This window comes from Rhamphochromis longiceps, linkage group LG19 (assembly GCF_057381845.1).
Source record: "Rhamphochromis longiceps isolate RC_006_pf linkage group LG19, R_longiceps_female_GT1.1, whole genome shotgun sequence".
NCBI lineage: Eukaryota > Metazoa > Chordata > Actinopteri > Cichliformes > Cichlidae > Rhamphochromis > Rhamphochromis longiceps.
The window spans coordinates 11721856-11782960 of NC_140575.1; the positions used below are offsets into that span (position 1 = coordinate 11721856).

Sequence of the window (61105 nt, forward strand, 5' to 3'; positions counted from 1 at the left end):
CAAAGATGCAGCTCTAAGCTAAGCTGTGACAACACAACACTGGAATGATTCATAGCGCAAAAACACTCCTCTGAAAACGTTCAGATACAAGTGAACAACATCTGGAAATGAGTGAAAAACAGCCAATGTCCAAAAACACCATTGAAAGACTTCAAAAATTGCATTTTTGTTTACAGCACAGTCGCCCCCTGCTGGACATGAGAGAAAAATACAGGTTTAAGGTACTATGGCACTGGCTTCACTTTTGTAATCCGTGTAAGAAATGTTGCACGTCTCCAAATTTAACTTCTAATCAACCAGCAAAGGAACTCAAAGTGTTATTAGCTGTGATTTGTCTCATTTAACCAGGTGTAGATTTGCTAACTAGGACCAGTGCAGCCAGGGCCGGCCCGTGGCATAGGCCGTATAGGCAAATGCTAAGGGCGCCGTCCATCAGGGGGCGCCACGCCAGTGCCACAAATGTTGAAAAAAAAAAAAAAAAGTTGGTACTATTATTTCTAAATACAAAAAATAATCCCACGTTAATTAAAATGCAAAGTAAAGCTTATTTAATAGAAATATTATTTGTTACAACATTACACTACACTGCTGATGTAGGGGGGCGCCACCTAAAATCTTGCCTAGGGCGCCAGATTGGTTAGGGCCGTTTCTGAGTGCAGCTCCAGTTAAAGCTCACAGATAACCAAATGAGCCCCCACGATGCGTCAGTGACGACTCCTGAGAGAATCACTCAGCTGTAAGAGAGAAACCAGTGCTTTCGTTATCAGGTACCAGATGTTTTGACGTTCCTCATGAAAAGGCCGCACAGGAGAGACCTCTCTGAGGCCCTGAGGTATCTATCTATCTCAGCTCATCCATAATAACTGAAAAACATAAAACGAGTCATCTGGAATGAGCCCGGGGCTGATGGGCTCTCTCAGTCAACACGCTAACGTTTTACAAGCTGCCATTTCTGTGACGAGAGGTGGATGCTCATAAATCAGCTGATGCTGTGAGTCCTGACCGCAGAGACCGCTGCCGTTCCCTGCGTAGACGCTCCTCACATCCATGAAACTACCAACAAAGCTAGGCATGCAGTAATGATCCTATCCTGCCCCCTGGTGGTCGTATGTATGTATGCATGTAAGCGGACAGCCCGCAGTGGCTGCAGCTGCGTTTTTCTACAGTGCATGTGTCTGCTTGTTAGAAGCAAAGCAGTGGAAAAAGAAAAAGGAGCCGTCAATTCTACATGTGCTCCAGTCATGTATTTCTCTGCAATTACAGACTCTGTGTAAACATCTTGGTATCAAAGTAAAGCGAACGCTTGTGAGATTTCTTTAGAGGTGTAAATATTACAGCAGAAGTTACTGTGTCAAAGTTACCGAGGCTGGAGCAAAAAGAAGTAAGAATATTTTTTATCACCTAATTTGTTTGTATTATATTGGTTATAAACTCTTTGAAAATATGCACAGTGGACAATAAACTCCAGGAAACCACATATGAGCATCATCTGTGCAAACACAGAAATTACACAGTGGGTTTAATGAGGACACAGGCCGGCGTTTGGCACATTGTGACACATCTGTGAGTAGAAATTTCTGTTGAACAGCAGAAATGATTGAACTTTATTTACAGGCCTAAAAAATGTTTGTTGTTTGAATATTTTTTGAAGAATTACCAACACTCTTAGTATGATGGGATGGTTGACGTTGTGCCCCAGAGTTGATTAAATAGGCTGAACTTCGGCTTCTATTGGCTGATTTGCATGGCTGACAGTAGAATCACAGTAACGTCACTACATTTACATCAGTCCCACAAGTCAAAAGTTGCAAGGTGAGAAAAACGTGCTGTAAAATTTACAACAATTTACGACTCTCTAACTGGGCTGGAAATGGCGATTTGATGTGAACGGCTCTGTGTTGGTGTCCAAGGTGGAGGCCTCACAGAAGGGTCGTAGCAGTTTTGTGGAATCGCTTCATGTTGTAGTTTATCGAACGTGAAACGTCTGCGGTTCGGAGCGTAATGAAAGCGTCGTCTGATTTGTGACGTTCGCTCCAGTAAATCTGAGCTTCGGTTGTTTTTTGTTTCCATACAGTTGGTGAAATGATGCTCTTTTAATTGTTTGTTATTTTACCTGTTTGATGGTCGTAGAAATATTTTTATGAGCTTTTATTTGAGATTCAGGGTTTTTGTGGCTCCCACACGACTGTATTTACATAACAGGTCACACAGACGCAGTCACCTTTGTCTGGATCGAACAAACAAAGCCTGGATGTAGTTATGTGACCGTGTAAGGATTGAGAAGCTATGGGTAAAACTTTAACAGTAATAATTCAACAATGTTACTAGTGCACATTTGCCTGTACTGTAGTAATGTGTTCACAGTTCATGCTGATGCAGCAGCTTCCAGCAGAGCGCTGCCATTGTTCAAGCGTGGACTGATCTTGTTGTTATAGAGGTTTCTGGAGCAGTGACTGACACAGTTTGGAGTTTCAGTTTTAGGTCAGCCAGCGTTTGATAAAGTGCTTTATGTCTGAGGTACAGCTGTTCAAACACACAGTCTAACACTTTGTGATACTTTTTAAAGGTTTTACACATTTTTCTGGTCAGTACGGCAGCTTTGTCCTCAGTGTTTTTTATCTCTATGGAAACTTTGCAGAGGAACTACAAACGCCAGCACAGATTTTGACTGAAACTAATTTAGTGTATTAGAGACACAGTTTCCTGCTCCAGTGATCATAATTTCTCCATTAATGACAGTTTCATGTGTCATTTCCTGTCCTGAGGCCTTTACGTGGCACAAACAATGACATGTGAGGTACAACATGAACTCACACATCAGTGCTCAATAAAATGTTTTATGTGTGCTTCCAAAAGTCTGACCTGCGCAGAGGTCCCTGTCCTCCACAGCAGGCTGCAGGAGCATGAAACAGCTGGATTATTGAGCACACTATCTGTGCTCGTGTCTGTAGCCTGTGAAACCTCTGCTTATCAGCACATCTGAGAAAGTCATTGTTGGAAACCGCACACGGTGTCACAATCTGCTACTACACTTCTCCTTTCACTGTTAATCTGATCTACATCTAGTTTTCCCATCTTCCTGTTTCTCCAAAGCCCAGTTTAGCTGTGGTGTTCCCCAGAGCCCCGTGCTCGGCCCACTGCTCTGCTCGGGTTACCCACTTCCTCTCAGACATGATACTCAGAACTGTACGATGATATCTATCCACAGAGAAACCACGCACACAATATCTTAAAAATACATTTTAGTCTGCAAACTTTTGGCACATCCAGTTAAATTAATAATTAATATTGATTAAAACCCTGATATTTTCATACAGTTTTATTCAGATAATGCAAAAACAAAACAAAACACAGGTCTACAAAATGCCAAATATTAAAAACAGCAGGGCAGGTGTACAGCATGCTTCAAGAAAAGAAGATGAGGTTCAAGTGACAGTTATGGGAAGATCCAGAAAATGAAGAAGTTTAGCTTCTTATCTTTAAAAACAGCAGATTTAATCATCATACACAAAAAAGAAGCTCCTGCTGGTGACACCAGAACAGGAATAAACGCCTCGACTGTAATACCAAATTATTCCAACAGGGCGCTTCATTCTCAGATTGCAGGATTATGTGTTTACATGTTCATGTCACAGAAAACCGACCTCGATGTCCCAAACATCCAAACCTGCCCGTTAAAAAAAGTACATTATGTTTAGTTCAGTTAGAGATGCGGTTTATAGCATCAAACTTCATTAGCAAAGAGTACAGTTGCAACCTGCACGACACAGTTACTTCTAAATCACAAGAACAATACGTGAAGTCAAAGCGTGAGATTCTGCTGCTGTGTTTTTAGTTTGATGGATAATAAGCTGCTGTGGTCACCTGTGTTTCTGAGGACAGCTGTTGGACTTGATGTCCAGTTTTGTGTCATATAAACTGGATGCAGTAGATGAGAACATCTCACAGTCTCTATGATTAAAGCACAGTTTCACAGCAAAGCTTGAGAGCGATGAGCGCCGGACTGATTTCCCTTTATAGCTGAAGTGTTAAGCGCTGAATGACGACATGTTGTTGGAGCCTTCCGACAACTTCAGCCCTGACACGCAGATCTCGGACGTGCCACGTGACGAGCGAGCGGTGTAGATGTACCTTTTGCTGAAGCACCAGAGGTCCAGCATGATCTGGCGGAAGTGGTTCCTGAACTTGACCCCGACGAAGGCGTAGAGGAAGGGATTGAGACAGCAGTGCAGGTAAGCGACGGTCCTGCAGATGTTGAGAAATTTGAGTTTAAGGTTCTCGGCGTCGCAGCTCCTCTGCTTGAACAGAGACAGCATGTGGATCAGCAGGGTCACGTTGTACGGAAGATGGCAGACGATGAAGACAGCAACGACCGCCAACACCACCCGGACGGCCTTGTGCCGCTGGTTGCTCTGCGCCCTCAGCAGCGTGTAGATGATGCAGGAGTAGCAGAACGCCATCATGCACAGTGGCAGCAGGAAGCCAACAGCCATCTGGAGGCTGGGTACCAGCAGCTTCACGAGCGCCGCAGTTTCAGTCTGGTTGAAAGACATCTGACACATCACGGTGACGCGGTCAGACCCCGGGGAGTTATCTTCAGAGGGTTCAGTGTAGATGAGCGTGGGGAGAGTTAACGCCACTGCAAACACCCAAACCGCCAAGCAGATCAGGCGGCTGTAGACGAGGGCACGGGAGCGCGTCCCAAAGGAGCGCGTCGCCCGAACAATCGCGATGTACCGATCGCAGCTGATACAGGCGAGCAGCAGCATGCCGCTGTAGAGGTTAATGCTGTAGGACGACCGGAGCACCTTACAGGCCACCCTGCCCATCGACCAATCGTGCTGCTCGTTGTATATGACGAACGGAAGTGTAGCCACGAAGATCAGGTCGGCCACGGCCATGTTGAAGAGGTAGACGTCCGTCATGGTCTTGGTTCTCTTGTAGAAGCTGTAAGTCACCATCACCAGGACGTTGCCAATCAGGCCGAATCCGCAGATGATGGAGTGGATCAAAGTCTGGGTGATGACCTCACTGGCGTCAGGATCCATGATGCAGAAGCCGTCGTCATCGATATATGTCTCAGTACCGTTGTCATAGTCACCGAATGTCGCGTTTGCAGGACTCTCCGTCATGTTTGCGACCTGGAGAAGAAAAGAAACATGATGAGTGAAGCACTGACTGGAGACATTTGCAGAAGGACCTGAAACACACTGTCAGTGAAGCTTTGATCATGTGATGTTGTTCAGGTTGAGCAATGAGAAAAGAGACTTCAGAGAGGATCTCCGGCCTCCATTGTTCCCAGTAGATCTGACGTGTTATTTAATGCTCCACCGCTCACAGAAACCAGACGTTGTACATTGTAAAAAACGCTTGTTTATAAAGAATTAAAACACATAAATTGTGAATGTTTCCTGAAAGCTGTCCAGCTGCTGCGCTGCCTGGGTTCGCCGTCCTGGAGCCGACCTTTCTCGTGTCTTTGGGTCAGTCATGTTGACATCAAGGATCCCTCCAGCGTGAAGTGTCTGACGTGCTACATGAGCTGAAGCCGCGGCGTCTGCTTCCACCAGTCAGTGAAGGTCTCGCAGTCACATGTGGGTGTTTTGGTCTGTGCCTCTAATAGCTTCCTGTTTCTGCCACGTATCCACGTAAAGCCGCCACAGCAGCTCCGACCTTAAACTTCAGCACAGTGTCTTTGGTGGTTTTTGTGTTCCTGTCTGCTCTGTGCCACATAACGATCTCTTCTCCAGATGAGTCTGTCTCATCCATTTAACAGCAAACTCAGCAGAACGAGTCTGAGACGCAGATGCAAAAGTTTCAGGACACTGAAGTTGTAAAAGTTTACACACCGCCTGATTTCTAAATGTATGATCGTGTGACGAATAATATTGTAATAATAATTTTTAACATTGAACCAATTTTAATTTGAATCAGATCCTTTGATTTGAAGGAAAACTTTGTAACATCAGTTGTGTTGGGTAGTTTGTGATGTGATTCTCACAAACAGCTGAATTACTGTGATTTCTGTCCTGATCTAAAGCTGCAGTTTTACTTCCAGATGTAGAAATCTGTGGTGCTAAATCTGTGGTGCCAAAAAAAAAGCCAAAATTAATCATCTGTGTGATGACACCAAAGGAAAGCCCTGTGCCATCATTAGAAAGCAGGTTTGACCTCTGACAGACCACTGCGCTGTCTGATGAAAGAAGATATGAAGAGTTCAGCACCAACAATACAAATCAATCCAGCACAGCGTGCACCCTGCACACACCGGGGGTTGAGACTCCTCACACCTTTTCTGGTGGTTTCAGAAAATAAACCATCGTTCTGTGTCAGCTATTCCTCTGGTTATGAATGACCCACTTTCAGCCCGAGGCGACGCCTGCACAGGTACGCCGTGCTTTGTGCTTCGCTTAGAAAATGATCCGATTGTTATCAGAGGGCATCTCAGATGTAATGAGGTCAAAAAACAAACACTAAGAGCCAAACTGAAGTGAGAAAATCACAAAAAAGGGAGTGCAGAGGCTTTGTGTCTGCAGAACTGCACTTTTTTGCATTGTTCAAACACAAACGAAGATTCTCTGAATCAGATTCTGATTTCTGAAGAAGCCGGCGAGCTCTAACCTCCAGTCCGGATAACATTTCATTCACTCGTTAATTTATTTATTTGTCAATAAAACTATGCTGTCGGATGAGAAGTTAAAATCGGTCTAGATGCAGACAAACCAAATATAATGATGTCAAATCCAAACAGTCAGAATCTTCACAGACTGGCTTTTACTGCTGAGTTTAACTGTTTAGTATTTAGTATTTATTTATTTATTGTCATTGTCAGAGAACAATGAAATTGTTGGGTCAATTTTAGAGTTTTTATGCTTCATTTCAGTTTGTGGCTGTGAGGTCGTCACATCTGTGGCTGTAAAACTGTTTCAGAGCTCGTTTGAATCATTACTAACATAAAAAACAAGATCAGATTTATTATTGTTATTGTTGAGAATCAGAGGAACTAACGTGATGAACTAAACGTGTGGATAAAATGTAACAGTTTCAGATTCACTGAATCTAGATTTTATCACCTCGCTGTTAAATTTTGTGCTTTTTCCAGGAGAAATCTTTAAACTATTTTTAGTAAAAAAAATAAATTTTGAAGTTTTTTTTTTTAATAAAGCATTTTTACTTGAGATCAAACCAGGCCACACGTGGGCCGTGACCTACAGACAGTGTGTCACCTTGATGAGATTAAAGTACCTCATTTGACCTTCTTTGAAATCCTTTCGCAGAATTAAATCATCTAAGACTTCAAACGTCACTTCTTAAACACGACGACTCAGAACTGTTCACAGTTTTTCTGATCTGAGCTGATATAAAGCAGCGAGGGTGGGAGAGTGTGAGAGGCAGAGGAGGATGAAGGGAGGAAGATGGAGGGCAGCGCGTACAGACAGTCCTAACCCATATAAAAAGCAGAGGACATGCAAAGTGTGAGATTTAAATGTCTCACTTTTGATGCATTCATGAACGTGGGTCTGTGCAAGGATCCGTCTGCAGGCTTTGAAGCTGTTTCCCACATGAGCTCGTTCATTGTGTCTTTGAACAACGTGTGATTACAAAGCTGCTAAAATACAGATAATTAAGCAGGAAAAGTTTCATTTTTAGTTCCTCTCCACCAACAGTAGTGTTTGAGTTAAACATGCCTGTAACAAAAATAAGCCCACATAACAACAACAACAACAACAACAACAATAATAATAATAATAATAATAATAATAATAATAATAATAATTATTATTATTATTATTATTATTATTATTATTAATCCCAGAAATTACATGAAATGAAAACTAAAACTTATAAAGCAACTAAATCAAAAAAATCTGTTTAAATTTAACTAAAAAAATCCAACATGATAATAATTCTGCTTGTTCAGCTGTTTATAATGAAAACAGCAGGAAACAGAGAGAGCTGACCTTCAAAGTAAAAACCTTTAAGCAGCATTAATAATTAATATTATGTGTTGTTTCTTTGTTAAATTTTAATTCATTGATCTGAGGAGACTCCTGTGGGTCCTGAGGTCAGGGCCCAGCAGTCACTGGGACGCCGGCTCACATATTTCACACCTTTTCACACTTCCCACCAAATTAAAATGCTATGTTTAACACATGAAGCTTTACATGGACATGATAATAATAATATTTAAGTGTGGGCTGAGTGTGCCGGTGCTCTGGTTTCCTCCTGCAGGCCACAGACTTGCATGTAGGGTTAATTAGTGGCTGTAAATTAGCTGCAGGTGTGACTCGTCTGTAATCTGAGGTCCAGCTCTGCTTTTACTTCACGTGTTTGTAGAATTGCTGTAACACGTTTCTGTAGCTGCGTTAACAATGAAGCCTCTGCAGCGCCGTCATTAGTCTGACTGACTGTGTCTGTCTCCTAATGTGTGGTTTGCCAATAAGACAGTTTTGGTGCATTGGTGAGGTTTGAAAGTTTAGTTTCGGGTTTAGAGATTTGAGTCACAGCAGTTGTGGAAAAACCATCAAAGCAGATAGAAACGAGGGATGGAAAGAGTTTGGGCGAGCGAGAAGGCGTCAGTTATTTCACATGAAATCAGAGCGCGATGGATCCGTACGAGAGGAGGAAGCATCAGGACAACTTAATGTTCCAGTCACTTGTCCTCGTTTGCTTTTTCCTCACACAGCATTCGTGCTTCTTATAATTATGATAGATGACACAAAAAAACAAGGTCATTGCTCCTCCCACCCGAACGCCTCAGAATCTTTTTTTTTAGGTACATTAACTCGTTTTTTTAATGAAGCATTATTATTATTGTTTTAATGAAACATTGCTACACTTTACTTTCATACTGTGGATGTTTTCTGAGTTCCAGGCCCTGAAATCCACAGCCAGTGGGTTCAGATTTAAGCATTGAAAAAAAATTCCAGCATTTTTTAACAATGTCACAAATCCATCAGATGTTCACATGAAATGTTCAAAGCTGAGAAACACATTGAAGCTCTGTTTAAAAACCAAAGTGTTGGAGCCACAAGAGTCCAGAGCTACAGACGGTTTTCGCTGACAGGCCGTGAGCATCGGTATAAATAAACTGCAGCGGTTTGATATCTGTGACACAGAGGAGCAGAAACCAACCTCAGTGTCCTGATGTTTGATCTGTTTCTGATAAATCACAGTGCATTCTGGGTAAACCTTCGAGGCTCGTATTAGCATGTGGAGCAGGTAGCAGTCAGATTAATCTGTATTTGACCCCACGATCGTCTTAATTACGTGATTACCTGATATGTATCGTTCTGTTTCTGGAATGAGGAGGCAGCACATGGATGCTGTTTTCACAGCTTTGAGGAAACACATTTAAGTTCTGAGTAAATGGACCCTGCAGCGCCGCGATAAAGACACAAACAAGAACTTGAACTTCTTTAAAAACCTGCCGTGAGGAACAAATGTGACAGGCTGATATTGCTCTCACTTTACCTCTTTCAGTTCTCACTAACCTCAGTGAGGCTGTTATTAATGAGAAAGGCAGTAAAGAAAAGACAACACCTTTCTAAAAATGCAAACTGGGAACAAACAGGGTTTCATGTTTTTGCAGAACTGGCAGTTCTCCAAATATGAAATAATACCTGTGAAAGGCATTTTATCCTTTAAAGTCTGATCATTTCTTTAAAACTTTAAAATTAATTCTGTGTTGCATCTAAACAAACGTTTCTTTAGATGCAGCACAGTGAAAACAGACACACTAAAATCACAATGCAGTGAGACAGTAAAGTGTAGAGCATGCATACCTTGCAGAGCGTTCTCCCTGAGCCGATATTTTTCTGACTCCTGACAGAGCGGCGGCTCTTTAACAGCTCCTCGCTCTGTGTGGGTAAGAAGACGGTGATGGCACCACAAAGAACAAAACCTCAAAGCAGGCGCAGTCAAAGCCACGTTCTCTCGGGCTCGATGACTGTGAAAAGCTCCTCTGATCTTCGCACTCACACGGAGCTTCCTTATCTGATGGTTTGATCAGCAAAGCCGTCACCAGCCGCGTGGGGACGTTCTCCCTACGCGATTTACCCGCCCCCACAAAGGTCACGTCTGACACGAAGGATTTCTCTTTTTTGTGGGAAACTGTAACATTTGATTTGCTGGCTTTATTTAAAAATGCTAATCTGTTGCCTTAAAACAAACAAACAACAACTTTAGAGTTATGAGATACATTAGTTAAATAAACCCGGCCTAGATTTGGAAGGAGAACCCACAATATTTGCATTGTGTGTCATCCGTGTGCTCCATACACCGCACTGTTACAGTAACACCAGTGACAGTGGTTTGTTACAGTAATAGTAAAAATAAAGTACACCTTTCCTCTATTCTGAGGTCTTTACATATCAGGGAATCATGAAATTCATCCTTTATCAAACACAGCAAGAACGATCTTCTTTGGACAGACGAGACCAGCGTGCAGATGTTTGCAGCACCAGGCCTGATGTGAGTCATAAATCCTGTGTACATCAAAGTAGTATTTACTCATCTGTGAGGTCGTCTGTTCCACAGCTACAACTGGGACCAAACTGGGACCAAACAATCAACAGAACAATGATCCCACACAGAGGAAATCTAAAAAGCATTTCTGGGATTTTTATTAGTTATTTATTAACAGCATTATCAGTGGAAAACAGGTAAATGTACAAATAAATACTGGATACCAAATCAAACATCCAGAAGAATCCAAGTTTCTTTCTTTCTGTATTTTTAATACAGTTTTACATAATATAACATGTTATACTTTATTTAATAAAATAAATTCCATTCAAAATAACAGTTAATAAGTAAATAAACTTCAAAACATTTGAGGTTTTTGCAGGAAGTTTGCCTCCATCTCTGTTGTTTTCTAACTTTGAACAGAAACTGATGATGTCAGACGTCAGCTGCAGGTTTTCTGGGAGTTTGAGAGCAAAGCTGAACTTTATTTCTCTGTATTTACGGGATAATATCTGAGACAACAATCAGAGATTGCTCCACAAAGCACCAAGTTCACCAAACTCTAACTTTTAACTCAGAGTTTCCAGTTTCACAGAAACGCATGTAGGTGACAGGACAGATTCACTGTGGCAACGGGTAAACAACGAGCAGAGCTTCAGGGAACTGAGGAAGATGAAGACGATCAATGTGGGGCATCATCATCACTCAGTCACCATCTGGCCAACTTGTAGATTATAGATAAAACTGCAGTTCTGCCAAATTTCACATCTGAGTTTTAAATCCAAAGATTCAGCTTCACAGGGATGAAGAGCAGGTGGAAAAAACTGGAGATAATAATACGAATCAAACAGATGAGGCCGAGTTTACTGACAGACCTGTGGTATTAATGTCAGTCAGATATTCACAACATCACCTGTGATTATTTTCCATCCCTGTAACTGATCACAACCCAGTAAACGATTGATCACTGATCAGCGTGTGCTCCGTGTTTAGATTTAGATTTCTCTGTGTGAATGTTCACTGCAGTGCGTCTCCTGTTTCCTCTCCTGCTGCTGTTTGTGGCTCCAAAACAAACTGACAGTATTTGGTAGTGAAATGGCGCCACCTCGTGTCTATGCGATGCATTTCACTGACGTCACAGCCAGTTCAAGTTCATCCTTCCTGTCTTTGTTACAGGTGATGAGGCTGTCATCGAAGGACTCAGGATACATCTGATGGCTGCAGTCTGTTCTGTTATTTCCTAGATGCGTTAGTATTCTCCACCATTAATCCTCATTCTGTTTTGTGCATAACGTAAATCTACACCACAGAGTCAAGGTATCTAATATTGCGTCCACCCTGCACCCTGTACATGCACACAGGTGGACGACGTCTTATGCAGAAGGTGCACTCTGAAACAGACAGGAGACTGTAAGGTGGAGTCAGGTGGAAGCTGAAGAAGGAGGAGACAGCCTCTGGGTGGTGTAGAAGAGTATCAGATGACTGAAGTGCTGAGGTAAGTTATAAATGATATAGTGGCTGACCTACACACTAACGCTGATGTTTATTTATCAATAACATTTTATTAATAATAAACAGGTGTGATGGTGATAAGTAATATAATTCATATCGTTATTATTTGTGTTGTAGTTTCTCACTTTGGCCACCAGAGGGCAGTGAACACTCATCACAATCCACAGTCAACAGCAAGTAAAAACATCAAAACAACCCCTGATTCTCACATTACATCAAACAGTCTGTTTAACTCTGGAAGCTATGATGTGAAAATATAATACAGCAAAATAACCAGTTTCATCACAATTTATTCAAACAACAAGACATGTTTGAGTAAAGGTAGAAACAGCTCAGATAAATTAAGTTCAGTGAAGTCCCTACAAATCAGAGAAAACCCCAACAATCAGACATCACTCTATGACGAAAGACCTGGTGACAGAGGGAAGGAAAAACTGCCTTTAACAGGAAGGAGACCCAGGAAGTTCAGCCATCTGCCGCAACTAGTTGAAGCTGGGTCATCGTATCTCCTGATGTCCTGAGGAAGCACTTACACAAAGGAAAAAACATGACAATGACTCAGACTTCTACACTTTACACAGTTCATATCTGAATAATATGATGATGTTTGTTTCTGTATGTATGTGATGATGAGAAAAGTTTGAGTGTGTGAAGCTGACCAGCTGTGCAAGGAGACTGGTTTACTGAGTTTCATGTGTAAATCCCAGTTTCACTGAGTTTCATTGCCTTTTCCTTTCACGCTCAGACCAGAGCCTTATTTAACACCTTCTGAGCGTCTTCAGCGAGCTGGTTGAGGATAAAGTTCAGAACTCTGTAGGTTGTGACGAAGGAGAGGCTCATGGCTACCGGGATTCCCACTATCGGAATGAATCTGGATACTTCCTCTGCTCCAATTAATCCAGCTGCTCCTCCAAGTTGGGCGAACACCTTCAGGAAGAGCTCTTTAGTAATTTCCTTCGCAGCCACTGGTGAAATGATGACATCACGCAGCTCAGTGTATGACACAGCTGTTCTGATAGCGAGTCTCTTCAGAGATTGGACATCGAGACCAAACGCATGTACAAAATGTGTGACAGCACCAATGAGCACAGCAACATCAACAGCAACAGAAAGCCCAGGAACGGGAACAGCTGCAGCAGCTGCAGACAGAGTGGCCAAGAGGTATAAGTGTACCTTTAAAGCCTTTTTCTTCTTGCTGATGACGTCGGGGTTGACGTTGGGCATGACATACAGCAGAGTGTCTCTCTTATCTTTGGGAAGCTCTGTCTCTAAGGTCTCTTGTAAGAGAGAGAAGTCGTACTTGTGGAGCTGAAAACTCGACATTAGGAAGACTCGTGGAGACTCGATGCCCAAGTCTTTGAGTCCTGCGTCACAGAGGAAACATGTCAACACCATCAGATTCATACAAATAAAAAACGATTAAAAACGAGATTTAAATGATTTTAAAAACTCGACCTCACTCACGTTGAACGCAGTCGTCTCTGATTTTTGTGAGAGTTTTCTCTTTGCTGGAGTCGGAAACACTTTCCTCGGCTCGGATATCGTTGTCAATCTTTGAGCGAACAAAGTAGAAATTTTTCTTCATCTTCTGAATCTTCTGAGCGAGTTTCACGTCATTTTCTCTGAAGCGAGTGTCTGAGATGATGAGGAAGAAGTCATACTTGTCAAACCCAACAAGCTTCAGGTATTTCCTTGCTGGGAAGTCTTTGGTTCCGATTCCAGGAAGATCCCATAAAGTGACGTTGGGATTATCTGGATGGGGGTACGGTGTGACCTCCGACGTCGTTTCTGTGACACCAGTAGGAGCAGCTCCCTCGTCTCTGTTCTTTATCCCCCTGAAGGCATTAATAAAGGTAGATTTACCTGCACCACTTTCTCCTGTGATGGCGATATTTAACGAGACATTGGTTTGCTTTTCTAAATATTCTTTAATCCTTTTTGCTGCTCCGGCCGTGTCGTTGTTCTTCAGGGCTTCTTTAACTCCAGGAATTTGTTCTGGGCACGAATCATCTGGATCCTCCATGCTCATCCTGACAGAAAGAAAAACATAAAGACTTTTATTTTGGAATGCAGACATATACTATTGATAATCAGTAATGTTACTGACGGCACACGGACACAGCACATGTGGGCAGTAAGTGATTAAAGGTAAAACGTTAAATGTCGGTAAAAGACGTGTTTATATGAGAAAACACTGAGGCCACCAAAGTCTCTTCCTGGGGTTTGTTGAGTATTTTTACATCCAACATTAACATTAATTTACAAATAATATCTTTCTATAAACCTGAAACTTTTCCTTTTCCTTGACTTGAAAAAATAATTTGTGCTTATTCTCATTCTTGTTCTGATAGGACAGCAAACCTGTCACTTAACTAAGTTTAAGGTAACAGCAGGTACTCACTGGATTCTTCGTACTGTTGACACACACACAGCTGGATCAGCAACAACAGCGATCGGTGCTTCAGTTTGTTCTCACCTGGTTGTTATAGAGGTGCAGAACAGGTGAGGGCAGATCCACAGAGAGCGACCAATGAAAATGCTGCAAACTGAACCAACCAGTTTGTTTTTACTCTTTTTTTAACTGCAGGGCGCTATTTCAGGAAGCCGGTTTAGTGCAAACTCTGAGTAAGTATACCCTGAGTTAACGAAAACTCTGGGTTTTCGGTTTCACAAAGCGAGTTTAGATTAATTCTGAGTGAGTTACTATGACGACACACTCCGTGAAGCTAACCTGCCCCCTAGCAGGTTAGCTTCAACTAACCCTAACTTTCTCCGCCTCTTTGTCAGAAACCTGACTGTAGGAAGTGTCAGACATGGCGTGCCCCTTCCTTGAATAGCCAGTAGATGTTGAAGCCCAAATTCTCCGCAGAGCTCTCCGCCGGGAGAGAGTGATTAGAGCGCGTTTGGACATTTTATCATTTCCTGATGATTTTCTGTGTGAACGTTACCGTTTTTCAGCACAATCTATAATTTCTTTGAATAACATCCTCAGGCCTAATATTGCTCATGTGACACATCGCGGACATTCTCTCAGTTCTGTACATATTATTTGTATTGCACTTCGGTTTTTTGCAAACGGGAGCTTTCTGTATAATATTGGTGACGCTGAGCACGTTTCCAAGGCTACCGTCTGTCGGGCAGTCAGGAATGTTACAGTTGCACTGAAACGTCTCCTGCACTCGTTTGTGGTGTTCCCCGGTCATAGACCCACAAGATTTATCAAAGAGGGATGCCACAAAATTGCAGGTATCAGGATGAACAAAACTTAATTCATGATGTGGTGATACTTGAACTACTACTTAAATTTTACATTTATGTTCACGGTTCTCAGGCGTGATTGGCTGTATAGATGGCACTCACATTCCAATCATTGCTCCTTCAGTAAATGAAGGAGACTATGTGAACAGGAAGTCTTTCCACAGCATTAATGTACAGGTACATAGTTCCCTGTAGCATTTCAAACTAACAAATTATTTCATTATAGTAATGGATGCTAATTTGTGTTCTCTGCACTGTGAAGATCATATGTGATGCTGCCAACATTATCACAAATGTGGAAGCTAACTGCTCAGCCTCTGTGAGTGGTGGTGGTGGAGGACCCCCACCTGTTTTTCGGGCCTCCGCCTTTTTTCTGTTGGCTATAACGGGTCACATTTGAGCATACAGAGTAAGCAAATATGTACTTGTAATGTGCTCAGATAATTTCAATAAGTGCTTACAGAGGGGAAATTAATGTAGCCTCTAACTGCAATTGATTTACATCGGACAAACAGACCAAGCACTATGGCCCATGATACAATTACACCTTACCTGTTTGGACTATATTTTTATATTTCATTTTTACTTGCTGCCAGGAATGTTTGGGGCCTGTTGGGTTGCACCTGCGCTCACATCACATCACAAAATAAAATGTATAACATAAAAAATAAAATAAAATAAAATAAAATAACGTGTTAAATGGGTGGAAATCCCTAGATCAATGTTTAAATTAACACTCACGCATTGACTCTGTCGGCTATGTTTTGCCATGCATGCTCCCTTTCTTTTGCAGCTGAGGCTGTGTTACTTTTTTTCTGCAAAATTTGCATGTTATCGGCATATGCTGCCATCAGAATTTCGGCCTCAAGCGATGTAAAATACATTGACCGCGCCTTCTTTCCCTCCGTCTCCATGGTGACTCGCTTAATCTGTGCTCCACTAATCAGGGCTTTATGTATCCTCGTGCGCGTGCTTAACTTGGGGTTAAAGCAACTCCGCGTTGATTGAACTAATTGTTATCAGCCTTTCTGAAACCGAATATTCCGAGTTGGACAGTTCGGGGTTACTCAACCCCGAGTATCGTTTTTCACTCTGAGTTTTCCAAACCGGCTTCCTGAAATAGGGCCCAGGTGTTGTTGGAAACAGAGAGGAAGGCTGTGTGTTGATAACAGAGCTGCACCTGCAAGAGCAGCAAACATCATGGTTAATGAAGTGAACCACAGACACTGTTTGGACAATTAGAGTCTAATACTTAAAATCCACGAGCACCGCCTACAGCAGAGCTCAGCCAATAAGATCACTGTGTTTGCTGCTGTGATGGGCGATGAGTCAAAACCAAAGAATGTTCGTTTTGTTGTGTTTTAAGTTCGACTGGTTGTACCTGAGTTTGGGCGGAAGTTACACACACATACACGAAGCACAGGCTGAGGAGTGGCAGCATTCTTACTCATCAATCACCCAAAAATGTAGACGTAGTTTTAATTCACTTGAAAGCCAGAAAACTAAAAAAAACAGTTTTATTTGTTGTTATCGATCGTCCATCTGGGCCTTAGAGTTTCTGATTGTCATACTTTTATCTCATTTAGTGCTCAGTTCTGATAAAAATATTAATTGTAGATGATTTTAACATCCAGATGCTGAAAATCAGTTACAGTAGCCTTTACATTTAGAATAATGGATTACACATGACTGTCATCACAGTAGGTGTCTTTCTGAAAGTGCTGTAACTAAGTTTAAGGATCTGCTTTTAACAAAAGTCTCAAATGAGAAGTGGTCATGGGCCGGCTGAGTTATCTGGATTTTTCCATGGTGTCCCTGTGTTCCCGCCTCTGGGCGGAGCCCTCGTCACTACACCTGTTATACTCACCTGTGGGAGATCCAGGCCAATCTGCAGGCAGTATTTAAGACTAGAAGAGGAATCAATCTGTTTCACTGTCCCCAATTGCAGCTTCTCCATACCTCCATTAACCAACCTCTCCCTCTGTTCATCGAGCCCCCACTCCAAACATTCACTGCTGTGCCTTAGTTTTACTGTCACTGTTACACACTGAAGGAGGACGAGGTTCATCCAGGTGCACACTGAGGTTTATTGCTCTGAAACACAGCAAAACAGCAGTTCTGTGTTACTGACGGGTTCTGGTACCATAACTGGCCTGTGTTACTTTTGTAAGGGATTACTTGGCCAGTCACTTATTTGTCAGAGTGACTGTCTGCCACCTACTGGTTACTGAGTTAAAGCAGATGACTCGTAAGCTGGAGAGGAAATGGCGTGTCACAAATTTAGAGGATCATCATTTAGCCTGGAGAAATAGTTTGTTGCTTTATAAGAAAGCCCTCCGCAAAGCCAGAACATCTCACTACAACCCTAAGAACTCTAATAAATATACAGTTGGGGTATTTGTTGATTTAAAAAAAGCTTTTGATACGTTACAACATCATATTTTGATTTCTAAATTGTATAATTATGGTGTGAGATGAGTGGCATTGAAATGGTTAAGGAGTTATTTACAAAATAGGTCGCAATATGTACATTTTCTCGGTAACACCTCTGAAAGATTGAAGATTGTATGTTGCGTTCTTCAAGGTTCTGTTTTGGGACCTAAACTTTTTAATTTATATATTAATGACATCTGTGACGTATCAAAAAGGTTAAATTCTATTTTATTTGCAGATGACACAAATTTTTATTGCTCTGGAGAGAATTTGAAAGATTTGGTTGAAATTATGACTTCTGAGATGTTAAGATTAAAAATATGGTTTGATGTAAATAAATTATCCTTGAATTTGACAAAAACGAAATTCATGATATTTGGCAATCGTGTAAAGGAGGATAAAGTTATTATGTCCATTGATGGAGAATTGATAGAGTTACTGAATTTTGCTTTGTGGGTGTAATAGTAGATGAAAATTTTACGTGGAAATCACATATTGAGTATATTAGAAAGAAGATGGTTAAAAACATTTATATTTTGGGAAATGTTAGAGATTTATTAGACTATAAAACAATGCACATTTTATATTTTTCATTGTTTTTCTCATATTTTAGTTACTGTGTGGAAGTTTGGGGGAATACATATGAGAAAACTATAAAATCTATAAACTTATTACAGAAGAAAGTGATACGAATGATTCATAATGTTAAATACAGAGAACATACAAATAAATTATTTATAAAATCGAAATTATTAAAATTAGGAGATTATGCGCTTACCTGCTGCTCCTTGGCAGGTAGCTCCATGCTCTCCTGGGTTTTAATTGCACCTTAGAACACACATGCATCAACACTACAATGAGCGGGTGGAGGGAGGTTTGGAGTCTTCTCCCACCCCCATTCTCTGCGGCCTGCTGGAGCGGGGGGGCTAGGAGGAGTTGGCCGTCCGACTGCGGTCTGGAGTGTGGGGCCTCCCTGCTGCTACGGAGTCGGGGTGGTCTGCCTCTCCCCACCGCAGGGAAAAGGGTAACACCACCTGGGTCTGGGTGCAGTTCCCCCCTCCAGGGACAAGGGTACCTAGACCCGGTTCGTAGAGTACGCTTGGGGAGTGTGATCGTGTGTACAGCGTCTCTTTATGTCTGTCTCCACGTTGGTTGAGTGTGGAGTGAGTGCATATGAGAGCATGAGGGTGGGAATGGATGTTTGTGTCTGTGTGTGCCTGTATGTCTGTGTCTATATGTCAGGTTGGGTATCAGACACCACCTCTCTGGGGACACCTCAGGCCCTCCAAGGTTTGGAGGCCTATCTCCACCCACCACCACTTCCCCTGCCGGTGGCGGACTCCCTCAGGTGTCGGTGCGTTGGTGGTTCTTTGTGTCTGGGGGTGGGCGTCCAGGTACACACCGGCTCACTCCTTGGCGGCCGCTTATCGGGGCCTGGAACCTGGGGCTCGCTCGGACCACTTCGGAGGTGAGGCCTGGGGCTCGGTCACTCAGGCACAGCTGGCTGCCGGCGGAGCTCACGGGCGCGTCACTGCAACTCCCCCTGGCTTCTGCTCCGCGGCTGCTGAGTGAATCCTCAGCTCTTGCTGGGACAGTGGCGCGGCTGCCCCTCTGTGGGTCTTCCTTGGTCTCTTGTGTTCTGGGGGCCTCTGGATGTCTGGAGTTTTGATCTCCTCCATACCTGCTTCATACCCTGGAGGACGGGGCTGTGCCCCCCCCCCACACTCCCTAGCAGATCGTTACATGGAGAAACCTTTGGAATACAAGCACGCTGATCCACACAGGTATGCACACGGGTGTTCACTGCTCGTAGACTTAAATTACACCCTTCTTGGCTACTACTTCGAAGCACATCTGTCCTGCGTGCTGCACAACAACATTGAATATTTAGTATTTACTGCTGTTTACACTTAGCTAGATTAATGCGATGGTGTTGTGTTTAGTATGTTGCTTTGTTTTTTTGTTTTTTTTGTCTTCTATTCTTCTCTCAACAGGTGATCCAGGAGATTTTTATTTTTTTTCTCCCCCCTTTCTCACTGTCCCTCTCCCATCCCTCACTGATGTCTGTCCCGTCTGTAACATCTGAAAATAAAATATAATAAATAATAAAAACAAAGATCGACCAAATGGACCAATACGGCAATGCCACGAAGATCCATTTGGCAAAGTAAATCCATTGGGTATCCTTGTTGGTCTTCAGACAACAATTCTGATGGCTAAAGAACCAAATGGGACAGGCAAAAAAAAATAAAATAAAATAAAATAAAATAAAATTAGGAGATTTAGTGAAACTACGGACACTATTTATTATGTTTAAGGCTAAAAATAATATTTTGCCCTTTAAATTACAGAGAGTATTTTTAATGTGTTCAGGGGGAGAAGATAGCAGAAGGAAATTTTATTTTAAGCATCAGCTAGCTAGGACAACACAAAGATTAATGAGTCCAACGGTTAGGGGTATACGACTGTGGAACTCTCTTCATTATAGTTTAAAGAATTGTATAAGTTTACTTTGCTTTAAAAAGTGTTACATGCTTAAAACGATAACTCAATATGAATGAAATTGGAGTTCATTGAAAAAGGATCCATTATAATTTTTTGTTTTATTTGTTTTAATTTTATTTTTCTCCTTGTTACTATGTGGAGTGGTATATTCTGATTGTAAATTTGTTGTTTGGTTTGGGTTAGGACCGGAGATAAATGTTAGTTTGTTCCCTGATTTTTGGTGCCCACTTGTAATATAAGTTGGATTGTAGATAGCGGGCAGGGTTTAATAAGAATATTTTCTTCTTCCTGCTCCTTTTACCATATGGTTGTAGTGCTTTTTGATAGAAAGTGTGGTTGGTTTGTTTGAATTGTTGTACCAAGTGTGAAATAAATAAATAAATGAAAATGAAAGGACAACCCCAGGTTCAGGTACAGGTTCAGCTCTGTAACCAGGCTGACAAACAGTCAGAGCTCTGTTGAGCCAACCGTCCCTTTAAAACAGAGGTGGGGGAACTCCAGGCCTCAGGTCCCGAAGGTTTTAGATGTGTCCTTGATCCAACACAGCTGATTTAAATGGCTAAATTACCTCCTCAACATGTCTTAAAGTTCTCCAGAGGCCTGGTAATGAACTAATCATTTGATTCAGGTGTGCTGACCCAGGGCGTGTTATCTAAAACCTGCAGCACACCGGGCCTTGGTACCTGGAGTTCCCCACCCCTGCTTTGACTAGTAATGATTTCATGAACTTCTTTACAAATAAAATGTAACCATTACTGAAATAAAAAAGCCAAATTTGATAACTGCTGATATTTTACTCTCTTTCATCTTTCTGAGTTAACTTCAATAATTACTTCCTCCAAACCATCAACGTGTCTTTTAGACCCCATTCCTACAAAACTGCTCAATGAAGTCCTGCCATTAATTAATGCTTTAATCTTAAATATGATCAACCTATGTCTAATAATCAGCTATGTACCACAGGCCTTCAAGCTGGCTGTAGTTAAACCTTTACTCAAAAAGCATCTCTAGACCCAGCTGTCTTAGCTAATTATAGGCCAATCTCCAACCTTCCTTTATATCAAACATCCTTGAAAGAGTAGTTGTCAAACAGCTAACAGATCATCTGCAGAGGAATGGTTTATTTGAAGAGTTCTGAACTAAACACATGCAGCCCAAGTTCCTCTGATGAACGTATTGTGTGAACATGTTTTGAACTAGGGCTGGGCCATATTATACCGTTCACGGTAATACCGGTATAATGTTAGGCAATGATAGGAAAATGAAATATCGCAATAGAATGAGTAAAACGCGCATGCGCAGTGCCTTTGTTTTCATATGCACATGGTCGATTGTTGAGTGAAACAGATGAACCAGAATTGGTTTGTAAAAATGCTGCAACTTCAGTGATGTGGAACTGGTTTGGTGTTTGTCCGTCAGATACACAACAAAGCACATTTTTTTGCAGAACATGCAAGCGGCCGTCGTTATTGTTGTATTTGTCGGACTAAGATGCTCTTAAATCTGGGAGTAATCTGGGTCCTAACCTGTATGCTTCAGGCAAACAACACTGCAGCGTCACTGAGAGTTAAAAAATGTCTAAATTCATTCATCTTTAATAAAACGATCAGCATTGCTGCTTTACCAGGTGTAACTATAAAGTTTAACTTCCAGGCATCCATGAAAACAAAAGTTATTACATTTAACGGAGTTAGCAGTTAGCTAGCGGAAGTTAGCTCGCTAGTTTCGCTAGTTACCTAAGCATGATATAGCACATTCTGACTGAGATATTTCTGAAAAAATTCAAACGTACAGCTCTGCTATCACTTCCAACATAAATGAAGACAGGAAACTAAACAGCAGTGACGTTTGTAGGGTTACTGAAGTTGGGCTAGCTGGTATATAATGATGTGCTACGTGATCGCTAACGACACAGCTATGTTAGCATAACATAAACAGTGAAGCTGGAGGACGAACACTAACACTTTTCCACTTATAAAAGTTAACGTGAAGGTTCCTGATAGTTAGAGACAAATACAATCGCATGGCAGGATGCTGTAAACGGACCAAACTTCATTCAGGAGAACAACTGAGATAATCCATCCACAATACGAGGTTAGTCATTAATATACTGCAACAACATGGGAATAGAGCAGAATTCATTCATTAATGAATCAATGGTACAGAAGTGGAGGAAGCAGGAAGAATGAGTTTAATAAAGTTTGATTTATCTGACTGCTTTGTTTCGCTTAATGTGCCTTATAATCCCGTGCACCTTATGGTCTGAAAAATGCGTACTGCACACTGCAGTTTAATGTTGCAAAGCACCTCTTTTTAACTTCAGTGGATATTATACATGGTTATGCTCAGGATATGTCAGCCCATTTCTACAGGAAATGCCTTTTGGTTAAACTTTCAGCAAGGAATTTGCATTTGCACTGTTACATTTTTATAAAGCTTTAATGTACATAAAAACCAGCTTCTTGTTTAAGTGAAAATAAATGGAAGGTTGTCTTTTTGCGCTAGTAATGTTGTGGAGTTCTATTTTGTCTCGCATCAATTATATCGTCAGTTATATCGTTATCGCAAATTTTCAAATATATATCGTGATAAATATTTTTGGCCATATCGCCCTGCCCTATTTTGAACTTCTACGCTGTTAGAAGCTGTAACATCGTTGATAATGAGCAAGTTGCTCTTATCGGGAGGTAAAAGGTCATCGTCACGCAGAGATTCTGGTACAGCATTCACAAAGGTGATTTTTCTTATCTGGAGAAGCTGTTTAAAGGCTGCCAGCAGGAGTAGATGTAAACAATATTATCAGTTTTGGTTGAAATAATGCTGGACGCATTTTCAATGACGCTTTTGACAAAGAAAATCTTTCTACAATTACTCAGCCCACTAACAACCAGACTAAATGGGTGCTGAAGCGTTCCATCAAAGGCTTGATCCTGCTCAGTATCCATGAGGGAGCGTTGTATAATCAGGCAGCACCTTCCCTTGTTATAGACCACCTGACCTGATGGTGTCAGACACAGCAACTAAATGTGCATCCCCTGTTGGCCACAAATGCCCGGACTAAGCCTTTCAATGATTCAGGGGTAACGACTTTAGAGTTAACAGCACTGAGTGTTACACCTTTACACTTAACCTGAGTCTTATCCTTTTTTGTGCTAAAGCATAGGGTTTTGGACCACCGGAGACAAACCCTGTACTGTGATCATCCTCCTCTCCAGACCCACCATCACTGAGCTCATCAGTCAGCTCGCCGAGATATGAGCCTAATGGAAGCACCCACTCACTGAGATGAGAGGTGAAGACTAACAAGTCATACAACACGAGCCTTGCATTAGCTGTTGTCATTGCACTGACAAAGACATTCACATCCTTCACCGGCGACCCTCTACCATCAGCGTGACACCACTGGACCATCATCAGAGATGAAACAAAGCTGATGGCATTTCTGCTCGCATGGAGAACCGCAGTTTATTACAACTGCTGATTTGTGTTTAAAGAAAAAAAACCCCCCGATCTTAGTGGGTTCTGATGTCCTTTGTCTTCAAACTTCTGCTGTTTCTCAGCTGCTTTCACATTTTTTGGGTAAGCAGATGCCTGCTGCTTAAATTTCAAAAATGTTTTGACATATGGTTTAAACAGTGTGTCAGTCTTGTTCTCAGAGCAACCACCTTCTCACAACTCGCGTAATACAGTTCACCATATCAGAGCTTAGGGTTAGGGTACATGCACGAGCAGAGGTAGCAAAGCTGAGGTCTGCTGTGTTGGTGTTTATTATGGAAAGTTAGTTGTAGTAGCTCAGCCTTCACCCACAGCCCAGAGTCTGAACAGCAGTAACAAGAAATCAGGTTACAGAATCATTAATGACCCTTTACAGAAAGGACACCGAGGGAGTCTAACAAACAGTAATGTTTGCCTAAAGCTGATGCAAAGCTACTTTAATACATTAAAAAAACAAAAAAGAAAATCTGCTGTTATCAGCCTAAAATATATCAAGAAAGGATCAGCAAGCTAAGAGGAGCCAAACCAATAATTTTAATTTGTGTTGAGTGTAAAAACCACTGGGGGGGGGGGGGAAGCTGCATCGCCATCATTAGGAAGAGGGCCATTTTCCTCCAGGGGGACGCATCCCAGAAAACATCCCAAAATTTGTCTCACTCTGAAATAAATGGTCACATAGGAAACTCACCTTCCTATAGGAAGTCTCCTCTTTGCTTGAGTCTCTTTCTTTTCTCAGCTTGTATATTGTTGTCAATCTTTGAGCGAACGAAGCAGAACAGTTCTTGTGAGCATACTCACAAGAACAAATGTTATGATATTCTTGTGAATATCATAACATTTTAAAACTTAGCATACTCTGCTTAATGTGTCACAATTAAGTTAATAAAAATGAAATGAAAAACAAACATTTGATCTATGCTGAAGTGAAATTCTGCAGATACAAAATTTAAAAAAGAACAATATTAAGTAGAGCACTGATATAATTTTAGTTCAATGAAAATAATATTTCAGTTAAATTCATTTCTCATTGAGTCAAATGTCTTCATTCACAAACAGTGCTGTCTTACACGCCACACGTCTGAACATCAGACTCATCGTTTGGCTGAATGTAGTGTGAGTCCTCTTATCTCTGTGTTTATTATTCTCCTGTTTCAGAGTTGTTGATTTGATTGTTGTTAATTACATTCACCTGCGTCTCCTCCCCCTCCTGCGTCTAATCTACAATCATTTACTTCTGCATGAAATGATTCGAGTGCCGCCTCCTCCAATGAGAAATGACGATAAAACAGTGATTAAAAATCTCTGAAGAACTGCAGCAACTAAAAAGACAAAGGATGAATGCTGCAGAAATAAAGGTTGATTCTGTTCATCTGAACGTGAACCTTTTGGGATTTACTTACCTGGATGACTGAGCATGCATCAAGACCTTCATTGAAGGAATCAGATTTCTAATTTTGTTCACATTTATTTTATGCTCCTTTTGCAACCTTTCAATTTTATTTCCCAAAGACTCTGCAGTGAGTTTGACATTGTGTTTTGCAGCCAGACCCTCAAATGCTTCGAGTTTTTGGAGACTTTTCTAGTCATTCTGACTTTAGAAAAATCCCTGACTCAGCTTATTACAGATGATTCAAACCACATTTTAACAAATCAGTCATTTCAAATTCATAATGAACGCGATAAGTTACACGTCTTTAATGCATCAGAAACAGCTCAGCAGACTTTTCACCAGTGGACACGTCACAAATAACCGCTGCAATCAGTGTTTTCTTCCATACACAGCCGTTTAATGCATGTTAGCTTGTTTGTTTGTGTTTCCACAGCTGAGATTCTGTGTGTACAATTACAGTTTCAGTGCAGCGTGAGTCTGTTCACACTGAAAGTGATTCCATTTCTCAATGACCTCTTGAAATCCATAAAAGCAAATAACTGCAGTATTTCAATGTGGATGAAGTGACTTGATATCAATGAATCCACTCCAAGGATGAAGAAGGGAATGCTGCTTTGCTGTTTTTAATCAGTCTCCAAACATTTTCCACTGAGCATTTATCGAATATTTCAGCAATCCATCCACATCCCAGTCAAACCCGAGCACGTACAAACTACTTGAAGGCTCGAGACAAGACAAGACGACTGACACGCACAAGCGAACACGGTCAACAAAAACCACACTGTTCCTATTCACCCATTCACCAGGCCGCCCGACCGGTAACCAGGTGAATGTATTTCCCACTCATTCATTAACATATTCACACTGAAATTTTAAAATTTAAAAAAAAAAAAAAAAAAAAAAAAAAAAAAATCTTTTGACAAGTTTGGTTATATTCCACTGAACACAGTGGAAATGGCTTCCATTTAAAACAAGAAAGTGGCACAAAAAGTCCCAGTAAGGCATGAGGGTTACACCTCCCACGTGACAAAGAAGCTAACCGTAATCCCTGGAATAGACAAGCAACACCATACACACAACACTTTATCACCACAAAGTCCATATGGCTCCAACACTGTGTTTGGAAAGTGTTTGTTTTTCTAAATTTTAACAAAAAAAGATTTTCAAAGATGCAGTATGTCCCCCGTAACACTGCTCTTTTATTGAGGTTACATGAATATACATAGGTGCATTAACATATGACGTCATACACACAAAGAGTACCGTGTGTGTGTGTGTGTGTGTGTGTGTGTGTGTGTGTGTGGGGGGGTCAGAGTGTGACACCATAAATGACTTCCCTAAACCTGGAAGCTGGCTCCTCGGGTATTATGGCAGTCCACCTGCAAGGAAATTTCAAGAGCTAAAATGTTCCATCCGTGCCAGCCCTTCCCATGAGGGTGGCACGGATGCCCCTCCGGTGGTCCTCCTTGGGCTCTCGCACTCTGGGACCTCTGGATGTCTGGGGCCTGGATCTCCTCCATGCCTGCTTCATGCCCTGGGGGACGGGGCTATGGCTCGCTACATCCTCTTGCAGACCATTACATGTGGAAACCATTTGAATACAAGCGCGCTGATCCACACAGGTATGCACACGGATGTTCACTGCTCGTAGACTTAAATTACACTTTTCTTGGCTGCTACTTCAAAGCACATTGTGCGCTGTCTGTCCTGCGTGCTGCACAACAACATTGAATATTTAGTATTTACTGCTGTTTACACTTAGCTAGATTAATGCGATGGTGTTGTGTTTAGTATGTTGCTTTGGGTTTTTTTTTTTTTGCTTGTTTTCTATTCTCTCTCTCTCTCAACAGGTGATCCAGGCGATTTTTTTTTCTTCCCCCCTTTCTCACTGTCCCTCTCCCCTTCTGTTTTTCTTTTCCTTCCTCTTTCTCTCTCCCTTTCCTATCCCTCACTCATGTCTGTCCCGTCTGTAACATCTGAAAATAAAATATAATAAATAATAAAAACAAAGGTCGATCAAATGGACCAATACGGCAATGCCACGATGATCCATTTGGCAAAGTAAATCCATTGGGTATCCTTGTTGGTCTTCAGACAACAATTCTGACGGCTAAAGAACCAAATGGGACAGGCAAAAAAAAAAAAAGAGCTAAAATGTTAAGAACTTTAAATTATTAGTGTTATGAAATGTATTAAGGCCATTTCAATACACTGAAATGCCCTTAACATCATACAGTTTTTCTATGTTAACTGAAATAAAAAATAGGTATCATTATTTTTCCAAATGTGTAATAAATTTCTACATATCTCACTTGCAGTTATTGAGGATAAAGATGGCTGTTCAAACTGACTGCAAATCAGTTACAAAAGGAATTAAAGCTCTACAACTAGATGACAAACCATCAGCTGCTGGAATAGTCAAGGCGCCACTGAGGATTGACGACAACAAACTAAATATTGCCGTCATTGGAGAATCTAATTTTGGTAAATCCACCTTTGTTAATGCCTTCAGAGGTGTGAGTGTTAATGATAAGGAAGCTGCTCCGACTGATGCTATAGAATCCTCAATGGATCCTAAACTATACTTCCATCCAAAGAATCCCAATTGTATCTTATGGGATTTTCCTGGAATTGGCACCTTGAAGTATCCAGCTGACAAACACCTGGAGCGTGTTAAATTTGAGAAGTATGACTTCTTCATCATCATCTCAGCTAATCGCTTCACGGAAAATGATGTAAAGCTCGCTGAGGAGATTCAGAGGATGAAGAAAAAGTTCTACTTTGTTCGCTCAAAGATCGACAACGATATAAATGCTGAGAAAAGAAAGAAAGACTTCAATAAAGAGAGGACTCTGACAAAGATCAGAGAAGACTGCGTTAAAGGTGAGTGTTCAGCAGTGTTGGGTAAGTTACTTTAAAATAGTAACTTAGTTACATTACTAGTTACTTCTCTCAAAAGTAACTCAGTTACTTCAACTTACTCGTTACTTTCAAAGTAACTAGTTACTAGGGAAAGTAACTTTGGTTTTACTCAGAATTCTCTTGTTAATGTGTTGCTTCCATAACTTTGCCAGTCTTCTAGCTTGTTTACTTGCCACAAGTGCACTGGGCCACCTACCAATAGACAGGAAAAGATAATGTGCATCTTTCCACGAGAGAAATCCCACGCCTGGACCGTCATTGACTGCTGCCATGATTCTAGCCTACGTCACAGCGTCATGTGCGCCTTTTACGTCCAACACAAAAACTGCAGTCGTGGTGCTTTCGATTGTACTCAGAACTCGGAAATTCTGCCTTCTGAATAGGAAGATGTTGGTAACACCAGACTGCAGATGAGCTGCATACAGAGCTGGACTGGGACAGAAAATTGGCCCGGACATTTTGACTAGAGACCGGCCCACCATTATAGGAAAAATTATAAAGCCTTTGAATGAAAACAAACGCTGTTGTGACAGTGATGTACACTGTTTTGATGGTATATATGCATCAATCTATCAATCGTTTGTTGTAAGATTCAGATAATTATTTTTTAAAAGCTAGACATTTTAAATGAGAATATGATAGAAAAGTATTTCTTTGTGCCCACCTCTCCCTGTTAATGCCCTACCTGGCCCCCCTGGCAAAACTTTGCTAGATCCGCCCCTGCACAGTTACCAGCTGTCAGCTACCTAAAAAAGGATCCTGGTGTTATTTGTCTCTCAGAAACAGTTCATAACTTCCCTTCAACTCATTCATGTCACCTAAAAGGTAAACCTGTTTCTCCATCACCTGTTCAGCTCTGATGATTCAGTAAGGACTAGAGATGGACCGATCCGATATTACGTATCGGTATCGGTCCGATACTGACCTAAATTACTGGATCGGATATCGGAGAAAAATAAAAAATGTAATCCGATCCATTAAATATCACGAAAGCACCTCACAAAACTTGCAACACGCCGTAACTCACCTCAGAACGTTAGCACGTCGGAGCAGTATGCATCACGTGATAGAGCAGCTGTGGCATGCGGGACCTGTCGTGGTCTGGATAGCATTTGGAGCTTCGCTAGCAACCTGGCATTTCATCTCCGACAAAGTTATCCCGAGAGAAGTAAAGCAAGTGTGTAAGTCCATCTCTGAATGTTTGTAAAGCATTCCCACGTTAAGCTTAACAAGCGACTGCCTCTCGCTCTCCGGCTGCTACTTCAATCGTGAAACTGCTTAAATGATCAGCTGATTGGCTTTTCTGTCTCTCTTGTTTGTTTTTGGCCCACTTTGCACCAGAAAGAGGAAACCAGCGGCTGAACAACAGCAGAACGTTTAAGCTTGATAAGCTGTTGTTAGAATTTATTTAATATTACTTTCTACACCAGGATCTTTTTCTACGTAGCTGACGGCTAGTAACTGTGCAGGGGCGGATCTAGCAAAGTTTAGCCAGGGGGGCCGATAGGGCATGAACAGGGAAAAGGGGGCACAAAGACATACTTTTCTTTCTTATTCTCATTTAAAATGTCTAGCTTTTAATAAATAATTATCTGACACCCAAAGTTTTAATTTGATGTAAAATGAATAGAAGTCAATTACTGTATATAGTGACTATTAAGTCTAATATATATACCCTAGTAAGCTATAGTACTTTTTCCTTTGGGAAGGTACCATCTGTGCAGTCTGCAATTTTGTTGTTGAATCTATTTAATATTTCTTGAAAAATAATTGATTTCTGTGCATTTTTTTTCACACTGCATCAAATTAAGGTTGATTACGTCGATTAAGCATCATGAGGTGGAGCGTGAGGGGTGGTTCCTTATTTTTTATTTATTTATTTTTGTTGTTGCTGGGAGTTGGAACCCTATTAGTTAGGTTGTTTAATATTTACGCTAAGTACTCTTTAAAATACCAGAATAGGGAGGATGGTGTAGGTCTAAGTTTATTAGATTGATCAGTATTGCTGAACTATGAAATATTTTTTTGTATACAGGTATAACAGAATAGCTTTAGTGTAGTTGTTGTTTTAAACTTGAGTATGAACTTGCAGACTTGCAAAATGCAGGAAGATATTTTAAAAAACAGTTTTGTTGATTAAAAAACACTATCGGATTCATATCGGTATCGGCAGATATCCAAATTTATGATATCGGTATCGGTATCGGACATAAAAAAGTGGTATCGTGCCATCTCTAGTAAGGACATCTCCTGGTTTCATCTTCATGTTTCCCTCTCACCAGATATACAAACCGATATCATGACCAGCAGCTTTTTTGCAGCTGTGGCTCCAGCAAACATCAGCTGATACTAGAAATTAATATTAAATAAATTCTAACAACAGCTGATCAAGCTTAAACGTGCTGCTGTTGTTTAGCGCGACATCCACTGGTTTCCTCTTTCGGCGCAAAGTGGGCGATAAACAAACAAGAGAGCCGATCAGCTGATCATTGATCAGTTTTCATGATTGAAGTAGAAACGGGAGAGGGAGGGGGGAGAATGAGAGGAGAAGAGGCAGCTGTGCAGCAAAGACATAATAACTCCAGCTTTGTGTCTTTTTCATTGTAGCTGAATTACGGGACAAACTGTTCCTTTTCACCTCAATAAGAAACGCATAATATTTTCTCTGAATACCAGACGGGACGGTTGACAACTCTAATAACTTATGAACAAAATAAAGTTCAACATCATTAACTTCATAGCACCACCCAGCTGTATAGAAACTCCGTCATGCTAGCTAGCACGCAGTACGGAAAAAGTCAGCATAACGAAAATAAACTCCACCTAAACTTGGTTCATATCTGACCCAGAGAGACTGCAGGTTATAACTTCTTACCTGAAGTTCAGTTCACACTTGGACCGGCGGCCGCCTCGGGTCTCTTTTCCTTCTGCGTCCCCTTTCTCCAGCCCGAGAACGTGTTGCTTTCTCTCATCCACCTGCTGACCAGTGGCGTGTCTAGAAAATTTTTGTTGGGGGGGCCAGGTAGGGGCACAGATTTGGAGAAGGGTGGCAGATGTAATTGGCAGATAATGTTTAAAAATAATCCTATAAACCTAATAACCGAATGAGCTTTTAACTCTTATTAGAATGAGATTTTAACCACTACGGTGCAATCAGTGCTTTGTCAGTGTTTACTCAGCATTCAAGGACAGCAATATTTGCATAGTATTTTTACTGACATGTAGTGCACATATGTTTTGGGCAAAAACATTTTTGAATATTAAAATACGAACATTTGTAACAAACAATTGACAAATTAGCCAATTCCAATGTAAAACTTTATCTGCCTGTTAAAAAAAGAAGATAATCTTCTCACAAACTGGTGTTTGATTTTGAAACAGGAAAAAAGTGGAGAAACAACTGAAAAGACTAACATGTGAATAAAACCTGAAAGCAAGTAAATACTTTCTATGCTGCCTAATGTAAACTTTGGTAATATTGATAAAGAACAACACTGGCTGATGATAAAATACAGTCAGCTGGCATGGTGACACTGCCAGTATTAACCTGCAGGGCTGGACTGGGACAGAAAATCGGGCATTTTGACTACAGACCGGCCCACCAGGTATTAAAACCATAAAGCCTTTGAATGAAAACAAATGCTGTTGTGACAGTGATGTACAGTCTTGTTGGTATATGTATGATTTCTATACATTTTACATCAGATAAAAACTTTGGTTGTAAGATTTAGATAATTATTTAATAAAAACTAGATATTTTAAATGAGAATAAGAAAGAAAAGTATTTCTTTGTGCCCACCTTTCCCTGTTAATGCCCTACCTGGCCCCCTGGCAAAACTTTGCTAGACCCGCCCCTGCACAGTTACCAGCTGTCAGCTACCTAAAAAAGGATCCTGGTGTTATTTGTCTCTCAGAAACAGCTCATAACTTCCCTTCAACTCATTCATGTCACCTAAACCTGTTTCTTCATCACCTGTTCAGCTCTGATGATCCAGTAAGGACATCTCCTGGTTTCATCTTCATGTTTCCCTCTCACCACATATCCAAACCGACATCATGACCAGCAGCTTTACAGCTGTGGCTCCAGCAAACATCAGCTGATACTGGAAATTAATATTAAATAAATTCTAACAACAGCTGATCAAGCTTAAACGTGCTGCTGTTGTTTAGCGCGACATCTGCTGGTTTCCTCTTTCTGGCACAAAGTGGGTGATAAATAAACAAGAGAGAAAAGCTGATCAGCTGATCATTGATCAGTTTCATGATTGAAGTAGCAACAGGAAAGGGAGGGGGAGAGAATGAGAGAAGAAGAGGCAGCTGTGCAGCGTAAACACACAGAATAAATCCAGCTTTGTCTTTTTCCATTCTAGCTAAAGTTCGGGACAAATTGCGTCTCTTCTCAGCTCAATACCAAACGCATAATATTTTCTCTGAATGAGGGACCATTCCATTTTTAAGGAGCCGTTGGCAACTCTACTAACTAACCTTATGAATAAAATAAAGTTCACTATCAGTAACATCATAGCAACTGAACAGCTGTACAGAAACTCCGTCATGCTAGCTCGGGCAGTATGAGTTATTGCAACTGACGGTAAAAAGTCAGCACAACAAAAATAAACTCCACCTAAACTTGGTTTATATCTGACCCAGATAGACTGCAGGTCATAACTTCTTACCTGAAGTTCAGTTCACCTGACACTCGGACTAGCGGCTGCCTCGGGGCTCTCCTCCTGCCTCACCTTTCCCTCATCCACCTGCTGGCCTCTGTGGAAGCCCCGCCATAGCCACCACCAAACAACTGAGTTATTTTTACACATCGACCTGCATCTGGCCAATCCACCACCTCTCATTGTTCATGCCCTTACAAAATAAAAATAAAAAATAAGTCACTGGGGATGCCCGGTATGCCCGATGGCCAGTCCAGCTATGTTAACCTGCAACCAAATCTACTTGTGTCAAGCCAGCCTCCAATTCGAGACTTGCAGTCAAGCCAGCCTCCAGTTTGTTTTACGTTCCCTGTGTATTCAAAGTATTACGGGAATGGATGTGGAAACCGGATTTCAAAATAAAAGCCAACTTCGAGTGAATTAACAGATATGTTAAGAACATAATAACATATAATTTAGGCTTTTTTTTTTTACAAACTCTAATGTTAGATCTATATGACACAGCCTTGTACCCTAATTGTGCCCTGTCACTATCAAGGCCATCTTATTTTGGATTTCAAAGTAAAAGCCCTGTGAATCTTCATTTTTGAACTACTCTTTCAATGACTTAATAATGCTCTTAAAAGCAAAAGTCGTATTTCCAAATACTATTTGAACTTTATATCAACACTTTCCAACCACAGTCTTTTTACAGTGATACCATATCAATATCAAGTCAGTCTGATTTTGCCTTTCATAGTAATGGCCCTTTGAAATTGTCCATAATTGATTTAATCTTCTAACGATTCAAAATGCTCTAAAATGAAAAATTCTTGTTTCCACAGGGTAATTCCACCTTAGATCAACAGTATCCAGCCCCACAGTGATACCATATCAATATCAAGTCATTCTGATTATGCCTTCCAAAATAAAAGCCTTTTTAAATTGTCCATAATTGACCTAACTTTCAGTGATTTCAAAATGTTTTAAAATGGAAATTTCCTGTTTCCACAGGGTAATTCCACTCCAGATCAACAGTATACAACCTCACGATGTTACCATATCAATATCAAGACATTCTGATATTGCTTTAAAAAATAAAAGCATTTTCAAACTGCCCATATCTGAGTTGCTCCTGGAACAATTTCAAAATGCTCTAAAATGGCACATTCCTGTTTCCACAGGGTAATTCCACTTTAGATCAACAGTATACAGCCCCACAGTGATACCATATCAATATCAAGTCATTCTGATTTTGCTCTCAAAAATAAAAGCCTTTTCAAATTGTCCATAATTGACCTAACTTTCAGTGATTTCAAAATGCTCTAAAAAGGAAAATTCCTGTTTCCACAGGGTAATTCCACCTTAGATCAACAGTATACAGCCCCACAGTGATACCATATCAATATCAAGTCATTCTGATTATGCCTTCCAAAATAAAAGCCTTTTCAAATTGTCCATAATTGACCTAACTTTCAGTGATTTCAAAATGCTCTAAAAAGGAAAATTCCTGTTTCCACAGGGTAATTCCACCTTAGATCAACAGTATACAGCCCCACAGTGATACCATATCAATATCAAGTCATTCTGATTATGCCTTCCAAAATAAAAGCCTTTTTAAATTGTCCATAATTGACCTAACTTTCAGTGATTTCAAAATGCTCTAAAATGGAAATTTCCTGTTTCCACAGGGTAATTCCACCTTAGATCAACAGTATACAGCCCCACAGTGATACCATATCAATATCAAGTCATTCTGATTATGCCTTCCAAAATAAATGCCCTTTCAAATTGAGCATATACGGCCTACTTTTTTGACGATTTCAAAATGTTCTTAAACAGAATTTTGCTGTTTCCACAGGATAATTTTACTTTAGTTCAACAGTATACAACCTCACGATGTTACCATATCAATATCAAGTCATTCTGATTTTGCTTTCAAAAATAAAAGCATTTTCAAACTGCCCATATCTGACTTGATCCTGGAACAATTTCAAAATGCTCTAAAATGGAAAATTCCTGTTTCCACAGGGTAATTCCACCTTAGATCAACAGTATACAGCCCCACAGTGATACCATATTAATATCAAGTCATGCTGATTATGCCTTCCAAAATAAAAGACTTTTCAAATTGCCAAGATACGACCTACTCTTTTAAAGATTTCAAAATGCTCTAAAAGTGAAAATTGCTGTTTCCACAGGATAATTTCACTTTAGGTCAACAGTATACAACCTGACGATGTTACCATATCAATATCAAGTAATTCTGATTATGCCTTCCAAAATAATGGCCTGTTGAAAATGCCCATAATTTACCTAACTTTCAGTGATTTCAGAATGCTCTAAAAAGGAAGATTTCAGTTTCCACAGGGTAATTCCACTTTAGATCAACAGTATACAACCTCACAATGTTACCATGTCAATTTCAAGTCAGTCTGATTTTGCTTTTCAAAATAAAAGCTTTTTCAATTTGCCCATATATGACTTACTCTTGGAGCGAATTCAAAATGCTCTAAGATGGAAAATTGCTGTTTCCACAGCATAATTCCACTTTAGATCAATAGTATCCAACCCCACAGTGATACCATATCAATATCAAATCAGTCTGATGTTGCCTTCCAAAATAAAAGACTTTTCAAATTGCCGATATACGACCTACTCTTTTAAAGAATTCAGAACGCTCTAAAAATGAAACTTGCTCTTTCCACAGGATGAATCCATGTTAGATCAAAAGTGTACATCCACACCATGGTACTACTTCAATTTCAAGTCATTCTGATTTTGCCTTCCAAAATAATGGCCTGTTGAAAATGCCAATAACTTACCTAACTTTCAGTGATTTCGGAATGCTCTAAAAAGGAAATTTTCTGTTTCCACAGAATAATTTCACTTTAAATCAACAGTATACAACCCCACAGAGATACGATGTTAAGATCAAGTCACTCTGATTTTGCCTTCCAAAATAAAAGTATTTTCAAATTGCCCGTAGACGACCTACTCGTTTAACGATTTCAAAATGCTCTTAAATTGAAAGATGCTGTTTCCACAGGATAATTCCACTTTAGATCAACAGTATCCAACCCGACAGTAAAACCATGTAAATTTCATGTTGGTCTGATTTCGCCTTTCAAATTAATGGCCCGTCGAATTTGTCCATATGTGATATACTCTTTCAATTATTTCAGAATGTTTTAAAAATGAAAATTGCTGTTTCAACACATATTGGGTTTTCATTTTGAAAAGCAAAATCAGACTCAATTGATTATGACAGAATTGAATCATAAAGATGATGTAAAAGGAAGCTGAAATTGCCACTAGGTTGTAATTGATAGTACGTTTATATTTTAAGTCTGTGGAAAGATGTCATGGTTGGTTTGCAAGCTGTTTTGTAATTTCTTTATTTAGAATGACATCTTTCCACAGACTTAAAATATAAAGAGCAATTTAAGAGCATTTTGAAATCGTTAAACGAGTAGGTCGTCTACGGGCAATTTGAAAATACTTTTATTTTGGAAGGCAAAATCAGAATGACTTGAAATTGAAGTAGTACCATGGTGTGGATGTACACTTTTGATCTAACATGGATTCATCCTGTGGAAAGAGCAAGTTTCATTTTTAGAGCGTTCTGAATTCTTTAAAAGAGTAGGTCGTATATCGGCAATTTGAAAAGTCTTTTATTTTGGAAGGCAACATCAGACTGATTTGATATTGATATGGTATCACTGTGGGGTTGGATACTATTGATCTAAAGTGGAATTATGCTGTGGAAACAGCAATTTTCCATCTTAGAGCATTTTGAATTCGCTCCAAGAGTAAGTCATATATGGGCAAATTGAAAAAGCTTTTATTTTGAAAAGCAAAATCAGACTGACTTGAAATTGACATGGTAACATCGTGAGGTTGTATACTGTTGACCTAAAGTGAAATTATCCTGTGGAAACAGCAATTTTCACTTTTAGAGCATTTTGAAATCTTTAAAAGAGTAGGTCGTATCTTGGCAATTTGAAAAGTCTTTTATTTTGGAAGGCATAATCAGAATGACTTGATATTGATATGGTAACATCGTGAGGTTGTATACTGTTGACCTAAAGTGAAATTATCCTGTGGAAACAGCAAAATTCTTTTTAAGAACATTTTGAAATCGTTAAAAAAGTAGGTCGTATATATGCTCAATTTGAAAGGGCATTTATTTTGGAAGGCATAATCAGAATGACTTGATATTGATATGGTATCACTGTGGGGCTGTATACTGTTGATCTAAGGTGGAATTACCCTGTGGAAACAGGAATTTTCCATTTTAGAGCATTTTGAAATTGTTCCAGGATCAAGTCAGATATGGGCAGTTTGAAAATGCTTTTATTTTTGAAAGCAAAATCAGAATGACTTGATATTGATATGGTAACATCGTGAGGTTGTATACTGTTGAACTAAAGTGAAATTATCCTGTGGAAACAGCAAAATTCTGTTTAAGAACATTTTGAAATCGTCAAAAAAGTAGGCCGTATATGCTCAATTTGAAAGGGCATTTATTTTGGAAGGCATAATCAGAATGACTTGATATTGATATGATATCACTGTGGGGCTGTATACTGTTGATCTAAGGTGGAATTACCCTGTGGAAACAGGAAATTTCCATTTTAGAGCATTTTGAAATCACTGAAAGTTAGGTCAATTATGGACAATTTAAAAAGGCTTTTATTTTGGAAGGCATAATCAGAATGACTTGATATTGATATGGTATCACTGTGGGGCTGTATACTGTTGATCTAAGGTGGAATTACCCTGTGGAAACAGGAATTTTCCTTTTTAGAGCATTTTGAAATCACTGAAAGTTAGGTCAATTATGGACAATTTGAAAAGGCTTTTATTTTTGAGAGCAAAATCAGAATGACTTGATATTGATATGGTATCACTGTGGGGCTGTATACTGTTGATCTAAAGTGGAATTACCCTGTGGAAACAGGAATGTGCCATTTTAGAGCATTTTGAAATTGTTCCAGGAGCAACTCAGATATGGGCAGTTTGAAAATGCTTTTATTTTTTAAAGCAATATCAGAATGTCTTGATATTGATATGGTAACATCGTGAGGTTGTATACTGTTGATCTGGAGTGGAATTACCCTGTGGAAACAGGAAATTTCCATTTTAAAACATTTTGAAATCACTGAAAGTTAGGTCAATTATGGACAATTTAAAAAGGCTTTTATTTTGGAAGGCATAATCAGAATGACTTGATATTGATATGGTATCACTGTGGGGCTGTATACTGTTGATCTAAGGTGGAATTACCCTGTGGAAACAAGAATTTTTCATTTTAGAGCATTTTGAATCGTTAGAAGATTAAGTCAATTATGGACAATTTCAAAGGGCCATTACTATGAAAGGCAAAATCAGACTGACTTGATATTGATATGGTATCACTGTAAAAAGACTGTGGTTGGAAAGTGTTGATATAAAGTTCAAATAGTATTTGGAAATACGACTTTTGCTTTTAAGAGCATTATTAAGTCATTGAAAGAGTAGTTCAAAAATGAAGATTCACAGGGCTTTTACTTTGAAATCCAAAATAAGATGGCCTTGATAGTGACAGGGCACAATTAGGGTACAAGGCTGTGTCATATAGATCTAACATTAGAGTTTGTAAAAAAAAAAAAAAAGCCTAAATTATATGTTATTATGTTCTTAACATATCTGTTAATTCACTCGAAGTTGGCTTTTATTTTGAAATCCGGTTTCCACATCCATTCCCGTAATACTTTGAATACACAGGGAACGTAAAACAAACTGGAGGCTGGCTTGACTGCAAGTCTCGAATTGGAGGCTGGCTTAACACCAGTCCAAATCTGCAGCTCCATACAGCAATGTTACGACTTAGATGATATCTTATAACTCATAACTCTTATGTTAGCTGCCCTCAGTAGCATACTGTCAGAAATATTCGACGGCTGCAATAATTCTTTAAGTGTTATTTTTTCCTTGGTATTCTAATTTCACCGAAGTTTACTAAACTCAACAAACTTAATATTACTTACCGGGACATTTATTCTGTCCTCATTTTCTTTCACCGAAAAATTGTTTCCTGCGGTGCCGTCTTTCGCGCTTGGCTCTCCTACCTTTTCTAACGTGATGCACATAGCGCAGAAGCCGATGCTGCATTCACTTACACTCGGATATCTGAGCTTCACCGTGAAAACATAATCGGACATTTGATATTTGATTGAATTGTATTGTTTTGCCTTTGGGGTGGCACCTGGGGTGGCCAGTCTGGTTGGGGGGGTGGCCTGTGCCCCCCCAGGCCACCCCGCTGGACACGCCATTGCTGCTGGCCTCCACCACTTGCTAATGTTACTGAATCTGTGGAAGCTCCGCGATAGCCACCACACGAAGTAACGAGTAACGACCCTATCTAAATCCCAGTAACGACTAACGCGTTCCTGATTTTGGCATAATAACTGGTTACCGTGCTCGTTACCACAATAATAACGTAGTTACTGTAACGCGTTACTTAATAACGCGTTAGTCCCAACACTGGTGTTCAGTGATCATTTATCCCAGTGCGAGATTAATTTCTGGATGTATTCTTTAAAAATGTTCACTTTGTGGCTGTGTGTGCATGAAATAACCTTTATTTTCTATTGTGTGTATCATCGCATACTCAAAATAGAAAAATTACTAATTTATTTGATTATCAATGTTTACTGAGAGGAAGCTGGATGAACCTTATACACTTGAAACATCACAAAGTTATTTAGATCTCTCCTTCTGGAGCTGATTGCTGGAGAGGTCAGACTTTTATTGGACAGTTGAACTTTATAACACTTTTATTAACACTAATTAAATGGCTGTAATGGACTGCTACTGTCTCTTTCAGTCTGATACCAAAATTTAGGATATATATATATATATATATATATATATATATATATATATATATATATACACACACACACACACACACACACATATATATATATATATATATATATATATATATATATATATATATATATATATATATGTGTGTGTGTGTGTATATATATATACCACGGAGAGAGGTTAGCCAACTAACGGAGTTGCAGAAAGGTGCGACGAATAAGGTGCCTAAGAAATACAGCAAGCTGTCCATACCTGAGGCCTTGGAAACTGCCAAGCAAAGACTCACAGCCTTGGCCAGCCGCTTGAGGAGGTACACCAGAGAGATAGAAGGCAGGAGAATAAACCAGCTGTTCTCCACAGAACCAGCAAAGGTGTACTCTCAGTGGCAAGGGAACAATAAGAGAACAGCACCACCAAGGCTGGAGACGGAGCAATACTGGAAGAGCATATGGGAGAAGGATGCAACCCATAACGGCAATGCTCAGTGGCTAGAGGATCTGAGGGCAGACCACAGCGACCTCCCTGAACAGGGTCCAGTAACCATCACAGTGGCAGATATCCAAGAAAGGGTCTCCAGTATGAAGAGTTGGACAGCACCAGGGCCCGACATGGTTCACGCCTACTGGCTGAAGAAGCTAACTGCACTCCACGAGCGTCTGGCAGCACAAATGAACCAGCTGCTAGTTAACGAGAGACACCCGGAATGGCTAACTGAAGGCCGGACGGTCCTGATCCCCAAGGACCCCAAGAAGGGACCGGTCCCCTCCAACTACCGACCAATAACCTGCCTCAGTACTACATGGAAGCTCCTGTCAGGCATCATATCGGCTAAGATGAACAGGCACATGGGTCAATACATGAGCGGGACACAGAAAGGAATTGGCAAGAATACCAGAGGCGCAAAACACCAGCTACTGGTAGACAGAACAATCAGCCGAGACTGCAAGACCAGACTGACCAACCTGTGCACTGCCTGGATTGATTACAAGAAGGCCTATGACTCAATGCCCCACAGCTGGATACTGGAATGCCTAGAATTGTACAAGATCAATGGGACCCTAAGAGCCTTCATCAGGAACTCAATGGGGATGTGGCGTACAACACTAGAGGCCAACTCCAAGCCCATAGCACAAGTCACCATCAAGTGCGGGATCTACCAAGGAGATGCTCTGTCCCCACTGCTGTTCTGCATAGGCCTGAACCCCCTCAGTGAGATCATTAACAAGACTGGCTACGGATACCGACTACGGAACGGAGCAGTTGTCAGCCACCTCCTGTACATGGATGACATCAAGCTGTATGCCAAGAGTGAACGAGACATCGATTCACTGATCCACACTACCAGGCTATACAGCAATGACATTGGAATGTCGTTCGGACTGGAGAAGTGTAGTCGGATGGTAACAAAGAGAGGGAAGGTAGTCAGAACTGAGGGGATTGAACTACCAGAAGGCAACATTGCAGACATAGAGGACAGTTACAAGTACTTGGGGATCCCGCAGGCGAATGGGAACCATGAAGAGGCCGCTAGAAAAGCTGCAACCACCAAGTACCTGCAGAGGGTCAGGCAAGTCCTGAGGAGTCAGCTGAATGGTAAGAACAAGATCCGGGCCATCAACACGTACGCCCTGCCCGTGATCAGGTACCCTGCTGGGGTAATAGGCTGGCCAAAGGAGGAGATAGAAGCCACTGACATAAAGACAAGAAAGCTCCTTACCATGCATGGAGGGTTTCACCCCAAGTCCAGCACCCTGAGGCTGTACGCTAAGCGGAAGGAAGGGGGCCGGGGACTGGTGAGTGTCAGCACCACAGTCCAGGATGAGACAACGAACATCCAAGAATACATTGGGAAGATGGCCCCAACTGACCGAGTGCTCAGTGAATACCTCAGGCAGCAGAAACCCAAGAAAGAGGAGGGAGACGAGGAACCATCATGGAAGGACAGAGCCCTGCACAGTATGTACCACCGGCAGATAGAGGAGGTGGCTGATATCCAGAAATCCTACCAGTGGCTGGACAAAGCTGGACTGAAAGACAGCACAGAGGCACTAATCATGGCAGCACAAGAACAAGCTCTGAGCACAAGATCCATAGAGGCTGGGGTCTATCACACCAGGCAAGACCCCAGGTGCAGGCTGTGTAAAGATGCCCCAGAGACAATCCAGCACATAACAACAGGGTGCAAGATGCTAGCAGGCAAGGCATACATGGAACGCCATAACCAAGTGGCCGGCATAGTGTACAGGAACATCTGTGCCGAGTATAACCTGGAAGTCCCGAGGTCAAAATGGGAGATGCCCCCAAGGGTGGTGGAGAATGACCGAGCTAAGATCCTGTGGGACTTCCAGATACAGACGGACAAAATGGTGGTGGCTAACCAACCGGACATAGTGGTGGTAGACAAACAGAAGAAGACGGCCGTAGTGATCGATGTAGCGGTTCCGAATGACAGCAATATCAGGAAGAAGGAACACGAGAAGCTGGAGAAATACCAAGGGCTCAGAGAAGAGCTCGAGAGGATGTGAAGGGTGAAGGTAACGGTGGTCCCCGTGGTAATCGGAGCACTAGGTGCGGTGACTCCCAAGATAGGCGAGTGGCTCCAGCAGATCCCGGGAACAACATCGGAGATCTCTGTCCAGAAGAGCGCAGTCCTGGGAACAGCTAAGATACTGCGCAGGACCCTCAAGCTCCCAGGCCTCTGGTAGAGGACCCAAGCTTGAAGGATAAACCGCCCGCAGGGGCGTGCTGGGTGTTTTTTTTATATATATGTGTATGTGTGTGTGTGTGTGTGTGTGTGTGTGTGTGTATATATATATATATATATGTGTGTGTGTGTGTGTGTGTGTGTGTGTGTGTGTGTGTGTGTGTGTATATATATATATATATATATATATATATATATATATATATATATATATATATATATATATATATATATATTAGGGCTGCCACGATTAGTCGACTAGTCACGATTACGTCGACTATCAAAATCGTCGACGACTGATGTAATAGTCGACGCGTCGTTTGAAGCTTTGTAAGATCCCAAAAGACGCAGGAATAAGTAGCAGGATTTAAGAGTGTAATAACGGACTCAAACAGAAGATGGCAGCACTGCATGTACAAGGATGCCAGCTGCCGTTAAACCCCGAAGAAGAAGAGGCTCTGTCCCAGAATTCATAGCGCGGCCCAGCGCAGTTGCCAACAATGGCGGTAGCTGGTTAGTTTTAATATTAATCTTATTATTCTTTCTGGGTCACAAAATAAACGTTTAACATATTTTCAGGCGAGAATGTAGCTGTGTAAACCTCAAATATCTGCTCAGTTTATCAAGACACCACATATTTTCAAAAGCGCTCCGACGTTTTCGGAGACGTCTGTTACTCACTAGCTCGATAGCTAGCCGGGGGCCATGAGAGCACCGGACTCCCAGCTAATCGTTTTCAAACCAACCGCCGTCTTTCGCTACTCAGGTTAAACATATATAAGTCACTTAGATAACTTAAAAATGTTATTGTTTGGCTTATTTTAGTATTTTATTTGTTCCTGAGTAAATCGGTTTGGCTGAGATTAAAGTTATAGCTTTTACACAGCTGAATAAACGTCAAGCAGACAGCTGATTATCAGAAGTGTGAGATGCTGGAGAATTTACTCCGGTGTCCCGTTATATTTTAGATAGCAAGGAGTTTATTAAACTTCACTGAAACAATCTGCAAATTTCATTAAAATTAATAAACTATCATCTTGTCTTTATTTTTTAGTTAGCACAGACCTTAAACACTTAAAGCTGTAAGCTAATGATAGTTATATAAGAGCAGATGCTGCTGGTGCAATAAGCTGTACGTTTTACGTCCAATGGATGATGATCTGATTAGTCGACTAATCGCAAAAATAATCGGTGACCAGTCGACTATCAAAATAATCGTTTGTGGCAGCCCTAATATATATATATATATATATATATATATATATATATATATATATATATATGTGTATATATATATGTATGTATATATATATATATATATATATATATATATATATATATATGCATGCGCATCCTAAATTTTTGATGGATATGTACTGACAGGATCTTCACCTATAAATGAACTCACTCCGCCGTAGGACTGATTCCACTCTTTGACCACTCACTCCTCTGTTATTAGAGTTTATTTGTTTTACGACTTATTTGTGGTTAAAATATTTTTGATTTTCTACCAAAGCTTCCCCACTTTGCCCAGAATAAAATTCTGCTGGAGTTATATCAAATATACATATATATTAGGGGTGCAACGATACTCGTATCGATATTGAACCGTTCGATACAGTGCTTTCGGTTCGGTAAGCATATGTATTGAACAATACAAAATTTTTAATTTATTTTATCAACTTTCCTTCTGACGATGCTGTCTGTGTTGAGCGCTCAGTGGATCTGCGCTCGACAGTGCAGCCTAGGCGGAGTAGTGGAACGCAGATTCACTGAGCGCAGGGCAAGCTAGCCAGACAGCAGTGTTGCCAACTTAGCGACTTTGTCGCTATATTTAGCGAGTTTTCAGACCCCTTAGCGACTTTTTCTCTAAAAAAAGTCGCTCAAAAAAAGACGTGAAAGCGCGTATCGCTTTTACTCTCAACAAGCAGCGGGTGCTGTAACGCAGTCAGTTCTTCTTTTACTCTTTTATTCTTATGCTGTTTTGTGGATCACAAGGTTTAAAACTACTTGTAAACACACACACACAAAGTAACTCAACCAGAGTGCCTATTTCGGGTCACTTTTGCCGGTCCAAGCCCAGGTAAAGGAGCAGGGTTGGAATTGTGACATTAAAAAAACCAATAATTGCTAAAAGAAATTTAATTTGTAGTTCTAAATAAACTCTAAATGCATTTAGGACGTTTTTTACTCACTTTGTCTCTTCCACAATGTTATTTCTCTCTCCAACAACATAGGTTACAATTAGATTAGCATGACCAATTATGCAAATTAGGCGATGACATCATTTAGCGACTTCTAGCGACTTTTAGGACAACCAATAGCGATTTTCCTTACTGAGGAGTTGGCAACACTGCCAGACAGAAGTTAAGCTCTCCTTGTAACATGACAAAATGAACCTCCCCCATCCTCATTCAGATCTGGCGTTTGGAACTATTTTGGTTTTCATGTGAAGCATGACCCTGAAGGTAAGCGTGTCATGGACTAAAGTAAAACAGTATGTTGGCTGTGCCACGCAATGCTCAATTACATGGGTGGGAACTAGTGTGTTAGCGCAGTTAGCTCGGGGCGATTCGCGGTAGCTCCTTAACGGAGATTTGCCTTGTTGTGGCGTTAACGTCATTTCAGATTAACGCTGACAGCACTAGTGGGAACACAACGAATATGACTGCACATTTACTCCGACATCATCCTGGTGCAAAGACAAGTGGAAGCTGACAAAAACAACAAGCACGCATGCTACAAACTTTACCCGAGTCATTTAGACAGCCCTTAGCACATGATTCTTCGGATATGTTTAATATCCTGCTTAGAATATAGCCCAGAAGAAGCGTATAGTATAGCTTTTATTTTGGAAAGAGCCATTTCTCTGTGATAAACTCTCTTTTCCAAAGATGAGTGATTTCTCGATCAGATAGATTTATTTTTTTATTACTTTGTTGTTTCAGCAACATCAAATTTAAAAACTGTACTTTTGAGTTAAAATATATATTTATAATTTTAATAAATGACAAATTAAAAAGGCATGAATATTTTTTTGTATCGAAAAAATATCGAACCGTGACACCAAAGTATCGAACCGAACCGTGAATTTGTGTACAGTATGAATAGTGATAGTGTAAGATATTTTTAAATCCTTTGTCTGATTTGGTGATGTCATCACTGTTTACAGATCAAGTGATGTGATAGTTGCTCCTGAAACATCATCGTCTGAATTTCCTCTATGTGATTTACTTTGTGATGAAACTCTTTAATTGTCATATCGTAGCTTACAGCTTAATAAATACTTTTAATGCAGAGTGTCTGAACAGAAACTGCTCTGTGGTGTTTTTGTCTTGACGACTGTAAGTTGTGATGAGAGTTCACTGCCCTCCAGTGTTCACTAATTTGCTCAAATTAGTGACACAGCAACAAGCTGCAGCCACGCTGAGTCTCTGTTTCAGCCACATTGAAAGTTCGGACTTCAAAGTTTTTCAATTTTAATTACAGGCCAGTAAATCCAGAGTTATGATAATATATATCAGCCACGCTTTGTTCTAAATACTGTCGTCATGTTTTTGTGTGCGTGGGTTTTAAGCGTTTTCTAAGGACAGCACAAAAACAGGAAAGAAAGAAATAAAGCCACATGTTTCCTATCGTTGGAAAAATGCACCATGTCGACCAATTTAAAAAAAAAAAAGTCAACACGTGGGATTTGATTGTTTAGGAAGAGGGAAAAGTTTTGGGAGTGACGGTAACGGCAGCGAGAGAGAGAGAGAGAGAGAGAGATTTTAGATGTGGGAGATTTGTGACGTTTAGTGTGGAGTGTATACTTAGTGTGTTGTGTTGTCTTGTGTAGCTCTTCTGTTGTGTAGTCGTTTTGTTTTGTGTGTCAGTGAGGGCACTAATGAATGTCACAAAGGCACATTTGCAACGTAAACACTGTCACTAAGTAGAAAACCAGGGGAGTGATACACCTCCTGTTGTCAGGCCTGCAGGTTTCTCCCTGTGCTCTTCTGTCTTTTGGTGGACAAACTTTTTTTTTTACTGGCACACATCATTTGTGTAGCATCTTACTGCGACACCTGATTGTTCTCTCATTTTAATTTTAGTAATATTTTTAGATGGTTGTAGAAAATGAAAAAAAAAAAACGGCAGGTGTATTGGCTTCATTTTTAGATAAATAGTTGTATACGTTTACAAAATGTACATTTTATATTTGCATTTCAAATTATAAACATTTACCCAACATGTCTGTGGTTTTTGTACAGTAAAAAAAAAATACTACTAGGATTTTAAGTTCTGTGTGTGATTTCAGATCAGTAATACTAATGCAGTATGTCAGTGAAAACAACTAAATTCAGTTGAGCTGAAAAGATACCAAACAAGGCAGGGGGGGGGGGGGAATAAAATGAAACAATCTGAGGGTGAAATACAAACGTAAACTCAAAAGGAGTCAAAAATGTCCGGTTGTATTTCAGACCTCAGTGGGTTAATCCAACAAATCATGAAAAATTAGGTTTACATTTTTGTTCATGACAGTGCAGATTTCTGACATTTTGTGTAATTTAACATGAAACAATGTGATTGTTTTCTAACAAAAAACAGTGAAACTTAAGTTAGATTTGTGTTTGTAAATGAAGCGCCCCATGTTGTGTAGCTTTCTGGATTTTATACTTGTTGGGCTACATATTTATTTATTATACAGGCTATACAGTACATAGCATCAAAACTCACATATTTTATGTAACTAAAGTGTGTAATTATGTGGGCTACAGACAATAATTAAGTTCTAGACAATATTTATATGAAAAACGTGTATACTTACTGCATTTGAATCATTCTAACCATATGTAACCACCTGCATATGTGTTTGAATTTGAAGGCTTTGATTTTGCCACCCCATTTGATTTCTTTGCCACCCTAAGAAAATTTCTCTAGATCCGCCCCTGCCCATTTCACAAGCCTCTCACTTCCGCACTTCTCGTACTTCCTAGTACGCGCCATATGTAGTATGCGAACTGCGTGCGGTCACTGGATTGAGACACAGCCTGAGTCACCTGACCGTCAGATTCTTCGCAGCACAGGCTGAGGAGTGGCAGCATTCTTACTCATCAAACACCCAACAATGTAGACGTAGTTTTAATTCACTTGAAAGCCAGAAAACAAAAAAAAAACAGTTTTATTTGTTGTTATCGATCGTCCATCTGGGCCTTAGAGTTTCTGATTGTCATACTTATCTCATTTAGTGCTCAGTTCTGATAAAAATATTAATTGTAGATGATTTTAACATCCAGATGTTGAAAATCAGTTACAGTAGCCTTTACATTTAGAATAATGGATTACACACGAGGACTCTCATCACAGTAGGTGTCTTTCTGAAAGTGCTGTAACTAAGTTTAAGGATCTGCTGTTAACAAAAGTCTCTAATGAGAAGTGGTCATGGGCCGGCTGAGTTATCTGGATTTTCCCATGGTGTCCCTGTGTTCCTGCCTCTGGGCGGAGCCCTCGTCACTACACCTGTTATACTCACCTGTGGGAGATCCAGGCCAATCTGCAGGCAGTATTTAAGACTAGAAGAGGAATCAATCTGTTTCACCGTCCCCAATTGCAGCTTCTCCATACCTCCATTAACCAACCTCTCCCTCTGTTCATCGAGCCCCCACTCCAAACATTCACTGCTGTGCCTTAGTTTTACTGTCACTGTTACACACTGAAGGAGGACGAGGTTCATCCAGGTGCACACTGAGGATTATTGCTCTGAAACACAGCAAAACAGCAGTTCTGTGTTACTGACGGCTTCTGGTACCATAACTGGCCTGTGTTACTTTTGTAAGGGATTACTTGGCCAGTCACTTATTTGTCAGAGTGACTGTCTGCCACCTACTGGTTACTGAGTTAAAGCAGATGACTCGTAAGCTGGAGAGGAAATGGCGTGTCACAAATTTAGAGGATCATCATTTAGCCTGGAGAAATAGTTTGTTGCTTTATAAGAAAGCCCTCCGCAAAGCCAGAACATCTCACTACAACCCTAAGAACAACCCCAGGTTTATCTTCAGCTCTGTAACCAGGCTGACAAACAGAGCTCTGTTGAGCCAACCGTCCCTTTAACACAGAGGTGGGGGAACTCCAGACCTCAGGTCCCGAAGGTTTTAGATGTGTCCTTGATCCAACACAGCTGATTTAAATGGCTAAATTACCTCCTGTGAGATTATTCTGTTATCATATGTTATCTTATATCTGTAGTTAAAGTAGTTGAATTATGTTAACTGCTGTAGGTCATATAATATCCTTTAGTCTAGATTGTGTGCCGTGTATGTAGCTTAGTTTCCATTATATTTTTGGGTTAAAAGAATGTGACCATTTTTGGATTTGTTAGACAGGTGTGCATTACCCTGTACCCTTGATCTGCTGTGACTGTGTTACACTGTTTCTTGACATTTCATACTGCTGAATCATGAAGAGAATGTTGTGTGCAGAGGACCTTGTGCTGATAATAGAAGAGACAGACCACATTCCATACACCCACCTTTACAGAGAGCAGAAAGACAGGGAGCCGAGGTCATAACTTAGGCTCCGTAACAGAGAAAGAATGTGAAGGTTTAGGCTTTTACGACTAGGTGGGGGCCACTAGAGGCTATCCGGTTGTTCAGTGATGACGCGACGAATCCGACGAATCCTACTTCCGGGTCTAAACGCTCCTGTGTTCAATATGACACAATGCTGTGTTCCTGGTTGTTTTAACCAATCTGGCTCAAAACAACAGTCTAATCTGTCATTTTACCGGTTTCCTTGTGAAAAGAGAGAGAAGAGGAAGTGGCTGAAGTTGATAAGGTATGTTACAACTCGTAAGTGAATGAATAAATTTGTAAGATAAGAGCTAGTGGGCTCTTACTTTAGTTAGCTAATATAGCTAGTGATGAACAATTAAAACCCGCTACTAAAAGACAAACTGGCTTTTACCAGTAATTGTACTTATATAGACAATGGATTTTATTGTGTTTTTTTTTAATACAAAGACGTTGTTGCATTTTTGAAGTCATTTTTATTTCTCCAAGCAAAGATTGAGAGCTAAGGGTCACTTCGCTATATATATGAACCTTAGTTAGCTTTCGACGCTCAGAGGAATAAAAATTACGTCCAAAAAGCGATGTCTATGTAAGAAAATACATTACAATCCCCAGCCTATGTGCCAGTTAATTACCAAAATAAAGACCTAACCAACAAATAGCTAGCAAAGGTTGCCAGTGCTTATCTTTCTGGTAAGCTTAAAAGCAAATTAGTACAACGATGTGTAAGAAAAGCATCTGGACTTCTTTAAGTTTTAAGTTTCTTGAAGCTTCTCTCATCTGGATGAAAGAAGCTTCTCTCTATTATTTATCTCTATTTTTTTTTTTTGTATTAATCATAACTAATGGAGGGCTAGCGTATGATCTGAAATTTCTCTCTGTCTTTTTAAACACTTCCACAGACGTGAAAACTTCACCCCAAACTGCAACTCAAGAGTCTGCAGTTGGCACTTCCCTCAAGGAAAAGCTGCGGGGCCAACAAGATTTGCATGGAACGACGGGAAGTCTTTTCAGTTCCCAGATGACCACAACCCTGTTAGAAAAAAGAAGAAAAAAGAGCAGGTCCCAGCTATTGGTGAAAATCAGAGTGAAATATCAGATGAGCCACATCATTCCAACAATGCAGCTACACAGACAGATACTGCAAGTTCCACAAGTTCTTCCCAAAGTCTTCTGGTGCTAGAGATTCAGAATGACATGCTAAGAATAGAGAATGAAAAACTTAAAAAACAAGTAGAGAAGCAGAAGCAGACTTTCTCATTCAGTCAAATATCTGACAATCCTGAAAGGGTCCAGTACTATACTGGATTGCCCGATGCTGCTTCTGTCCTGTTTTTAGAAGCGCTTCTTTCCAGATTTGATCTTAAATATCATTCTGATTGGACTGTCCAAATGATGCCCCTAATTGACCAGTTATTTCTAACCCTGATCAAGCTCAAACTTAATTTTGGTCATGAAGACCTTTCAATAAGGTTTAACTGCAGCAGAGGCACAGTAACTAATATTTTTACAACAATTGTTAGTGCACTGTATGACATTTTGTATGTTGGCATGCTGGAAAACAACATTCCCTCGAGAGCCAAGAATCAAACATTGCTGCCAGATTGCTTCCAACCATTTCCTAACTGCAGGATTGTGCTTGACTGCACGGAAGTTTCTGTTTGTAACACAGAGAGACTTGACACACAAAGTCATTTGTACAGCCAGTACAAAGGACGGACCACACTAAAGGCTCTAATTGGTGTGGCTCCTAATGGTGTAATAACCTTTGTAAGCAACTTGTACGGTGGAAGTGCCTCAGATAAGGCCATAACAGCTGACTGTGGAGTACTGCAACATCTACAACCAGGTGACATGGTCATTGCAGATAAGGGCTTCACAATTCGGGACATCCTACCAGAAGGGGTCTCACTGAACATTCCGTCCTTCCTCACCAACGGACAATTCACACAGGAGGAAGTGAACAACAACAGGAAGATTTCCTGTGCAAGAATACATGTAGAGCGTTCCATTCAAAGACTGAAACTTTTCTCAATTTTGCATCACATCCCACATCAGTTAAAAAAAAAAAATATTAATAAGCTCTTGAAAGCATGTGTGTGTCTTACAAATTTACAAACACCTATTCTCCGTGAAATTGAATAAATTATACCTGTGAGAGTTCAGAGGTAAAAGTACATTGTGTCATTTTCTAACTACTTGTGGACCAGAAAATACAACTGTTGAATAAGTTTACTTTTATTATTTATAACTCCTAAGTGTTCTGGATTGTTTTGTGTGTATACTCAGGATGTTACAACATAAAAACAACTTAGTTGCATAGTTTCAAATTGAGGATGGTCTCATTTGTGATTCGTATAATGTTTTACTCTGTTTTTATCAATGGCTTGTTACATTTTTCATTCCATTCCAGCTTCCTGATTACTGCCTAGTTTTCTTGCTATGCATTTTCAATTAAAATGAAGAATACCAGATACATGTGTTACTCTTTATTTTCAGGAACAGTTTGTCCAAAACATTTTATTTTTTCAAATCAAAAATTAATATAATTTAAGAATTTATCTGAATATATTTACAAAGTTACAATGACAAAAAATGTACAATTTCCAAATAGTTTTAAAATTAACTATAAACATTTGGACTGATAAATTACTCATGCTGATATGAATTCAAAGCTGCGATAAAATATGGGGTAAAAAAACTTCCCGGTAGAACGTTTCCAACGCTTCAATGTTAACAGCCCAAGTTTGTTCTCTATCCACATGCAAGATGAAAAAGTCACATGGAGTCCAAACAATAAAGTGACAGCTTTTCGCCCCTGTGAGATAGAGGTTGCCCTGGATCTGATGCCAGTAGTTGTGATTCTTTTTTAATACCAGGGAACCACTTGCCTCATCCAGCTGTAGGAAAAAGTCCTTACTTTCTGCAGCCTCCAATACAGTTTTGGCTCTGGCTGACCATGGGCATTTCACCTCAATGATGCACTCATTAGAGACAGTCCCATCTGGAGAACCACCAAGCAGGCCACTGTTAGATAAAAACAGTCCCCTCTCCTTGATAGCTGCACCAGTACAGTCAGTGTACAACTGCTTGGCCTTTGGCTCATGAAGGATCCCCCAATCACATGCCTTTGGGGATGAAAATACAACTTAGTCATGAAGGAATTCTTAGATGCACAGACCCTTTTTACTAACAACTTACTTTAGATCCTTCTGTCAGGTTGTACTGTCCAAGCAGAGTCTTAAATAAGGAAGGGGGGTATGAGCGCCGCTGGACTGCACTCAGGACCAAACCGAAGTTGCTGGCTGTGATTCTCTTCTTGCGATATGCTGACCTTTGATAAAGAAACACAAATTAAGAGACACAGTTAACTAAAATTTCCTACTTAACAGAATTAATTTCAAAGCACTTTCTTACCACAATGCATTCTTCGTTTGCCCAACTGTTGCTTCCTCAATCTGTTTCTTCTCTTCGTCAGACACAGCCAGTGATGCCAAGAGATAACGAGCCTTGTCTTCTGCTTGGGGAAATCCCAGGTTCCTCAGCACTTCATCAAATGTCTTGGCTGGTTTAGCCTAGATTTAAAGCAAAAGGATTTTAAAGGTTTTAATGGAACCAAGAAATTTTGACCACAGAATAGACAAAGTCAGGTACAGAGTATATAAAATACATGTAAAAAATAAAGTGGGGACAGTGGAAGCAAACAGTCTGCTGTATGTAGTTTACAAGAGTTTACATACATGTACAATTTATACCACATGTTAAAGTAAATATCAAAGTACCTGAGAGCATTCAGGACTCAAAATCCAACCCATCCCAGTAAAACGTTGCAATTTCGATAGGGATGCCACTGCCCATTCCTTGTCCTCCTGGGAGACAGGTCTTTCGATTCCAGCTGAAAAAAAAAAAAGCTTTTAGTAATCTGTATAAATAATAATTTTAGCATATAAAACATAATGCTTTTTAAAAAGTTAAGAAAATAATTATTATAATTAATTCAAAGGACAAATTTTAAATAAATAACTGACCTTGTGTTGTTGAGGGTGTCATCACAGACACTCTCTTGGCAGTAATTTCTTCTGCTTTGCATGATTTTACCCTCTTCCACACACATTCTTCTCCACCCAAATCAACAATGCCGCCATATGATGGCACTTATCATTGCCAATCGGGCACTCACAGGAGCTGAACCTGACTGACTGACCCTCAACATGCACCTACATTGAAAGAAAGTTAATGCTTACCCTAAACATTCTAACAAACACTTGCAGCGCTGCTCTGTGTACTGGTACTAGGCTAATATAACTGGTACTAGGCTAACATTACTAACTCTCCAAAACCTCCATGTTATGTAGATTTTCATCTTCGTTTACTTCCACTGTTATAGCATTGCTGTACATGTGTGTGCTTTATGAAATACATCAGAATACAGAATATCTCATGTTTAATCGTCGGCTAGCTAGCTTACTCCTAGCTCACCTCAACATTGTAAATCTTCTTTTTCATGGATGCCTGGACACTTCCCTTTATAATTCCGCCTGGGAGAACTGTTACACTGACCACTTTACTAGAGTTGAAGGAATTAAGACCCTTTTTAACCCTAATTGGTACTTCGCTAAAGAAGGAGGTAATCGTGAACAAAGTCACTGGCTCCGCCATCGTTGTTTCTTGAGGAGCACTTAGACCCGGAAATACCTGCAACGTCATCCGTGACGTCTGACTGAACAACCGGATAAGAAGTGGAGGAGCCCATCACCATTTTGAGACTTGCTGTGACCCTCTTCATGCATGTCTCCCCATCCGGATGGCTTATGCTCATAAGTGTTGAATTGTATGGAAATAAAGGATTGTTGATTGAGCATTTATACACAGTATTGTCCTTCCTTCAGCCCAAAGATTAAAAGAATTGGGAGATTTTAACACTCCTCAACATGTCTTAAAGTTCTCCAGAGGCCTGCTAATGAACTAATCATTTGATTCAGGTGTGCTGACCCAGGGCGTGTTATCCAAAACCACCAGGACACCAGGCCTTGGTACCTGGTACCTGGAGTTCCCCCACCCCTGCTTTGACTAGTAATGATTTCATGAACTTCTTTACAAATAAAATGTAACCATTACTGAAAAAAATCCCAATTTTAATAACTGCTGATTTTAGACTTTCTCTCTGATCTTTCTGAGTTAACTTCAATAATCACTTCCTCCAAACCATCAACGTGTCTTTTAGACCCCATTCCTACAAAACTGCTCAAAGAAGTCCTGCCATTAATTAATTCTTCGATCTTAAATATGATCAACCTATCTCTAATAATCAGCTATGTACCACAGGCCTTCAAGCTGGCTGTAGTTAAACCTTTACTCAAAAAGCATCTCTAGACCCAGCAGTCTTAGCTAATTATAGGCCAATCTCCAACCTTCCTTTCATATCAAACATCCCTGAAAGAGTAGTTGTCAAACAGCTAACAGATCATCTGCAGAGGAATGGTTTATTTGAAGAGTTTCAGTCAGGTTTCAGAGCTCATCACAGCACAGAAACAGCTTTAGTGAAGGTTACAAATGATCTTCTTATGGCCTCTGACAGTGGACTCATCTCTGTGCTTGTCCTGCTAGACCTCAGTGCAGCGTTCGATACTGTCGACCATAATATCCTATTAGAGCGATTAGAACATGCTGTAGGTATTACAGGTACTGCACTGCAGTGGTTTGTATCATATCTGTCTAATAGACTCCAATTTGTGCATGTAAATGGAGAGTCCTCTTCACACACTGAGGTTAATTATGGAGTTCCAAGGGTTCAGTGCTAGGACCAATTCTGTTTACATTATACATGCTTCCCCTAGGCAGTATCATTAAAAGACATAGCATACATTTACACTGCTATGCAGATGACACCCAGCTCTATCTACCCATGAAGCCAGATAACACACACCAATTAGTTAAACTGCAGGAATGTCTTAAAGACATAAAGACCTGGATGGCCGCTAACTTTCTGCTTCTTAATTCAGATTAAACTGAGGTTATTGTACTCGGCCCTGAAAATCTTAGAAATATGGTATCTAAGCAGATTCTTACTCTGGATGGCATTACCTTGGCCTCCAGTAACGCTGTGAGGAACCTTGGAGTCATTTTTGACCAAGATATTTTGCTCCACTCACTTCAGACTTCAGGCCAACATAATGTGACTTTGTTATTTTGAGCAGTGGGGTTTTTTTCCTCAATCTGACTTTTTAATTTAGTTCATATGCATCTATCAATATACTTCTTAGTCAGCAAGGTGCTGCTGATGTCCTGATGACAGCTTCATCAGCTGCATGATCGATCCAGTCTGTGCATCAAGTCCTCTCCTGCACGTTCTGCTGAATATTTATTATTCACCATGAATGACATGGAGCATCTGAATGTTTTAAGACAAACTCATAAAAAATATGTGAACCAATAAAATGTTATCAACAATGATGTAGATAAAAATTATAAATCATACATACCGGTATATCATTTGTGTTGCAGTTCCTCACTGTGATCACTGGAGGGCAGTGACCACTCCTCACAATCTAGTCTCTGTGCTACACACTTCTACATGTTACATTACCCCATACAGTCTGCATCAAAAGAGGTTATTATGCTGAAAGCTACAAATGATAACATAGAAACTCCACCAGCTGATTCAGCCCAAAGTGCTGAAGTTAACAAAGAATTAGAAAACAGCATCACATCAATTCTGTAGTTCTACATTTGTCACAGTCTGGCGAGGGCAGACTGTATGAATTGAAAAAGGACCCAAAATGCAGACTCCAAGGAACAGGGAACAAAACTTGAATGTTAACAAAAAGCGAGCCGTTTAATATGGCTGGAAAAAAAGGTACAAACAAAGGGCAAGGCAAACTGAAGCAAAATTAACACAAACCTAAACTGGGAAATCTAAACAAACAATAAGAAAAACCTAGACAAGAAACTTGGAAGCATGGCGTGGACAACAGACGACCTGACAATCACACACTGAAAACAGAGGACTTAAATACACAGGAGGTGATTAGGGGAAGTGGAGACACATGAGGAAACAGCTGGCACACATGAACATAATGACGTCACAGTGGGAGAGTAAAACTGAACATGATGAACACAGAACACCAGACCTCTTCACAATAAAACAGGAAACATAATGAGACATAGACATGACAACCCGAACTTGACAACGTAAGACACAGACATGAAACGCATGAAGAGCAGGGGAGATTTAACATGGTTGGAAACACGAGGGGAAAATAATAACTAGAAACACTTAGGCATAATAATACAAACTTGATAACATAAGACACGCAGCATGAAACACGAAGGGTGAGGGGAAGCTTAAATACAGGGGAAGAAAACACAAGGAGTCTAATAACCAAATGAACTTAGATAACCTAATGAACAAAATAAACTCAAACTTAAAACGCTGGGTCAAAAGACCCAGGACCATGACAACATTATATTTTGTCTAAATTAGGGGTGTCAAACTAATTTTACATCACAGGCCACATACGGTCCACTTTGACCTTACAGTTTTTTCTGAATGCTTAAACCCTAACTGTGATTATTGTAGCACAATTTCTAAAACTATTCACACTTATAGCAAAACCACTCACTGAGTTTGCAAAACTAAAAGCACAAAAACTGCTTTGCACTCAGTTTGCAATTTTGTAACACACACTTTGCAAAACTGTTGGCACAATTCACTGCACAACACTCAATTACCAAATTTCCAACACACTCCTAGCAAAATTATACACATGTGTGGCTATCATTAACACTATTTTGCCAACTGTCTGGCACACTTTCACATGCGAAAACTGTATTAGATAATTAGTCCACTTTGCAATCAGCCTAAGCACTATAAACAGGCCACAGGTAAGCTGTCTATGTGGAGTACAATGGAAGGAGCAGTAAGAGTGAGAAGTAGAGGAGGCCGAGGAAGAGGACGTGGAGGTGAAGAAGTAGGATGAAGAGGACGACAAGGACAAGGAGGACCAAGAGGAGGACGAGGAGGGGGGAGAGAAGGATGAGGAGGGGGGATAGGAAGGGTAAGAAGAGTAAGAAATAGAATTGCTGATGACATCAGAGCTACAATAGTGGACCATGTAATCAACCGTGGAATGACCCTGAGGGTAGCTGGCCAACGGGTCCAGCCTAACTCGAGCCGCTACACTGTAGCAAGTACCATAAGGACATCTTGAAATGAGAATCGGTTAGTACAGTCACTTCGCACAAAGATTTGTAGCACTGCCATATGCCAATGAGAAACACACCAATACCATTGATGTAAAAATACTGAAATTGTTACTTTACAGAATTGCTAGATGACCAGATGCTGGGGGCAGAGGCAGCATGTTCACTGCAGACCAAGAAACCCATATAGTCATTATGGCGATTGCAAATAATCCTATACTTGGAAATAAACACTTGTGTTTGTTTTGATGTGTGTGAATAAACACCAGTACTTGAAGTTTGGATCCCTCTATGCTTATGGATCTATGACAGAAGTATGAGCTCAAACTGACATAGCCTATTGTGCACAGAGAAAGCAAAAGCCAGATGTGTTTTGTATTCATACCATCAGTGTGCAGTTGGCGCATTGTGTGCTTAGTAGATGATGGCTTGTGTGTATGGTTTGATACGGAAACACCATTTTTACGAAGGTGTGAAGAGTTAATCTAGCTGTGTTTGCTTTTGCAAGGGAACTACAATGTTTTGATGATTGGGTGACAGGTTCTCTTATTTGTGTGAAGAGTTTTGCAAAATTAGCCAATAGTTACAAAAAATGTGCTTAAGCAATCAGAAAAAACTGTAAGTGGGCCGGACCAGTGAAACGTTCTGTCAGTGTGAAGAAGTCACAGACTGAACTGTTTTTCTACAAGATGAAGAAAAATGAAATCTGTCAGCACGACTCTCTGGACTGAAACTGTAAGAAACAAAACTACAGAAAGCTCTGCTCACTGCCCACACTATCCTTTTTATGTTTCTTGTTTGAAGTCTGCAAAAAATTGAATTGTTTATTGCTTAATTACTGTGCATAGTATGAATGGGTGGCATGGTGGTTAGCACTGTTGCCGCACAGCAAGAAGGTCCTGAGTTCAATTCCAACATCAGGCCGGGGTCTTTCTGTGTGGAGTTTGCATGTTCTCCCCGTGTTTGCGTGGGTTCCCTCCGGGTACTCCGGCTTCCTCCCACCATCCAAAGACATGCAGCTTGTGGAGATAGGTTAATTGGATAATCCAAATTGTCACTAGGTGTGAATGTGCGAATGAATGTGAGTGTGAATGGTTGTCTGTCCCTGTGTGTTGGCCCTGCGACAGACTGGCGACCTGTCCGGGGTGTACCCCGCCTCTCGCCCTATGACAGCTGGGATGGGCTCCAGCGCCCCCTGCGACCCTGAAAAGGATAAGCGGAAGTGAATGGATGGATGGAGTACGAATGGCCATAAGGGAGGGTTTTGTTTTATTTTCTTTATCAGTAGAAAAAGCTGTAAAACTTGTGAAAATATAGTTAAGTCCAAAATATCTGTGTGTGCTTGTTTGTGGTGAGCAGCAGATCAGAGAATTATAATAATTATAATTTATAATTATTATAAACAGCTTCACGCTCACATCCAGCCCAGTGAGACTCATTCAGTCACTGACCGTGACTCTTGGTTACATGCACACATTTCTGTATCTCTGCCTTTCAAAAACACTTACATATAGTTTATCTAATATTCACTGAACTGTACGTTTGGTCTTTTTCAAGAAAACAATTTTTATTCAGTGTTTTCATAAAAGTCTTGTTTTTATGGATTTACTGCTACCAGTGAAGTTTGCCACATTTTGTCTTCCACAGTGGGAAATGGCTGAAATTAAAACTGGGATCACTTTATCCTCCTAATATTATACAATTTTTTTTTAAATGCACTCAGCTTTTCACTGAAGCACAGACAGATGCTCATTTTACGTTTTTACTTGTTTCTTCATGTTTTCCTGACACACTTTAAATTATTTAGATCTGACTTCTGTCTCTCTGTGTACCTGGCCTGTACCACTACACTCGCTGTCTTGAAATTTATTTATTTATTTAATTTATTTATTTATTAAATGTATTTATTTACTGACACTAAGATCACATTTGTTGCTGTATTGACGCGATGAAGAGGAAAGATTGAGTGTGTGAAGCTGGGAGAGGTTGCTGTTGTTTCTGCTCTGATCAGAGGAAATGAACAATGCTATGAAGCTCTTTTGTATACAGCAGCTTTAAATGCATCACTGAGTCACACTGTCGGTTACTTACTGCTTCACATCCAAAGCCTTTCAAACACTTTCTTTATGTTGGACGTCAGACTTTCTTTGTGCTTGTTGATGCTGGAAGTGGCAAACAGCAGAGCATCTCTCTGGACCTCAGGAAGTTCTCTCTCTAGGTTCTCATGTAGGAGAGAGAAGTCGTTGGATGGAAATCTCTGAGTGCTGTTGTTATAAAAGAGACACAACATGATTCAGAGTTTAACTTTATCATCAAGAAGCAGCAGTTAAAAAATGTTAATATAAAGTTTGTTGCATGTGTGTAATGAAACATAAAGACAACTACAAATGATCCCGCACACATCGCTGCAGCTCAAAGATCAGACGTTACCCAGAATCTGTAGTTTGCATGTAGATCACTCTGAAACCAATCGAGCAGTGGGACTTGTGTTGTTTCTAGGGGTGAAAGTGCAATAAGGAAATGACACTTGTCACAATATAAATAATGATCTGTTTGCTTTCTTCCACTTATCCAGTTCAGGGTCTCAGGCTGGCTGGTGTGTCGAGGGGGTGTTGGAGCCTATTCCTGTCGTAGGGTGAAAGGTGGGGTGCACCCCAGGCAGGCTAGTCTACCACAGAGCTACCACAGAAAGACTCAGTCTCTGGACTGCAGGAAGAAGACATGGAAAAACCAACCACACACACCAGACCTGTGGTTAGCCAAGTGCAAGCCTCCTGCTGTGATGGAAAGATTGGCAGTCTGCAGAGACTCCCTGCAAGGAACATCAGAGGAATGTTAGCATCCTCAAAGAGCTTAGTGAGGACAGGAATATTTAGATTTTCACCTGACCATTTCCATTTTTTCCTAAAGAATATGAACGTTTCATTTGAGATTAATGTGCCTTTAACCTGACCCCGTCAGAATGCAGTATTATTAAAATTGTTATTTATCTGTACATTAAATAAATAATGTTGCATAGCAGGCAGATGAGCTGAGACCTCCATACTGATAAAAGGTTACAGGCCCTCAGAGCACACAGGGATGTTTCTGCTGATTCTTCTCTCGTACTCCCTGTTATTGTCCTCTGAAGTTTGAAGTAACCACGTTACTATATGGTCCATTTTACTGGGCCATACCTGTAATTATGCAGTGATGCTGGGACCTGGAAGAAAGGAGGACATGTGTACACAGCAGGAAACTGTCAGGCCAAGAAACTGAGAAACTAAAAAAAATGAACATTTTGTAAATAAAACCTCATTACAAGCACACTGAGTGTCTCAGGTCCTTAATGGGGTCACAATAACAAATTATGTTTTTTACTTTAATATTTGAGAGACACAATAGTTTTAAGTAAAAACAGACCGGAAGGCATTATAGCATATGTACATTTTATTTGAATGATTTTGAGGATTTCAGCTTTTGAAGTTTTTACAATGAATATTAAATCAGTGATAGTGCACTTTTTCATTTAGATTATTATGATTATTATTATGATTATTATTATTACTATTATTACTACTACTGTCACAGTGTATGCTTTTAGGAAGAATGTCAGTTTGTTATGAATGTTGGAAATGTTATTCAGGGAGGGCAGATTGTGTTTTTTTTTGTTGGTGTTGTGATCCTGTTTTATGAAAAACAAGGACGGTAAAATGAAGACATGTTTGTGCTTCAACAAACAAGAACGTAATGAATCTAATCTGACTCTGTGGATCGCATGTAAAGAACCCCTCATAACTAATTAATAGATTTTTTTTTTTTTTTTTTAAATTTCATCAGGGTGTGAATAATGACTTTTCTCCACATGGTGGTCAATACAAGTGCTACATTTCTCATCTGTTCCTCTGACATGTTACTGTCCACATTGTTGTCCTGACACCTCCATCCATGACTGCATCAGGTATGTTTACTATCACTCTCCACTTTCTGTGTTTGATATCAGCAGGGAGTGATGAGCTCACAGCCAACAGCTGCTGTAATGAATTAATCCAAACATCAGTCTGGCTGAAAGGTAAAGATGATGTGAAAAACTGCTATTGGAGTTGTTATTTGAAGTAAACAGTGAAAGTTAGCTGTCAGGTTAAATAAACACTAAGTGAACACTACAGTT

The 61105-nt window shown here is 40.3% G+C and overlaps 4 protein-coding genes across 5 annotated transcripts; 2 read left to right on the forward strand and 2 right to left on the reverse strand.

The window, feature by feature from the left end:
- Positions 1–4028: 4028 nt before the first annotated feature.
- ccr6b (chemokine (C-C motif) receptor 6b) lies at positions 4029–5132 on the reverse strand. Its single transcript, XM_085391652.1, has one exon. It carries the CDS (start codon positions 5130–5132, stop codon positions 4029–4031), a length of 1104 nt encoding a protein of 367 aa, XP_085247778.1.
- A 6774-nt stretch (positions 5133–11906) lies between these two features.
- LOC146646314 (interferon-inducible GTPase 5-like) lies at positions 11907–38758 on the reverse strand. Of its 2 annotated transcripts, XM_085391564.1 has the most exons (4): positions 38658–38758; positions 30855–30974; positions 13441–14006; positions 11907–13340 (listed from the first exon to the last, which is right to left on the reverse strand). In XM_085391564.1, the coding sequence occupies exons 1-4, from the start codon at positions 38663–38665 to the stop codon at positions 12718–12720; spliced, it is 1317 nt and encodes a 438-aa protein (XP_085247690.1). In that variant the 5' UTR covers positions 38666–38758; the 3' UTR covers positions 11907–12717. The 2 variants fall into 2 exon arrangements, with proteins under 2 accessions (XP_085247690.1, XP_085247691.1); XM_085391565.1 differs by lacking the exons at positions 30855–30974; positions 38658–38758 and adding an exon at positions 14378–14947 and having other exon boundaries at positions 11908–13340.
- On the forward strand, positions 27391–27975 carry LOC146646315 (interferon-gamma-inducible GTPase 10-like). Its single transcript, XM_085392181.1, has one exon. The coding sequence runs from the start codon at positions 27391–27393 to the stop codon at positions 27973–27975; it is 585 nt and encodes a 194-aa protein (XP_085248307.1).
- A 10045-nt stretch (positions 38759–48803) lies between the features above and the next one.
- LOC146646316 (uncharacterized) lies at positions 48804–51227 on the forward strand. Its single transcript, XM_085391563.1, has 2 exons — positions 48804–49018; positions 49656–51227. Exons 1-2 carry the CDS (start codon positions 48840–48842, stop codon positions 50896–50898), a joined length of 1422 nt encoding a protein of 473 aa, XP_085247689.1. The 5' UTR covers positions 48804–48839; the 3' UTR covers positions 50899–51227.
- Positions 51228–61105: the final 9878 nt, after the last annotated feature.

What these genes read in the sequence shown, in the direction of transcription:
- ccr6b (XM_085391652.1), bottom strand. Translation starts at nt 5,132, where the DNA reads ATGACGGAGAGTCCTGCAAACGCGACATTCGGTGACTATGACAACGGT.
- LOC146646315 (XM_085392181.1), top strand. Translation starts at nt 27,391, where the DNA reads ATGGCTGTTCAAACTGACTGCAAATCAGTTACAAAAGGAATTAAAGCT.
- LOC146646314 (XM_085391564.1), bottom strand. An exon ending in AAGTGTGAACTGAACTTCAG is followed by an intron (nt 14,007 to 30,854) that starts GTAAGAAGTTAT and finishes TCTTTCTGTCAG; the next exon opens with GATGAGCATGGAGGATCCAG. An exon ending in CAGAGACGACTGCGTTCAAC is followed by an intron (nt 13,341 to 13,440) that starts GTGAGTGAGGTC and finishes TCTGTGACGCAG; the next exon opens with GACTCAAAGACTTGGGCATC.
- LOC146646316 (XM_085391563.1), top strand. Translation starts at nt 48,840, where the DNA reads ATGACGCGACGAATCCGACGAATCCTACTTCCGGGTCTAAACGCTCCT. An exon ending in AAGTGGCTGAAGTTGATAAG is followed by an intron (nt 49,019 to 49,655) that starts GTATGTTACAAC and finishes ACACTTCCACAG; the next exon opens with ACGTGAAAACTTCACCCCAA.